This window comes from Eptesicus fuscus, chromosome 19, assembly GCF_027574615.1.
Source record: "Eptesicus fuscus isolate TK198812 chromosome 19, DD_ASM_mEF_20220401, whole genome shotgun sequence".
Taxonomy (NCBI): Eukaryota; Metazoa; Chordata; class Mammalia; order Chiroptera; family Vespertilionidae; genus Eptesicus; species Eptesicus fuscus.
The window spans coordinates 45,384,536-45,445,483 of NC_072491.1; the positions used below are offsets into that span (position 1 = coordinate 45,384,536).

The window sequence follows — 60,948 nt, forward strand, 5'->3', positions numbered from 1 at the left end:
GCTCTGGAAACCCATCAAAAGTTGGCCACTTGGCAGAGACTCCAGAGAAAGGTTAATTAGTGATCATTCTTGGGTTCGTTTAGATACAAGAAAAGCCATCTTTGGGGAATAGGGCTGCAATTTTCAGCTCCTCAGCCATCCTTCATTGTCAAACAGGCAGGGTGTAATCAATTGCTTAGCGTTGAAAAGGTTGAACATTCAAGTGCAATCTATCTCTTTGAACTTTATAACCAATGTTCCTTTTCTCAACCTCTCAAGTAACCCAATTTCTCTGACCAGGAAAATTGAATGTAGAATCAATGCACCCCGATTAATTCTCCCACCCACCACCACGATCACCATGATGCCATCTGCAAGCAGAGACACACTTAAACTATTTAAAGCCCAATCCTTGCTTACTGAGCCCAGGGAGTTTCATAGCCTTCTTTGGGATCCATCTCCACTGAGGGCCCTTCTCCGACATGGAAAGAGCAACCAGAGACAAGGATGCGTTCCAGCAGCCAGGCCCTGATGTATGTGGGCTATGGAATGTACCAGACTAGACTGCAGATTCTGGAGCTGACACCTACTTTCAGCTTAGCTTTGGGTCCCAGCTCTCAATTAAAACCTACCTCAAATGGTTGTACAGATTCAAGAAGGTAATATGTGCACATAAGCTCTTAGCGTAGTTCTAGCACTCAATAAATCAATGTAATAATTATTCATTATTAACATTGCTTATACACAGACAGGAAAGATCACAGAGAAGAAGGATTAATACAACAAACTCAGTTTAAACATATATAACTGGTTAAACATATGTCACCTCAATTTAACACTCCATCCCACTAGCGATGGTACGTACTTGTATTCAGATAATGCCACGTGTGGCTCCTCAGTGACTGGTTCTGTCTCAGAAGGACAGCTCTCTGGGGCCAGCAGCCTTCAACTTCAACGTGGAATGGTTTGTTCCCCTGCCCTTTCCCATTTGCTCATCTTTGGTGTGATGGTCTCAAGGTGGAGGTATCCTTCTGCCTTGCTGTGATATTTGCAAGTTCCTCAGACTCCTGTCCGACCACATTCCTGCAGACAGTTTTGACTTAGATCCAAGGGCCCAGGCTAGAGGACAGGGAGTTGTACTTCTTGGTGACCTCTGACACAACTTGGGTTAGATTTCTCTCTGATACATTGCAGCCCATCTTTGGCAATCATTCACTCCTCAGAGTTCACTCTCCCTTTCCCCTCTAGCACTTCAGACGGTGTATGGGGGCTGAATTGTGTCCCCACCAAAGTCATATGTTGAACCCTAACCTCCAGTACCTCAAAATATAACTGTATTCATAGATAGGCCCTTTAAAGAGGTAATTAAGTTAAAGTGAGGCTATTAACATAGGCTCTGATCTAATCTATTGGTGTCCATATAAGAAGAGAAAATCACACCAGGGATGTGAGCATACAGAGAAAAGGCCACGTGAAGACACAGGAAGGAGATGGGCATCTGGAAGCTGAGAGAGGCCTCAGGAGAAACCAACCCTACAGACACCTTGATCTCCAACTTCTAGCCTCTAGAACTGCGAGAAAACAACTTTCTGTGGTTTAAGGACATCATTACAGCAGCCCCAGCTGAATAATACAGTCTATTTCTCAACATCCAGAAACTTCTACAACATCAACTCATGAGTTAAGATAAACCTTGCTGACTTGTTTCTGTGGTGGCTTTGGGAAATTCTATTTCCAGCTAATTATTTTTATGGTGTCACTAAACAGTGGCCAGGAGGGAACCACGGCGCTTGAGAGCATATTTTTCTCATCTGCCATTCTTCCCGTGGCTCCTAAAGGTGGGGCTAAAACGGTTATTTCACATTCACATCCCAGCTCCTCCCCGTGGCCAGGATTCTTCCATACATTCATTTCTAGTCACTTCCCTGGACTGCTCCTTTCATGAACAAGCACCACATTACTCACAAAAAGGAATTCACAGTTTCCAGTCTCAGTTCCTACACTTAGTGAGATGTTCCACATGGAGGCACTGTGGGGAGCTCCACGATGCAGCTGTAACCTTCAAATCCAAACTATATTAGAAGCTCCCTGGATGTGCCAAAGCCCCCCACATACCGCATACTGCATGGGACAACCTGGGGGAGAGAGAGCTTGCATAGACTACAGTGAGAATATATTGTACAGTGTGCAACCCACACAGCTTTACAAAGTGGCCCTGGTAGAAACCATGCCTCATGCAGTTCATCTCCCTGTCTCTCTCTCCCTTCCAATCTAAAAAATCAATGGGGAAAATATCCTCAGGTGAGGATTAACAACAACAATAAAAATTTAATGGGAAAAAAGGAGAGAGAGAGAGCTATTGAGAATGAGACAATGCACCTGACATTCTGATCCTGATGCTTGGCACAATGGAACACTCAGTAAGTGTGGGTTTCCTTTTCCCCGGGGGATGGCGAAGTGTGTTTCGTAGCTCTGCAAAGCCAATCACACCATCTTAGGGGAAAGGGCCAGATGTGATGTCCCCAAGAGAAGTTCTGTTGAGTGATTGTGGCAATCCATACCCTAACCCAACCCCAACCCCAAACCCCAAATGGGATTCAAAGTGTGAGAAAGCCCAAGGGAAACTGTAGGAGCAGCAGGCCTGCCGTGGATGTGGGTCCTCAAGGAGGGCAATGCTTGCACCCTGTGGCCTGACCAGTGCCCACTCTGATGGGGACAGTGATTGACTCTCCCGGGTGATGATGAAGCTCTGACCAGATTGCTCTCCAAGAAAACCTCCAACTTGGAGTTGTTAAGGACCCTTCAGAAATTCAGCTTTGATGCACAGCATATTCCAAGATGGTGAATGTGGTTAGACCTACCTGCCTCCGGACTTCAGGAGCAACGATGAGGCCTGATGTTCCCTCCCCAGAAATGGAGGAGGGTGTAAAATGGAAACAGAACGGTTGGCTTTTCCTTTTTAGTGAGAAAGGAGGATGACCAGGCACTCCTCTCAGGAGACATGTCCAAGGCCCCAAGGAAGGTGCCAACCCCGTCCTCAGAACTACAAGTCACTCACCATAGACAGTGGGGCAGCTGGAGAGACCGGTTGATGCCCATGTTTCTACACATTCCATCCACAGCCTGTTTGCTTGAAAAGTGGTCTTTATGGAGAAAGGTCAACCCTTACCTTTAGGAATGAAGATGGAAAGCTGGAGTCCAAGGGTCTTTCCAATGACCGTCTCAGTAAGAACCGCTGAACCCAAACTGAACTCCCTGGGAGAAGTGACTTGTGAGATGGAAAGAGAATGGGCTTTGGGGTCTGACAGGAATGGGTCTGAAGCCCGCCTCCACATCTTAGGAGCTGTGACTTTCCTTGCAGGGCTTCTGCCATGATTGACAGAGATGATATATGTGCATGTGTAGAGTACACAATAAGTGCTCAACATGTGGACATGGTTTGCTTTGATTCATATCATTGCAAACCCTGAACACACCTGGCTGTCACAGCTGCTTTTGCCTTGGATGAACAGCCATCTCCACTGGTTGACATCCTATCCATCTTTTCCATCCTAGATTAACTGATACCTCTTCCAGGAAGCAGTCCCTGATTTCCAAGTCAAATAAGCCATCACACATGGAAATGAGACCATGTTCTTCCCCTACCCAAAGCCACTGGGTGGCTCTCCATTGCCTAGAGAACAAAACCCAATCTCTTTAGGGAGAACAACAAGGCCCTTCATGATTTAACCTTTGGCCCCAATTCTTCTCCAAACTCTGCCTTCATTTTACATTCCAACCTTATGCTTCTACTGTGGTTTCCTGAATACAGCACACTTCCTCATATTTCCCTGTTGCTGGGGACTGCACCATCAAAAGCAGGTGCTGAATCAACTTGCACTTGGATTTCTGGGATGTGAGGCATGCAAAACCTGGGCCCAGTTGTAAAAGGGTCTCTTTGAAAAGTCCTTCCGTTGGAACACAATGAGAATTATGGCCGAAGGTCCTCGCATCTGCATTTTGCAAATAGAGTACCCCCTGCATTCATCTGAAGCCACCCTCAGGATGACTATGGAAGGTGTGCTGGTGTCCCCACTCCCCCAACCAACCTGTGCTGCCTGCCTGTCTGCAGCCTGGGGTCAGCGGGGAAGGCATTCCTCCCATGGGTGGATTGAAAATCCAGGGCTCTGCCATTGCTCTGTCCCGTGTTCCAGGTGAGAGTGTGGCCCCTAGACAGAAACAGACTTATTCCAACCCTGTCTTATCACTTACCAGCTATGGGACCTTAGAAATGTCTCTGAACCCCCATTTCTTCAACTGGGGTGGGGGAAGTGGTAATAATACCCCAAAATGTTATGGGAAGGAGGCATCTGGCATATAGCAGAGGGTCAATAAATGTTTACTATTATTAGAATTTCTGGAAGCAGCAGGCAATGGTTCCTCTGAAATATCACTGGACCACCACAAGCATTTGGGCTGGGTTGTATGCACTGAAGAGACTGATCCAACCACCTTGATATAGCTATAGCTCAACACTAGAAGGCCAAGGTCATGTCCTCCATCCTCATCCTTCCCTTCCAGAGGCCTCCCTGTGGAAATTAGTTTACAGAGTCTGGCAAGTCACTTCTCTGGAGGGAAGCATCCCTGTGCTCCAGGGAACACATTCAAGAATCTGACCTCTGCGACTTTGACTCTTCAGGACTTAATGTATGATGTGGGTTATGGTGTGGAAAAATCCAAGAACCTGGAGGCAGAGGACTGGGTTCTGGCCCTGGCCCAGCTGGTTACCAGCTGAGCTATGTGATCTTTGCTAAACCTCTCTGAACCTCAGGTTGCTTTTCTGTCGTACATGGGTGTCTACTTCACAAGTAAGACAATGAGAGAAAAGGTATTTTGTAAACTACAAAGTATGGCTTAGGCCTAAGTTTCTTGGGTTTGCTTCTTTTTCTCTAGGTCTCTTTTACTGTAGGTTAAAAATATCTTATCCACAATTCCAAAATGCAAAACCATCTGAAAGACAGTATTTTGGTAACTCATTTGGCTGCAATACTTGGCCTGAATGAATTGAGTGAGTCTATTTAAAGACTTTATTTATCCCACTTATAGTGAATACTCAGGTTTTACTGCAGAAATAATAATGTGTTTGGTGTGAGAGTACTGATCCAGTTACCTCCGGGGGTGAAAAGTAACGCACAAGATATTCTGAAACCCATCGGGCCCCAAGATTTATATTCTAGGAATAGATCCTAAGTTATAGTCATTCGTGTACTACTTTCATGATGGGGTCAGGAAGCCTGGGTCCTAACCTCTGGCTTGAAACTAACCAGCCCTGTGTCCGAGGCATCAATCTGCCATCTGCAGACCACAGAGGCATGCTCTAAGGAGCTGGCCTGCAGTGTAACGTGAAGATCAAGCAGATACATGTTTTAATCCTAGTTCTGCCCCTTGGACGAGTTATTTAAAATTTTCTGAGCCCTTCTTTCCTCATCTATAAAACCTATCTCAAATATGTTAATGAGAATTAAAAAACAAAATGTATGCAAAATATTGAGCACAGTCCAGGTACAAAGTAAATGATAAGTGAATGGTAGCTGTTTCTATTATCGGCCATGTGGATACCCTGGGCCTCCGAACTGAACTATATGAATGTGTATAATGAACAGCTCTTGCTTCCAGTGATTATGGATTTACTGCCCAGAACAGAATGACTGAGGAAACGTGCAGCTGACAGATAAGCTCATCACAATTCAATTTTCAAATGAATGACTTTTTCTAGCTTTGAAAAGCTATTCACAAGATGCTTCAAAAAAAAAATAAAAAATCAACCAACCAAGCTTTAAATATGGCCAGTCATTTTCTGCCAGCGGAAAAGGAAGTCAGGGAAAATGAAAAGAAATAATTATTATTTTAGTCCTTGACTTTCAGGAGAGAACATTTTACTCCCCTGATATGAGTTTCACCAAATTACCATCTCTGGCATCTGAAGGGAAACTGCCCAGAGGTAAGCAGCAAGAGGCCAGAGGAGGCGTGAGGAACCTTGTAAAACAAGGAGTCACCTGACCAACTACATCAGTGTGACTCAGATGATGTTAAAATGCAGATTCCCCCCAGACCCAAATGAATGAGATTATGTGGGTTTGGGACTGAAAATGTGCATCTTTAACAAGTACCCTTGATGCAATCAACACTTTGAAAATCACTCATCTTGGGCCATGTTATAATCATGCAATAAATGCCATGTATTATTCATGTGTCATCTCCCTAGGATTTCTCCCTGTCTCCAGAAGAAACTCCTGGTCTAGAAGGAGCAAAAGACAAAAAACCATCCTAGGAATTGCAAAGCCAAATAATAGAAGTGAAAGTATAGGGGTGCCCCAGGGTGTGGGAGGAGGGTGGCCAGTCGGCTTGGGATCACAGAGGGACAAGTTGTCAAGAAGGTCTCCCCCAAGGGGAAGCTTCACCTGCACATTTTCCATTGTTGATGCCCACCTCACCCTAGACGTTATTAGCAACGGGCTGCTATTTTTATCTTCGACTGCCTGGTTTATATGTCCTGAGTTTCATGGGACCTTATCAGATGTTCACAACATGCCAGGAGAATACCGCGAGGTTCCAAATCATTGCACTTCATCGCAGTTATTTTAGGGCTAGCCGTGGAACATATAACTTCAAAACCATGTGTTTGATCTAGGCTATCTTTTGGTAGCTTAACTTTCATCAAAGTTGTGTCTGATGGACAGAAACTTCAACACTTAACAGAAAATGGAATGTTTTCACTTTCCCATTATTCCTCCGCTCAAAAACTTTCAGGTTCCATTTCTTTCAACTATTGAACCACCGAATGGAAAACAGGAGAAAGATCCCAAAAAACTACTATCTTCACTGCAACCATTTATGGAGCACCTACCATATTCCCAGCACTTTTTATATTCACCAGGTATTATAAATATATCATCTCAATTCTTAAAATTCCATAGGGATAGTACTGTCTCAATTTTATAAATGGGGATAGCCTGAGAAAGACTGGTCCTCGTGTGTAAGTTCCCACAGCTAAGAACTGATTGACTTAGAACTGTTGGATTCCCAATGGCAAATACTATTAACACGGTTTCAAAAAGCAAAGGACTTCAGCAGTGAATGTAGGTCTTGGTCTTTCTATATGACCTACTGCCAGGTCTATCAGCAGCAGCTATCCCCTTCAGCTCAGAGGCTGAAGGCTTAAAAAGAGCATTGACAATGAATGAGTAGTTTAATTCTATAATGTATATTAAATGAGTTTGCAATTCTCTTATCAAGGCTTCAAAGTTCAAATTTGATACTGATGATAAATAAAAACAAAGAGGGATAATCTGTAATATGGACTTGTGATCAATGCCAAGGACACAACAATGAAGTAGATGTAACCTTTGCTTCAGTGATGAGCTATCACATAAGAGATGTGAAACAATGTGCTAATGGTATCAACAGGGAGTCATGGGATCATGGAGAATTTAATCTGAAGTGATGTTTTGCTATATTTCATTTATATTTTTCCTGAAATTGAATGTTTTTATTTAAAAGGTTACTTACATTAAATCTTCCTGCAGAGTAGGAATATGTCAAAATGACTTTATTGCTCAATATGTTGAATTATATAAGAATAAACTATAATATAATCCTATATAATAAGAGAGGAATATGCTAATTATCTGTTATGCTGTGAGGCATAATAACCAACCGAGTAACAACCGGATCACGGATCTGCAGGAGGGTGGGGCAGTGAACTACAAGGGGGTGGGGAAGAGCTACAGGAGGGGGCAGGGCAGCAAGCTATGAGGGGGGCTGGGGGAACCACAGGAGGGCGGGGCAGCGGGCAGAGAGCTACAGGAGGGCGGCAGCGAGCTACTGGCTCATGGATTCGTGTGCAGGGCTACTAGTACATTATAAAGCCTTAGCACCATTGTGAGCCACGTGAGTCACTCAGAATCACAGAATTCTGGAGTTTGCAGAATCCCCAAAGATTGTCCGTCTCTCTGGCATTAGAAGATCCTCAAGAGAGGGGATTGAATCTCATGATTCTGTTGACCCACCTCCCTCATAATTTGGTTCATTACTGGACACCAAAGACACAACGATAGGAGTGGCTGCAGAAAATATTATTTTTCTGAAATGCATTTATAATTTCTAAATTTTGCAGAGACAAAGGAAAAGGATGAATTTTTTAATTAGTTAAACTATTTATTAGCTGTCTGAGTGGGAAGAATATTGCAGGAAGATATAATTATAAAACCTGAATATAGCTGGCATCCAGCCTAGAGTTTTCAGCCTGTTTATAAAATATGCCAAATATCAGATGGTATGCAAAGGGTAATGTGTTAATAGCGGATAGCCAAAACACTGGCTGCAATTTCTAGGAAAGACTAAATTTACTAAGCTTTTGACAGAGCTGTTCTGTAACATATCATTTCTCTTGAAATCTTCTTAGAAAAAGAAATGACTTGAAATAAATGAGGAAAGTTTAGAACTTCCATTTTCTACACTAGGGAATATAAATATGGAAAGCATGGTACCAAACACCAGAATGTTCATATTGTGAATGCAAAACCCCTAAGTTAAATACCCCCTCTCCATAATGTAATCCTATAAAATTTGAAGTCCATACAGCCTAGGATCTGAAAATTAGAGAGGAAAGACAAAGCAGTTTCCAGAAGTGAGAGCAACAACAATAACAAAAAAAAGTGTGTGGGGGTGGGGGGAATGAGAAATAAAAACCAGATTCCCGAGGTACTGCATTGCAACACAATAACTGTGTCCATAAAAATGATGCTTACCTCCAGAAACAAGAAAAATCTCTAATAACTATCTAATCCTACAATTAAAAGAATTAGAAAGAGAAAAACAAGAAAAGTCCAGAGTAAGTAGAAGGCAGGAGATGACAAAGATCACAGTAGAAATAAATGACATCGAGACCAAAAAAAAAAAACAATACAGAAGATCAATGAAACCAAGAGCTGGTTCCTTGAAAAGATAAACAAGATTGATGAACCTCTAGCCAGACTCATCAAGAAACAGAGGACCTAAATAAATAAAATCAGAAAGAAAAGAGGTGAAGTAACAGCTGACACCACAGAAATACAAAGGATTGTAAGAAAACACTGCAAACAACTATATGCCAACGATTTGGACAAATTCCTAGAAACATACAATCTTCCAAAACTGACTCAGGAAGAATCAGAAACTCTGAATAGACTAAAAACAACTAATTAAATTGAAGCAGTAATAGAGAAAAGTAGCAAAGTAAATGCTGCATTATTATACAGAGGCTTAGATATGGCTGCTGTAAATGCCCATCAGTGTAATTTATGCCAATCTTTTTAAAGTTTTTTTTTTTTTTTACATCCCCTTAAAGATAAATTATCTCCATATGGATTCATTCTTCTCTCATAATCTGTAATGTTGTATCTCAAGTGTGGGTTTCAGTGAGGTGATAAATAGTTCTATATTACTGTCTCAGCGACATTGCTACAACCCTGCAACGAATCTGCATCTATTAATCCTACTTCCTTTATCGACACAATAACCAAGGCCTTCCGAGATTAGGAAGAAAATCAAATTTCAAAGTCAAAACCAGAGTCCAAATTTCTTAAAAGATGTTTCTTGTTCAATTCTTTTGTAGAAACATTGGTCACCATTTAACATACAGTGGCAACAAAATGCACCCAACTTACATGCATCAAGAAGTCAATAAATCATAATACATGGACAACATGAATTTTAAACAGACAGTACTAAAAAGTAGCTCATGTTGCATTTATCCACAGTTATGGTGCTCCCAATAAGGAAATAACTAATATGAGAAATAAGAATTCCAGTTTCAACCTGAAATAAGGTTCTTTGTAACAAGTAACATAAAATAATGGTTACATAAAGTAATTATCACAAAGAGAACCATTTCTCAGAAATCACTTTGTGCAGAACACAAAGATCTTGGAAAAATGTGTATTTCGGTTAAGGACAAAAGGGTGCCATTTTTTGAAAAGTAATTAATTACCTGAATGATGCAAATTTTTATTGTGTCCATAAATTAAAATGTCTTTCAATATGAAGATTTTATGTTACATATTGTGACACCTTAAGTAACTTTGCAGATGTTTAGCTAAACTGAAAGATTCTGTAGGACTGGGTTATTGTCAACAGGAAGAAAATCACACAACAGTAATCAAAAGCCCTTTCTAAACTCACAGGCAGTTTCTGGATATGGGATTTAATTAATAAAGAAAAATTTAAGCACCACAATAATATGCTTTTTTAGAAAACAGAAAGGACTGGCAATATACAAGTTAGGGACAAAAGCACATAAATATTTACCAAAAAAAATTGTTTTTGGTGTGTGTATGGTACTATGTGAAAGATACAAACCACAATTCTGTTTAAGATATCAAGTTCTATTCTAATTTGATCAAAAGAGACTGTCATACTATTTGTACACAATAAGAATGGTATATGTTTATCTTTTCATTGTTTGATTTATGTTTTTCCTTCTAAAATCTATGATTAAAGGATAACACTAAATTATTTTGAAGTGCACCGAAGCGAAATTATGGTAAATTGCCTTGTGGGGGAAAATCAGTTCCTTTGTAAAAAAGAGTTCAAAGTACGTATTTGCAAATAAACTTTTAAAATAAGTTATAGCTGTAAATACAGCCATCTTATAAGTTTCCCTTCTTTTGCATCTATTTACCAACTTTAATAATTTCAGCGGCCCAAATAGTAATTTTAATTTCAGTTTTTCTCCTCCATGATGTGTTTTCTTTAGGCATGTGTAACAGGCAACATGCTAACAAACTTTAAGGGTTCATAAAATTAAAACTTATGATTCCTACACGGTTATACTTAAGTCAGATATACAAGATTGGAATAAATAACTTCAACCTAGAATCTGATTTAAATACCACAAAAGAAGAAAAAAAGACCAAAAAGAAAAAAAAAAAGATTTCAACTCATGTAACTTTTGACTATTAGACTATATGTAGCAAAGAGCGAAATATAAAATATTTTTGCCTGGCCAGTGTAGCGCACTGGTTGAGCATCGACCTGTAAAGCAGGAGGTCATGGTTTGATTCCCAGGCACAGCACATGCCTCGGGTTTCGGCTTGATCCCCAGTAGGGGGGCATTCAGGAGGCAGCAATCAAAGATTATCTCTCAATATTGATGTTTCTATCTCTCTCTCTCCCCTTTCCCTTCCTCTCTGAAATAAATGTAAAAATATACATATACATTTATATGTGTATATATATATAATATTTTTCACCTCAAAAAAAGTTATCTAGAAGTAAAATTCATTAAACAAGATATAACATCAGGATTATGAATAGGAAGTACTCAGACTCATTTAATTCAGATGAAAAGACATTGTGGAGGGAACAAATCTTTCCTGTACAATATAATTTGTATCTCATTAACCTTACAAACATCCTTTCCACTTCACCATTTTTACCACAAACCTTCTGGACAGTTCCCATTTTCTATTTCTCTGAAAAATTTTGTTTAGCCTCTTAATTTTCAAGTGTCATGTCAAACCCCTTAGTTCACTCTAATTCCATGATCACCATTGAAAAGAACCCACAATAATAATTCTCTTCCTCTCATGAGTCAAAAACCACCATGTAATGATGCAAAATTGAGAAATTAAAAGTAAAACAATCCATTCAAAATAATATACTTAAGATATATGGTTTTATGTAGTACGAAGACCACATAATTGCTCATTCTGATTGACCTCTGGCACTTGAGACAAGAAATTAGAATGGATAACAGAAACTTAAAACACTTAAAGTCTGCATCTGTTTTGAATAAATGTGGGACTAAATAAAAGTGACTGAAATTATATGATTATGAATGTTTACTGTGAAACAGTACAAAATTGATGTTGCCAGAAAGCGAGTAAAAAATCTTCAACTGACAATAAACATCTTATGTAATTTGGAAAAATCTTAAGGTTGAATTGTAACTATAGGGAACACAATAACAGAAAATGTTTTCATGCAAATACACGTTACATAACAAATAAACCCCAAGTCAGGACAATACATCAATGACTGATAAATGATATTTGGATATATAAAGAAAGAGAGGGAAAAGATAAAATGTTGACTGCTGTTGATGAAAAAGCATTTCAACAATTTACACGAAATGATACTAAACAGTTTTTTTTTTAAAAAGATGTCCTAAGAAAACCAAGCCACAATAAGTTAGTGTTTTCCATAATACATGCTGAATTATTTGATCCCATATCTATACACTGTTACTGTCTTAATTCCTAAATGTTGTGACAGCATATTTAATCATTGAGGTACATTAGTTTACATCTTTTTATAGGTACTCTACGAGGGTTAATTTTTCTTTTCCAGTTTTTCATCTTCTTCACCTACTCCCAAGAAAATCAAAGGAAACATTCCTAGAATGCAGCCAATAGTCACCCCAACAGCTTTGCCCTAAGGAAACAAAACAAAACATTTTTGAAAGTTATTTTATCGCTGTAAGAGGAAGCCTGGCTTAAGTATCTATGATAAACAATTACTATGTACTATAAAATTCAACTGTGACTGCATGTCTGTTGATCATAATAACTTAAATATAAAAATAGGCTACAAAAATATTCTAGAACAAATGATATTTAAAGTTCAAAGCAACCAGGAAATTTTTCTTTTATGAAATTGACATAAAAATAACATCAAAGAAATATTCAAGTAGAATATTCATTAAATATTGTACATATATTTTAATGTCAGAAGATAAGAAAAATCCTCACCTAGATTCTTATTTTGACCTTATATAATGTTTGTATTTATTTATATATATTTACAGAGACTATATTAGATTCCTGACTTCCCCATATACATGAAATGACCATTGCTAACAGACTCCACTTCCCACCCAAAATGTTAGAATGCCTGTTACTGTCATCCATGAAAACCAAGGTTTTCCCTGCCCTCACTTTAGTCAGTGAATTCCAACACAATTTTCTCAATGGGGCATAAAGTCAATAGGGAAGAGAAGGAGGAAAGAGGATTAACCCAATATATATATATATATATTTCAAGGCCTGGATCAGGGAGCCAGAAAAGGAAGGCTATCCCATTTCAACCGAGGACATTTTTTCTCTCCCATTAATTTTTAGAGAGAATGGGAGAAAGTGTGAGAGACACACAAAGAGAAATTTTGATGCAAGAGAGAAACCCATTGGTTGCCTCCCGCACGGGGATCGAGCCTGCAACCAAGGTACTTGCCCTTGACCCGAATCAAACCTGTGACCCTTCAGTCCACAGGTCAATGCTATAACCACAGAGCCAAACCAGCTAGAGCCAACCAGCTAGGGCCATATTTTTCCATCATAAGAATAGTCACTTATATATATTACTAGAGGCCCGGTGCATGGATTTGTGCACCGGTGGGGTCCCTCGGCCTGGCCTGTGGGGATCAGACCAAAACCAGATCTCTGACATCCCCCGAGGGGTCCCAGATTGCAAGAGGGCACAGGCCAGGCTGAGGGACCCCACTGGTACACAATTGGGCCGCAGAGGGACCGTGGGAGGGCTCCAGGACGTGTCCAGCCTGTCTCGCTCAGTCCCAATTGGCCAGACCCCAGCAGCAAGCTAACCTACCGGTCAGAGCATCTGCCTCCTGGTGGTCAGTGCATGTCATAGTGACTGGTCAAATGGTCAAACAAATGGTCGGACATTTAGCATATTAGGCTTTTATTATATAGGATTATCGTGTCTTATAATATTAGGCCCTATAGTTAATTATACTGGAGCTAACTGAGGACTTGAGTATATCTGTAATGTTATGCAAGAAAATATTTTCAGAGTTTCAAACAACCAAATTACAAATGAGGCTTTAAAATACAATGTATGTCAGTTAGAAACTACAGGTGTACTGGCATATATTCTATTATAGGTAAATTTCAGAGTTAGCATATGTTATAACTAGATAGCTGATCACTAACTTCAACTACTACAGGCTGTTTATAACCAAATGTTATGTTACAGAATAGAAGATTTAACCCTAAGACGTAGCAAGCAGAGTCAACAACTAAGGAACAGAATCCATATGCTTATAAAGGGTTTTATCAATAAACATGCATACAAGTATATATATGACAGTTTAATATTTGACATGCTTTTTTTTATAGAAGGGGGGAAATGGGCCTGCTCATACATACTGTAGAAAGAAAACAGAATTATCAATTATGTCAGAAGAGAAGGCCCCAGGAAATAATCTTATCTTGATCCCAACTGTTAGGTTAAAATGTTAAGCCAGATTCCTAGAATGTTAGAATATTCTTACTCCTCAACCACTCTGGCTGATTGATATTAGCTAACCAATCCACTTCAATCGATCTACAAATTACAGGATGCGGACACACATACACACATAATTTTTTATGCAGCGACAGGTCTAAGGTAGAGCCTGCGAATTTGCGTATCTAATCAGTTCCCAGTAATGTCGATCCAGCTGGTCCTGCCATCCCACTTAGAGAACCACTGCCCTGTGCAACCCCCTTCTCACCTGGCTTTCACCATCGCCGACCTTTTCAGTGTGGCCTGCCATCTGTCTCCCTTCTAGCACTCCCACCCTCTTTTACTCTGCTTAGCTTTCTTTTTCTCTTTAATTTCCCATAACACTGTGAACTTCTAATATTCTAAATATTTTACTTATCAGGTTTTTAAATTGTTTCTCTCTCCTCACGCTGCTAGAACATAAGATCCACCAGAAAAAAAATTTAATCTTGTTTTGTTAACCAATATATTCCAAGCTCCTAGGTCTGTGCCCTGCATATAATAGGTAAACAATAAATATTTGTTGAATTAATGGGTGAATGATTACACCCACCATCTCTAATTTAAACCTCTCCAACTCTTGACCTTTAACCCAAATGCGTACTCGGTATCACCACTTGAGTGTTCTACTAACATCTCAAATTCAACGTGTCCAAAATAGAACTCATTCTCTTCCCTTACAAAAGTTATTCTTCCTCCTCCTCTTAACTGGTGACATTGTGATCCATCCAGTTTCCTTCCTATTTAAAATAGCACTCCATCACCTACGTATGAGGTTCAAGCTCCTTGGCACAGTTTATACATCGACAGAAAAATGCCTTTCCTGTCTGATCCATTCTTACGTCTCCAATGTTGTTTTCCATTATTGCTTCGATGTACAACTACTACATAGCATATCCCAGCAATTACTAAGCTCTTGTATTTTTTTTAACACACCCTGTTTTTATCATGCTTTTCTACTTGCTAGTCAATATACTTGGAATTCTCCTGTTCACTTAGTAAATGTCTCACCAATAATTTTTAAAAATCAGCTTAGATCTAATAATCACCAAGAAATCTCCCCATGAAAAGAAACTTTTCCCCACAAAGTATTAATTCTTGTACTTGTGTTATTGCTATATCTAGTTTATAATTCCATTACTGCATATGTCACACTAAATTAGAATTTGTTTAAATGTCTGGTTCTCTACCTAAACAATCCTCAAGGGAACTATCTTCATTTTATGTCTAGCACATAACTGATACCTTAAGATTAACTGAATCATATGAAGAATTTTTTTAAATGAAGTACACCTACAAAATATGAAGTCAATAAAAGAATTATTCTTCCTGTGAAAACTGCCACGCCTTGGACAATTTGTGTTAAAAACTCCACTCAAATCAATTTTAGTCTCAAATTTCTCCAGGGACTGAACTTGCTCTGGCTCCCCAAATTCATCTTCATAAGCCATGTAACGCACTTACCAAATGTGTACTAACTCGCGTTTGCCACATGTCAACCTGCTTTGGTGTGAGATCAGGGATTGACAGGCCTAACCTGGCAGCCAAAGCTTCGACATAGCCTGCAAGTCTTTAAAAAAACACACGAGGACAGAATATAAGTTGTTAAAGTCCTCAGATGGTAAAAAACAAATTAACACTAAGAGAAACAAGATAGTTTTTTACCTATAATTAATTGGCACTCTAGAAATGGTGTAAACATTTTTGTGTATAAATGTTTATTATGTATAAATGTATACAGTTTAAAACTATTTTCATATTACTATATTTAATACATAGGTAAATTAATTGACTTAGCGAACTTATTCTCTACCATTACTTTTAAAAGACTATTTCAAGGTATAGAAAATTTTTTACAACAATTTCAATTTATGCACTTATTCTACATTCCAAGTAAAGCACTTTAACATATGATATAAATTAATAACTGTCATCAAAAAGCAAAAATTTCCAAATTTATCAGATAGATATAATAAGAAAAACAGCCTAGAATTTTCATAACAATGTCAAGTATTTATCAATTCTAATTTACCTTCACTTATTGGATACTATCTTACTTTATGAACTGTAAGGAAAAAAATGCCAATTAAACTATGCATACCACTGATTATGAGATGGATCCTAATGTCAGATATGTTAAATCTAAAAAAACTGTGCATCTAAGAATGGATAAAATGTGGTGTTTGTTATTTAATGATATTTTTTAAAAGGCAAAGAAGAAATAGTTCTTAAATATAAAGTCTCCCAACAAAATCTTTATCCCTAAAAAAAAATAATTGTTTTATGATGCAATCTAAAACGAAACAGCCTTACAATCTATTAGATCATTTAGTTCTATTAACTATAGAAAGCTATCACAGCAGCTATAATACCATTACTAACCTTAGTATTGGAAACTGGGAAATGTAATGTTTGAAGGATGATATCATTATGGATTTATGCCAGAAATTCTAGGAATGTAAAATTTTTGCCTTGGCCCCAAAGCAAAGAAACTCTGTTGTTAACCGTAGCTTTGGCCCCAACTCCAGTGCAAAAGTCTAACATGTAGGGTCAGACCCATTATAAAGCTGCCTTTGCCTAGGCTATAGGGCTAAGTAGACTTCTATTAGCCCCAAATCCAAATTCCAAAACTTACCACTCCAATGAACCAAGGAAGGAAGAGACAAAACCAAAGCCTGAGTAGAAGAGTATGTTTATCGCTATAATTAATGCCATCTTAGTCTAATTTATACTCCCCAAGCTTCCCCAAGCTCAGGAAGCAGCCCAGCCCATTTGCCACTTGGAAGTGAGAGTGTAAAAGTAGAAAGAGAGAAAACTGGTCTTTTCTAAGTAGACATCCTCAGTTTGTTTCATCATTCCTGCCACAGGGAGTAAAGAAAGCAAACACGTGGATGCTTTGGCCATTATTCCTTTGGAAAGTTCCTCTCTCTAGAAAAAACATGCCCAGTCAGTAGCCTCACCTTTGAGCCACATCTCTTATTTGGGGGCTTAGTGGGAGGAGGCTGGGGTGGAATAATGATAGGGGTTCTTTTAATCCTGTCTCAGCCTTAGCAATGTCTATAAAACACATATAAATAACTAACTCTGCTTACATTATGATAGCTTTAGGAAAATTTTTGTATATGTCAGAATTTCTTGAGAAGATTATTAAACACAAATGTCAAGGCCCCATCCCAAGAAACACTCATTAAGTATGACTGGGGTGTGACCCAGGCATCAATAGTGGATGCGCACCCAAGATTTAGTACTACTGATTTAGAAATTTTAAAATTTAGCTCTAAAACACAAACACAAATAAATGTCTTTTTTTTTTTTTTAATTTTAGCCTTCTCAATTACAGGATAATGGAGAAGAGAAAGAGAGCAACTAAGTAAAGACATGCACAAATGAATAAATATATGGACCTACCCAAGACCAGCTAAATCTGACACAAGATTTCCCAAAGCAGCAGCTAAAAAAGTGGAAAATTGACATGTAAATTGTCACATGGAAGTCATAAAAAGCATTATAATACATCACTAATTAATAAAGCACTGGTCTGGAAGCGTTACCACATTTCTCAAACTGAAACAACTATATCCAAAGTAACTCGTTGCATAGCTCTGAATTTCAAGATTTCATAATCGAGCACAATTCTCCTGAGATTATAGTATTCTACCTTCATCAAGGAGCAAGGTTTTTTTCTATTGTGGCAGCCAGTTTCCATTTTGGATTCAATATTAAAACACGTTGCAATATTTTGTAATTGTTATAACTTTCAGATAATATTTGATAAAGGGAGTTTGAATATTTGGGGAAAAGTAAAGCCATATGTACAACTCTGAAATTCCAGAAAATCAAGGAGAAGAAATGTCTCTTACATTAATTCATCTACTTATGTGCTCCATACAACACACAGAACACAGAACTATCCCAGATTTCATCATCATGAAGAATAGAGTGTTAATTGTGGGAAAAGCAGAAGATAGAACCAAATTAAATTTTCCATCTTGTATTTCCTTCTTTGATTTTTCTACCCAACTTGAAAATAAGTAATTTAATAGAGAAAAGGGGTAGAAAGGTTCCAGGGTGACCAGTAATTAAAAGAGAAACTTTTTATTAACATAGTCAATGTAGTAGATTATTGTTACCCGTTAACTAACATACTGTACCTAAAATTTCTCAGAAAAAAATAGTATTATGTACACAAAATTAAGAATTAAAGGAATAGGATTTAGGAGATAAACTAGTAGACATTTCAATGAGTAAATGCATTCAAATAAATTATCCCCTTCTATACTTAACCTACTGAAATGTTTTTTAAATATACAGATAATAGAATATTATTATTATTAAATACCTGCCATAGTTGAAATTCCCAAAATAATTCCAATAGACATCTCAATATGGGTTCCCTGAAAAATGATTACAAAAAAATTAATCTTAAAATATTAAAGCTCTAGTTACTATAAAAGAATAGCGAAGCATTAATAAAAACAGATAAAATAGTCAAACATGTTATTGCAGCAAAATTATAAAAATACACAGAAATATGCATATATAATGCAGTAATTCACTGAATTACTAAGGATATGCAATATGCAGAAATAATATCAATATTTCTTCATTAAACTAGGTTTTCAGAAAAATAAAAAATACCAACACAGATACAATACAATTCATTATTAAGAATCTAAGATTTATATTTTCTTATCACAGAGAAAGGTGCTTTAAAAGCTCTTTGAGCACAAAGTCAACAAACTCACCTAAATTTTAAATTCTGAATGCTACATCTATACTATTGTTATTTATCCTATAAAATATTAAAAAGCCAGACTAAACCAGTTTCTAAGAACCCAAAATATCATAAACTTCAAAAATTACCCTTATAACACTTAGTTCTTTAGCCATTAAGTACTGGGACTATCTGATTCATTTATAAGTAACAACAACATTTGATACAATAGAGCTAAAGCAAAAATGAGGCTCTATTGTATTTCCACCGCATTTATTTATTGAGAGAGTTTAAGACTTTCTACACATCTCTCTCACTCCTCTGAAGAAAAGAGGATTTCACATTTTTATTTCCCCTTTAAAGAGAAGGAACTGAAGAAGATGAAGCTGTGCTAATGGGTATTAAATTAGGAATCCACACGCTGTGATGCTAGCTCAGTTCCAGTCCTTGGGCAATGCTGCCATAAATGCACATCCTTTTCAAAAGCCTCTTGAATACTAATGCTTGAACATTAAAAAAATCTCCACGACGTTTGTGGAGAAAAAAGAGATGTCCCATCTGGTATGTAGAGATATTGCACTAATCAATTATTTCTAAAACTGAAGAGAAGCTGAGTTAAGTTGTCCTCAATTTTCTTTCCCCGAGCCTTTTGGTCCCACCTCTTTAATATAAATTCTTATAGACCAGTGGTCGGCAAACTCATTAGTCAACAGAGCCAAATATCAACAGTACGACGATTGAAATTTCTTTTGAGAGCCACATTTTTTAAACTTAAACTTCTTCTAACGCCACTTCTTCAAAATAGACTCGCCCAGGCCGTGGTATATTGTGGAAGAGCCACACTCAAGGGGACCAAAGAGCCGCATGTGGCTTGCGAGACGCAGTTTGCCGACCACGGTTATAGACTATGGCCCAAACAGCTAAAAAGTCTCCCAGGCACTTAAAATTACAAGGTTGTAAAGGTATCCAAAGAAAGAGATTTCCGAAGAAGGAAAAAAAAAAAAAGGACAGGCACAAAGAAAAAGGATGTGTATTTTTATATAAGGATGCAAACAGCAACAACACTGGGGCTTTAATATACAAGAGAAGCCCCTGACAGTTTCGGAGTATGGAAAATAAATACAGCATCGTTAACAGCAATGACCCAAGAAGAATCTGTTTGCAAGACATGTATTTAACAAGTATTTAAGTGTTTAATCATTTGATTAAATTAAGGAACCTGAAGGTCCTTCTAACAGCATAAAAAGCCTCATATAAAGTCAGTCAGTTTGAAGGCAATAGACCATCTATGCCTTCACTTTTTTTCCATAGTTACATCAAATTTCATGTTAACAGGTGAGTTTGGAAATCATAAACAAATTTAATACTAGTTGTCTTAAAGGTTATACTTGGTTCACCACCTGAATATAATTAATCTACTCTAGAATTCTAATAAATGTTATACTAGTTAAATTGCCAGAAAAATAATCCCCAAACCCACTAGGTTATAAAAGCAATCCCAATAACATAAAAATAGAATACAGGGCTATAAAACCAAAACCTTAGTATGATTAGCAGTCAACAATAAAGGTCAAATCTATTACAAGCAGTTATATATGAAGTTATATAATTTTTATTAATACAACTAGGGCAGCAGCAGCCCAGAGAGTACACCTAGAGGAATCAAATGTCTATGGCATGATAGAAAAGCAGAATCAAAGATCTGCTCAACTTAATATCTTACAACAGACACAGCTGTCCCACAGTGTTAGGAGGCAATCAGTGTTTTTTTAAAAAAGGTAAAAAAAATTCTTATGGAGGTAGGGTGGGAGCCAGGTGGAGGGGGACAGTGAGGAAAAAGGGGGGATATCTGTAGTTACTCTCAACAATGAAAATACATTAAAAAAGTTCTTATGATAATAATGACCACCGTTTCCCTTTGCACAGATTCTATAGTTACATTACTTATGTATTTTAATCTCAGCAGTGTATTACAAAGCCTCTTTGGAAAACTTCACTGTCCCTGAAGTAGTTTGCAATTATCACAGGAAACTAATTTTTGCCGTACCTATTACTCTCAATCAGGTATTGAAGCCAGTGATTTAAATATTTATTTTAGTATTATACAAGTGATAACCTGGTGATTAAGTCCCTGAAAGTGGATTTCAATGTAAACTAGAAAAACAAACAATACTAAATTACTGAGCCATCTGGGGCCTGCAAAAATAGGTCACTCTCACTTATACTACTAATGAGATGCAGGCCTGAGTCACACTAAAGAGTGAACATTAGTACAGTAATTTGACTCTAGAATGTGGGTGTTTTGTTTTGTTGGTAGCTCTATTTAAACACAGATATATGTTACTTTAGATATTTATATCAAAGAAATAATAAGACCTATGGTGAAGGTCTTATTCAGGATCTAAAAAGCTACCCAGTTTTCCTATTCTGATCATCTCAAAAATCTCCTTAGCCCCTTTATGCAAAATATATCATCTCAACACTTCCCTGTAGTGAGGTTAGTCTTTCAGCATTTGAATATCTAAAGTCTGCCTACTGAGGTGAAAAAATTTATTATTAAGATGGCAGTAGGGGGCCTAGTAGCTGTTAATAAAAAGAATCTAAAAGATTGAGTCATGTAAAATTGAAAGAAATATTTGCCACAGAGACTTTAATTCAGACAATCTATTCAAGAAACACATTAACTATCTATGTATATAAAAGCCTAATATGCAGCCGAAACCGGTTTGGCTCAGTGGATAGAGCATCGGCCTGCGGACTGAAAGGTCCCGGGTTCGATTCCAGTCAAGGGCATGTACCTTGGTTGCGGGCACATCCCCAGTGGGGGGTGTGCAAGAGGCAGCTGATCGATGTTTCTCTCTCATCAATGTTTCTAACTCTCTATCCCTCTCTCTTCCTCTCTGTGAAAAATCAATAAAATATATTTAAAAATAATAATAAAAAAAAAATAAAAGCCTAATATGCAAATTGTCCCCTCAGGAGTTCAACCGGGAGACCGGGAGTTCAATCGCTTGCTATGACGTGCGCTGACCACCAGGGGGCGTTGCAGAGCGAAGGGAGGTCCTGGTCGGCAGCCAGAAGGCCCCAATGGGCCCTGATTGTGGGCCAGGCCTAGGGACCCTACCCATGCACGAATTTCGTGCACCGGGCCTCTAGTAGCTTATAAATTCATCAAAACAAGGTTTTCATTACAATTATATTTGACTTACATTAACTATTTAAATAATCTAACCAACTCGGATTTTAGTAATTTCAGAAAAGACAGTGTAGTTCTAAATGGCTGAGTGTCTCACATTCATAGATATATAAATTGGCCAATTTGATTCTTATGTACATATTAGGAAAATGTTGAAATCAGTAAAAAACTAGCATTTTGAAATTATATTTTAGAATCTTTTGCCAGAATACTCTGGCAAAATACTCGAAGGAATTATCCAATGGGTGTTATCACCTTCAAGTTGTGTGCATGTTAGAGTATCTTCTGTGACTATTTACGAAGCAGGATACCTTCTGCTGTGTGAACCAGGGCAATGGCTAGACTTTTTGGATATCTCATTTCCATGAATCTGGACATAAAATGAGACTATATAGCAAAAGAAAAAAAATTCTTGAATGAACCAGTTTTAGATATTCTCTAAGCAAATTTTGTAATCTACACAATGTAAATTATCCTTTTATCCTGATTTTGAAAACAAATATTCTATTTATGTCTACATGTAGTAGGACATGTGACCTACAAAACACACAAACAAAAACAAAAACAAACTTTGTGTCTCTCATATGTATTCTCCTCATATTCAATTATCCAAAAATCGTTACCTTTTTTTTAAAGTCTCCTACACAAAGCTAAAATTTATAGATTTTTATTAAAGTTAGAGTCAGTGAAGAGAAGTGGATAGAGCATTTGGGTAGTTTCAAAATAGTTGCATTTTAATCATGGAGTTATTTCTGACTTTAGAATCTGAACCCAATACTGGTGTCCATTAACAAAAGGTGTCACCTAACAGTAAAAAAGTAAATCGGCCATTCCTGAGACTAACTTTTAAAGAGCACCCTTACCTTAAAATGACCACGGCGAAGGAAAATCCTTTTTTACCCATTACAATGGAACAAAGGCAGAAGGGGTATATAGTCACAGACCCCTTGAACCAAAGGGTCTTGGGGGCTCGATTCTGATCAAAGGCAGGTACCTGAGTTTCAGGTTTCCTACCCCAGTTGGGGTGCCTGCTGGAGGCAACCAATTGATGTGGCTCTCTCACATTGATGTTTCTCTGTCTCCTCTCCTCCCCCTTCCACTCTCTCTAAAAAAAAAAAAAAATCAATGGAAAAAAATATCCTCCAGTGAGGATTAACCAAAAAAATAAATTAAATAAATAAATAAATAAACCACAACACTTTTCATGGGCAAATTGAACAAGGAACTAACCAAATAACATACATGTGATGTGAACTGCTGATACAATTAAAGAACATAAGAAAATTTTACATACATTTTTCTTTAATATGAATGTTGAAACCAGAACAGAATAATATAGACTCAATAAATATGTGTTTATTATTGTCAATGCTTTACCAAAAGTCATAATGATTAACATACAGATGCTTTAAAATTGAGCTAGAGTCTAATTAACATAAAACATAGTAATAAAAAAGTAGCTTCATTCATTATGTTAATTAAAACTTTACAGCTATAATATGCATATTATTAGAAAAATTTAGACCACATAAATCTCTTTATTAGGTCAAAATAGAAGGGGTAAGAGAAAGAACTTAAAAAAAAAAAAGAGAAAGAACTTACTGCAACAATCATAATTGCATTATCCAAAAAGCCAAACCCCACGAAAGGTATCGCATTGTGGATGAACACTGAAAAACATCAAAAACAGAAAAATATATTTTAAGATTTCTATAATTTTAAAATGACAAAAATAGACCATATGATTAAAGTCTCCTCAATAAGCTTTGGAATTTGCTTGCCAGTCCCCATAGCCAAAAGATTCTACTCCTACTGTAAGTTTAGCTACTTAGTAGAAGCTATACTGAGCAAAAATAAATAAATAAATAAATAAATAAATAGTCCATAACATGTAAAAACAATTGTGTTAGGCTTTTGTATTTTCTTACTGGCAATGCATACAAATTACTAGTATATACAGTTAACAGCAGAACAAATAAGTAAATACATATTATGAATACCATGTTTTTCCTGTTTAATTGATATTGACATCAATCTGTTTCTCTCTGATACCTAAAGACTGATATCATAAAACTGATCTCCACATTAGAAATAATAAAAAATTCTCTGAATCAAATTTTAGGGAAGCTGTTTGGTCACTTTTACTCACTAAATAATTATTTTAAACAAATGTTAGGAAAATGTGATTATTTCATCTATATTAGACATTTACATTCAGAAATCTTTTTCCCCTGCACAATACTGCAGTATCCCTGAATGCTTTCTCAAACTATAAAAAAGCACACACGCACACACACACACAAAACACCATTCTATTTAAATCAAAATGTAACTTGGCCTCCTCCTACCAAAGGCACACCTTACCTCATCTGTCGAGTACACGATCTGAATAACCTGAGATGATAGAGGTGTAACTAGGAAGAACTAATACCTATATGTTTTTTATACATTTAGCCTCATTTTTCTATTTCTAGATGGTAACATATTTAAGCAATAATAGATACGGTTAACAATATTAGAAATGTCTTAAACTGAGTTTATAAATTTTTTGCTTTGGCATAATAAATAGGATAACTCACTCTGTCTAGAAAGATTTAATGTATTGACTCTTGTACTACCAATAAATGATATAGTGATTTCAAGTCCCAGATACAGTGCACACTATTTAACAGTTATAGAGCCGTTACCGTATCTCAGCTGCTCCGGGGTGGGTGGCGCAGCTTCCAACTTTTCTGAAGGGGAAGAAAAGGGGGTGGGGCAAGAATTAGTTACGATGGCATGATCTCTTTTTGTATTACAATGAAGCAAACACCAGCAGATTTATAAAGCTAGGAAAATATCAGAGTTTATTCATAAATTATCTTTTGGTCAATGGACTTAAATTAGCTATACATTAAATGTTATTTAGTATGGATTAAATACAAGGTTGGAAAACTTTAGTTACAAGCCTGTCATGGAGTCTACAACCCTGAGTAAATCATTTGCTTTTCGTTTTTTAAGTCCTTGCATCTATGTAACAAGCCTGTGTACATTCATTGCAGTTTTCAACATTTCAAAAATAGCCCTGACCCATGTGGCTCAGTTGGGTGAGCGTTGCCCTGTGCCCCAAAAGGTTCATTTCTGGTCAGGGCACATGCCCGGGTTGCGGGCTCAATCCAGATAGGGTCCCCAGTAGGGGTGCGTGTGAGAGGCAGCAGATTGATGTTTCTCTCTCACATCAATGTTTCCCTCTCTCTCTCCCTCTCCCTTTCTCTAAAAATCAATAAAAACATTTTTTAAAATTTCAAAAATATAGCTACCCTTCTTAAAGATGGTAATCCTAGGTAACTTACGAAATTTACACGCAAATGAGCATTGATACTGGAAAAAAGAATGTTCAGCCCTAGCGGGTTTGGCTCAATGGATAGAGCATACCAGGCGTCCTCAAACCACGGCCCGCGGGCCACATGCGGGTGTTTTTGCCGTTTTGTTTTTTTACTTCAAAATAAGATATGTGCAGTGTGCATAGGAATTTGTTCATAGTTTTTTTTAAACTATAGTCTGGCCCTCCAACGGTCTGAGGGACAGTGAACTGGCCCCCTGTTTAAAAAGTTTGAGGACCCCTGGCTGTGGACTGAAGGGCCCCAGGTTCGAATCCAGTCAAGGGCACATGCCTGGGTTTCGGACTCGATCCCCAGTAGGGGGCGTGCAAGAGGCAGCCGATCAAAGATTCTCTCATCATTGATGTTTCTGTCTCTCTCTACCCTCTCCCTTCCTCCCTGAAATCAAAAAAATAAAAATATTAAAGAAAAAGAATGTTCAAATAGGCCTAAATATCTTTTAAAAATAGTAAAATAATATTTTTAAAGCAATATATTACAACAATGATTGTGTTCTGTTCTTTAATTAATCCCCCTTGATGATATACTAAATATTTTGAGTTTTGAAACCTATACTACCAGGTAATAAAAAATATCCTACAAAATAAAAAAAAGCAGGGTGTTATTTAACAAGTAACAATATACTATTTATAATATATGTCATAATAAACACACAAGGTTTTCCCAAGTATATGTCAAAGTAAATATCTTCAAGTGACATCATTAAATCTAAAAATTAACAATAATTACAAAAAAGCAAGCTATCTAATCTCATAATAATAACCATCTCACGCCCAGCTGGTGTGGCTCAGTGGTTGAGTGTCGACCTATGAACCAGGAGGTCATGATTTAATTCCCAGTCAGACTCGATCCCCAGTGGGGGACATGCAGGAGGCAGTCAATCAATGATTCTCTCTCATCATTGATGTTTCTATTTCTCTCTCCCTCTCCCTTCCTCTCTGAAATCAGTAAAAATATATATTAAAAAAATAATAACCACCTCACCATTTATATAAGCACAAGAATAGGCTGTGGTAAAATGGCAGAGAATTCTACCTTCTTCATCCTCATCAATCCCACAGAATTAATCAATAACCTATAGAGAAGAACCCACACCATGGATTACTCCAAATTTTCCAAAGAAACACATTATAACCAGATTTAAAAATAGTAAAATAATACAACCAGATTTTCCAATGAAACACATTACAAACTGGACATACATTTTCTAAAATATTTATTTATAATCTATGACAATGTGAGAACTAAATAAATCTTTATATATTAGTTATATAAAAATGTATGGTTCATAGTTGTGAATGATATTTTATTTAAAAAGCATATAATACCATCTGGCTTTATAATAAGAAATACACTAAAACCTAGAGTTTAATCAATTATTGTATTATTCAGAAAGTTCTAAGAATTCAACTTTAAGGTTTTTTCCCTCCTTTATAAGGGTTAAGTAATAAAGATATACTAATCTTTGTAGAGTTTTTACGTTTGATTAAAATATTTTCTCTATACTTTGACTTGCCCTATTATCGCAAAATTTACCTTTAAGGTATACAACTAGTTTTCCAAATTTTTAAAAAGGAATTTAGAATACCACTGTAGTCCACAGAGTTTTCTGGTGAAGTAAATAGAAGTATTTGCTAGCTGCATTACTCTACCCATCACTCCAGGTCTGACACTGCGCGAAGTCCTTGTCAGTGGACTAGAACTTCTTGAAACATCTAAAAATTCATCAAGCAGGACCTTCCCAGTAGCTAAGAGTATGTAGTGTCCTTGCCTTTACTTCTTCAAATTCCCTACATATTGACCAAAATATTTAAAATATTTTACAACTCCTAAGGTTTAGGACCAGGTGAATGTATAATGTGCAGCAGTAGGGAAAAAAAAAAAAAGCAAATAATGTATATAGTAGCCTAGTCTTTCTGACTACACAGAAGGATTAAAAAATTAAAGGTAATGGAAAAATAATCTTTTTAAAGAAATGTAAAGTGAAGGAGATAGAGCAGAAAGGAAAACCACTGGCACAGAGGTGAATGTAAAATCAAATCACAGATTCTGCCTCCTGCTTCACAAAGAGCCAAAGGAATAATAAGAGGAAATATGAAAGGAACATTTCCTAGGAAGTGGAAATTTTATGCAAAATATATACTTTATGGAAAGTAGCCATCAAAAATTTTTAAATTATAAATTGATCATTTTGAGGACTTTGACACTATAAGTTATCTTCTTTACTATATTAACTGAATCAAAACAAAATATATATCAGAAGTAAAAAAACATTAGATGTAACAACGGAACTCAATCTTGAAAATAAACCCAAGGTGTCATCAAAATATTCAGGTTTTTAAATGCAATGGCTGTTAATATAACTTCCCTGAAAATAGTCACAATAAACCCTAGAAGCTTTATTTCCCTACATATGTTCCTTCTGACATAGGTAAACTATCTACACTTACACTGGAAATGTATTCAAATCTAAAGTCAGCAGCAGACTTTGCAGTCAGAAAAACCAATTCTTTCCATTACAGTGTGTATTATCCTATCTAATAAAGAGGGAATATGCAAATTGACCGTCACTCTGCCACAAAGATGGCGGCACCCATAGCCACAAAATGGCGGCGCCCAGTCCTCTCAGGCCTGCCGGAGTCCCCGACTCCCGGGGGCGGGGGGGGGGGCGGCCACTGAGAGTGGGCAGCGTGAGCAGCCTGGTGGAATGCTTGCTTTGTTGCCGCGGTGACGAGGCAAGTGTTCCACCCTGGCTGCAGAGGGCCTCTGGGCAGCGGGCATGGAGTGGCCGGGGGTGGGGAGGAACGCTTGTGTTATTGCCCCGGCGACGAGGCAAGCGTTCTGCACCCGGCCACGGAGGGCCTCTGACCAGGCTGGGCGCGGAACACTTGCGTCATTGCAGGCTGGGCTGAGGGACCCCCCGCAAGTGCACGAATTTCTACATCATAATTTCTAGTATACATCATAATTTCTCTATTCTTTTCCTGAATATTTTTAAATAATATGACATTAAGATTGTACTTCACCACACACCATATTTTCCAACTATTTTTACCTAAAAAATTCTAGTCCTATTTCTAACACTGGCTGAATAAGCTTCTATCAGACCAATCCTTCTGCCTAGAACTGTGGTCTGCAAACTGCAGCTCGTGAGCCACATGCGGCTCTTTGGCCCCTTCAGTGTGGCTCTACCACAAAATACCACAGCCTGGGCGAGTCTATTTTGAAGAAATGGCGTTAGAAGAAGTTTAAGTTTAAAAAATTTGGCTCTCAAAAGAAATTTCAATTGTACTGTTGATATTTGGCTCTGTTGACTAATGAGTTTGCCGACCACTGGAGAACAATTCTAAAGTACAGACTAAAATACAATATAAACAAATAATCAACCAAAAGCATTGAAAAATGACCAAAAATAGGTTGATTCTGAAAAGGAATCAACACTCAGACTTCTGGAGGCATGGTATTAAGTGAGTTGCCTGTTTGTTGCAGCTTTTGGCCTAAGGGCATGCCTCAATTCACAGCATGTAGGACAACTAAATGCTAATACGTTCACACTTCCTGGTCTGAACAAGCAGTGAACAGGGTACAAAGAAACCAAAGCACCAGAAAGTAAGAGGGGAATCCTGGAAAAAACAGTCAGAATGGAGGAGTCCTAACTTGTATATACATTCTGTTCAAGTATATGGCTGACCTATGAGCCACACACATGTGGCAGGGAAAACCCCCAAAAATCCTAGCTAAGGGTAAAATAACTAAAGATTTAAGCTGCAGCCCAAGAGCTTGTAGTATAAGCCTAACCATTGATGGCCTGCTACAACAAATGTTAAAAATCTATATTTTAAATAATAAAACAGAATCCAGAGTCTCTGTAACACAATAATCACAATAATGACTAGGGTACAATTCAAAATTACTTCACAAAGAAACAGGAAAACATGACTCAGTCTCAGGAAAAACAATAGATGGAGACCAATCGAAAGTAACTCAAGTATTAGAAGTAGCAGATAAAATTATATTCAAAATTATACTGAAGGCGTAAATGAAAATATGCTCAAATAGAAATTATCTGAAATTTTAAAATTAACTGAAAAGGCTTAAAATAAAAAGGGAGGTGACAGAAGAAAAAGTTAGTAAACATCAATATAAGGTCACAAATCAAGGGAAAAATTCAAAATCATTTATAATAGACGTAGTAAATACCAAAGCAACTTCACCCTGAATGACATAAAAGGAACAGTTTAATGCACGAATCAGTCCTTTAATTACAAGAAAACAAATACTCTTTAAGTGCCCAATTATCTACTTTCTGACCTTTTGATCACCTAATCACATCTGCTCCAGGCCCCACCCTACCATTTTCCCAATAAAGTGCCACACAAATCACTATTTGGCCTAATAAGAGATTTATAAAAAAGACAGAGATGAAACTACCATGTTTAAGAAACAATTTGGGGGCTATATTTCTGAACATTATAAATAACTGCTTAGACTTTTAATAGAACCAAAAGTTCCAATGGATAACATAAAATTTATAATACATAACATTGAAAAATACAAACTTGAAGTACAAATCATGCTGTATGCAAAACAATTTAAGCAAATCATATTAAATGCCAAAAAAAGACATGCACCAAAGAGGTTTATGAAGCTACACAGCAGTATTTTAAAATAAGTTAATATGGCTAAGAAATATAAAAACTGACATTCAATATTGAAAACTAAAAATACTCTTTAGAAATAGCAAGGAACTTAACTTTTTAAATTTCAATCAACAGGTTTTGTCTTTTTAAATTAAGACTATAATTATAAAAGGATTTTTAAATTATTTTTAAAAATATATATGCTTTAGCTAAGGCCCCTTCCCCAGTACCCCAAAAGAGAATTTGAGTGTGATTTTGTAATTTTACTTAATATTTAAAAGTTTCATGCACATTATGGAGTGAAGAAATTTCTATGTAGATCACATAATACTGTCATCTCATTAACCGTCTGGGGTACGTATCATGCGACCTGGGTCTTCACTGCAACCTAGACTGCAATCCAGTTTACCTAAGGGCAACGAACCAGTTCCTAGGCTGAGGCAGACCCCTGGTGTGACAGTTGAGAGAACAGGAGTTGCCCAGTAGTAATGATTTGGTGATAATGCCCAATGAATTATCATCTTTACTAACCTCATTAATACACTCACCTGTTAATTGTTTACCTCTGGCTTAAGAAATAGTAAATACTAGGGGTATAATAATTTATTTCTCTTATAGCTGTCATTCAATAAAGTTTTTAAAGATAATCAAACATAGCCCTAGCTGGTTTGGCTCAGTGGATCAAGTGTCAGCCTGTGGACTAAAGGGTCCCAGGTTCGATTCCGGCCAAGGGCACATGCTGGGGTTGCAGGCTCCATCCCCGAAAGTAGGGGACGTGCAGGAGGCAGCCAATCAATGATTCTCTCTCATCATTGATGTTTCCATCTCTCCATCCCTCTCCCTTCCTCTCTGAAATCAATAAGAATATATTAAAAAATATATAATAAAAAGATAATCAAACATACTATTGATTAGTGGTTGCTTTTACATGTCTAACTTGTGTACTTGGGGTAATTATTTACACTACTTATTATACAGAGGCTATATTCCTTCCCTTCCTTCAAGCCAAAGGAAGACAAAAAGAATGATTACTATGTACAATGATATTTCTTTTTAAAAAGACTAAGATATTAAAACAATACAACTTTTAAAAAACAGATCTTGTAACTTATTAGGTATAGAGATAGCACTATGATAAGTTTATAAAATCATTTAATTATGGATTTTGTATTATATTATAGATGTAAAACTTAAAGTGAGTTAGGGCAAATTAATAATTCATCTTGGAATATCGTAAGTGGTAGATATATCTGTGGGTATAGTTACACAGAGCCCCAGAAGATATGCATTTAAAAATAAAATTGCTTTGTCCTAGCCCAGTGGTCGGCAAACTCATTAGTCAACAGAGCGGCAAACCGAGGCTCTCGAGTCTTCAGTGGATAGAGCATTGGCCTGCGGACCAAAGGATCCTGGGTTCGATTCCAGTCAAGGGCATGTACCTTGGTTGCAGGCTCCTTCCCGGCCCAGGCCCTGGTCTGGGCTCATGCAGGAGGCAACCAATCGATGTGTTTCATCACATTGATGTTTCCCTCTATCTTTCCCTCTCTCTTCCACTCTCCCTAGAAATTAATGGAAAATGTCCTCAGGCAAGGATTAACAAAAATAAATAAATAAATAAATAAATAAATAAAAAATAAATAAATAAAATTGCTTTATACTAGGAATGAGCAGAGGTTTTTCAGTCAATACATTACCTCTTCCCCTTTGAATCATCCCCCAAATAAAAATATTTTATAGAATATGAGCAGTAAAAGGATTCTTAAAACCCACCCACCAGTGGTTCTCAACTTGGGGTGGTTGGTCATCACCCTACAAGATGCTCAGAAATGCAGGGATATTTGGGATGTGATAATGACTGGGAAATTCTACTGGCATTAGGAATTCTAAACATCCTATAATGCACAAGAAAGTCCTTTATAATGAAGAATTATCCAGCCCAAATGCCAGCAGGATGCCCACTGAGAAATACTGACTTAATTCTCCGCTTTGAAGAGGCAGCCACTTAAGTCCAGAGATGTTAAGTGACTTACTCCAAGACACATAGCCAAGTCCAAATCCTGTATTCTCATTCTCTTCTTCTATTTTCCTTTCAGAAGTAAACTCTCAATAAAAATATAGAAAAAACAACAATCAATTGTATATGAATATGTGAAACACTGTCAGTATGTAAAACAGTTTATTGTATTAAATCATTGATTTAACCTGCATGTCTTTCCCATACTAACAACTGTAAGCCTACTTTTGCCCACCCCCTATAAAGCCTAAGAAAACTAAGTTGTATGTACCCTTTATCCTTTTAAAATTTCAATTGGCCCACAAAATATTTCTGATTCCTTTTTAAAAATATATATATTTTATTGATTTTTTACAGAGAGAAAGGGAGAGGGATAAAGAGCTAGAAACATCGATGAGAGAGAAACATTGATCAGCTGCCTCCTGCACACCCCTCACTGGGGATGTTCCCGCAACCAAGGTACAAGCCCTTGACCGGAATTGAACCTGGGACCTTTCAGTCCACAGGCCAACGCTCTATTCAATGAGCCAAACCAGTTAGGGCTGATTCCTTTTTATATACTGTGTTATACTTCTTAGGCAATCCTATATAATAAAGAGGTAATATGCAAATTGACTGTCACTCCAACACACAAGATGGCCACCCCCATGTGGTCAAAGATGGCAGCCACAAGATGGCCAGCAGGGGAGGGCAGTTGTGGGCAATCAGGCCAGAAGGGGAGGGCAGTTAGGGGCGACCAGGCTGGCAAGGGAGGGCAGTTAGGGGTGACCGGGCCAGCAGGGGAGGGCAGTTAGGGGCAATCAGGCTGGCAGGGGAGCAATTAGGCGTCAATCAGGCTGGCAGGGGAGCAGTTAGGGGGTGATCAGGCTGGCAGGCAGAAGCCATTAGGGGCAATCAGGCAGGCAGGCAGGCTAGCGGTTGGGAGCCAGCAGTCCTGGATTGTGAGGGAGATCGGGATCGGGCCTAAACGGACAGTCGGACATCCCTTGAGGGGTCCCAGATTGGAGAGGGTGCAGGCTGGACTAAGGGACACCCCTCCCCCCTGCACAAATTTCGTGCACTGGGCCTCTAGTGTATCTATATTAAATAGTAGTAAAAAATAAAATAGGAACAGAGATATATTTATTTTTATACCCGCCTCCCTCCCGCATCTGTCTCTGTCTCTCTCTCTCTCTCTCTCTCTCTCTTCATATATATATATATATATATATATATATATATATATCTTTCCCTCTCTCTCTCTCTCTCTTTCTCACACACACACACACACACACACACACACACTCAATACAATTCTCCTAGTACCACCACCACTACAGAATGCAAATTAGATATCAAGCTGTATGGAGACTGAATCTTAAAAAAAAAGTTCATGAATGGCCTTAAAGTGAAATTATATAAGGCTTTCAAATTATACAAGAATATATTTTTTAAATATATTTTCTTGAAGTTTAGTTACTTAAATACAGTTTCTCTTTACAATATTCTGAAGGTTTCCCTGTGCGGTCCTTTTCCCTACTCATTCATCTTTCTTGCTCATTATGCGTCCCTTGCCGGGGTTACTGCAACAATTTTTAAAATACACTATTTAAATATAATTAAATATAAGTAATTTTGTCTTTTGTTAAGGTCATAAGTTTAATCCTTCAGTTAATTAAACATGCAATTATTATTCTATCATATCCACAAAATCTAGGATTAGATAATAAAAAATATTTTGTAGGTAGTCCAAAATGATGCAAAAAAAAAAAATTGTCATTATAACTAAAGCATGCTATTTCAAGCCAGCAAGAAGTCAAGAAGTTCTGTTAAATAGATGCTTTGCTATCTGCAATAAACATCTAGTGAACAATCAATACTGTTAAGATTGTACTATACCAAAACTATCAGGGGTCTCTGCGGATGATACCTTCTTCGCCGTCTTCATAATGGCTACCTCGGGTTTGGGAAATCTGCATGCTAAAAATATTTAAAAATCAAAACGTATTCAAGTGATAAAGTAAATAAAATATGTGTAAATAAAAAGGGTATATGAAATTTTGAAGTGAAGCATGCTTGAATATAGGTAGTTCTCCCTTTGCACAGTCGTGTGGGACCATTAAAATGACAGTGCAAGCTGAAACTGCAAAATCTTAATAAGCAATGGAGAAAATTACAATTGTTCTGTGATCTTTAAAAAAATTTTTTCCCCAAACATTGAAATCTCTCTCACAAAGAAAAAAAAAAAGTTTGGAATTATGTATGGTGGCGGATGTTAACTAGATTTATTGTAGTGATCATTTTGCAATATATACAAATATCTTGTATATCTGAAACTAATACAGTGTATGTCAACTATATCACAATAAAAAAATTTAAAAACTCGTCTACTGACAATTATAAAGGAAAATTTGGAAATAATAAAACTAGTTTATTTAGTATGCCATGATTTAAAATATTAGAAACACTGAATTAACGTGTTTTGTCATCTCTTTGTAGAGAAGATGATCCAAGGCAGCTTGAGCAGTGCTAGCACTCCTCAATCTCTCACGATGCGGAGCCCGAATCCTCTCTCTGCCTGGGGAGTTGCCACACTCTTTTGTGAGCTTGGGTTAGCTTATACATTTTATCCCTTGTATTCTCAATGTCATAAAATATCTCCGAGAGCTCCGTTAGTGTGAAGTTTGAACCAGAGTCACTTCCTCTGGAACATCTGCATCCTTTTCATCACAACCTCCTCACTTACGTCCATAATGAGTGCGCCTTCTCCAGGCTCCTCCGGCTGCATGTCTGGAGTGTCTCAAATGGCAGCAGTTCAACAGCAGTGTCAACACCCCCTCATCCTGGAGGACCGCCTCAGCAGAAGAATGTCGCCGCACCCGCAGCCCTGCCCCTTGCCAGGGCAGTCCACACCCAAGAGCTCAATTTCACAGAGGGAGAGAGACTTCTCACCCAACTCGGGACAACACTGAGGGGTCATCCTATCTCCAGAAGCCTCCACAGGGTCTGCTAAGGCTTCCATTTATTGGGACACTGTATTCCCCAATAAATGTCTTATGCTAATCTCTGTCTCAGAGACTGCTTCCCAAGGACCTTAACCCATGACAGGGATGATAAGGCTTCAAGTCAGCAACATATTCTCAAGTGATTTGGGGGAGGCGGGGAGAGGGGAGGGAGTGGAGGGGGAGCTTACTGTACTATACTTAAACCTTTTCTATAAATTTGAGATTGTTTCAAAACGTAAGAAATAATGTGAAGCGGGAAAAGCACAATTACACTAAAAAGTTCTCATTGTATACCTATAAAATCAGTATTAACAATTCACATTTTTTTCTACTGTCTTTAAGGAGGCCCTCTGAGAAGAAGGGGGGGAAAAAAGCTAGGATAATGTTTTTTAAACCATTAAGATCTTTCTCCCACACAAACATAAAATCCTGCCAGCTCACCAAATGTGCCACGTCTCACATTATCACCCTCACATCTGTCTGCCTGTTCCCTTTCACAATTCAAGCGTGCCTGCGTTTTTCTATGTGACCTCGCCTCTTTCCCACCTTAAAACAGAAAGCAAAACCACCTGCTAGAACCTTGCTACTCAGGGTAGCATCCCTGGACCTGCAACACGGAAATCCCTGGAAACTTGTTAGAAATGCAGACTCTCAGGCCCTGTCTCAAACGCACTGTAACAGAAGCTGTATTCCCATAAGATTCCCAGATGATGTTCTATGTTCTTTAAATTCTGTGAAGCAAGGTTCTAGTTTCTACTGTGGGATGCAGAGAGCTACAAAAATCACTGTCACTGCCCTTACAGTGAAACTAAGTTCAAATTCATGACTTATTTCGAACCAAACCCGTAAGAGAGCTGAAGTCACAGTGCAAACAACTTGGCCTAAATTAAGAGAGAGGCAGGCACTTGCAAGGACAGAGGGGACAGGGGACGTGAGCACTTGCTTACTTGGGATCGATGCAACCAGACACCTTAAGAAGGGTGCCGCTAGCATAGTAAGGGCGCAGGTGAAGGCAGAGGGCGGGCTGGGGGACAGTGGGAAGGCACTGGCATACAGATGAACTGGGGGAGTCCGCACTTCCTTGCAGATTCTCTCACCAGAAATCCCACTAGACACAAAAAGTGATGAGAGAGAGAATCTTGAGAAAGTGTCCACTTTGGTGCAGACCTTCAGGAGTGGAAAAGCAGTCATGCGGAAGGGACATGAAATTCTACCTGGATCCCTTTTTCAATCTCTCCTATGAGTCAAAGGCTTTAGTCCGTGAGAAGGGCAAAAATACTGTCGGGGAAGGTGACCAATCATCCAGTTTGCCAGGGACTAGCTCAGTTTTAGCACTGAAAATCCCATAGCCCAGGAAAAAAATGTATCCCTAGCTCTTGGGTATTTTAACTTGAAAAACGGAGTTCAAATCATCTTCTTGATTTCAGAAGCTTCTTACCAAAGAAAGTGAAAAGATCTTACCTGCTAAATGGCCTGCATATTTTTACAAAATGCTGCTAAAAAGGGGTGTGATTTGCTAACCTGTGATATTTTATTTTTCTCTGATGAACTAGAATTTTACACAGGACTGTCTGTAAAAAAAAATAAATGAGTATACTAGTAATAAGTGGTTAAAATAAGTTTAGACCTCTGACCAATGAGTAAAGGAATAATCTCAGTAATACTCAAGCTACTATAGTAGTACTATCCAAAGCTCCCTTTAATCTTTAAGAGCCAAATCCTTCTTTATTGATACTCCTCCTCTGCTGACTACAATCTGGCTTCTTCCCAAATAGTTCTTATAAGACTACTTCTGCCAGCCCAGCCGGCGTGGCTCAGTGGTTGAGCGTGGACCTCTGAACCAGCAGGTCAGGGTTCGATTCCCGGTCAGGGCACATGCCGGGGTTTGAAGGTTCAATCCCCAATGTGGGGCACGCAGGAGGCAGCTGGTCAATGACTCTTATCGTTATATTTCTATCTCTCTCTCCCTTCCCATCCTTCTCTGAAATCAATAAAAATATATTTTAAAGAAAACACTTCTGACAAAAACACCAGTCTCTTTTGTGTTAAATCCTAAGCACCCTCTTCCGACACCCCTGCCCCCAAGCCTTTCCCTTACTTGACTTAGTCAAAGCATCGGATCAACCCACTGTCTTTCTCACTTAGCTTCTGGAACACACATTCTTGTATTTTTCCTGCCTTTGTGGACACTCCTCCTCAGTCTCCTTCTAGTTCTGATTCTTCCTCCTCTTCCCTTCCAATACACATTGGTGTTTTTGAGTTCTCTCCTGGATCTTCTTTTCCATCTAGACACAATTGTTGACACCCACACTCACATCTTCAGCCTAAACTTCCCTATAAGTTCAGATTTGTAATATAAATACAACACACACACACACACACACACACACACACACACACACACACACCTAATTACTTGATATCTCCATTCACATTCACACAGGTATCTTAAACTTGACATGTCCAAACTTAAGACTTTAATTTCCATCCCCTCGAAACCTATTTGCCCCCAGACTTCTCCCTCACAATTATTAGGACAATCTTTTACTCAATCACTAGTCAGAACCCTAAGTCTTCACTTTCTATTTTCTTTCCCTTAATTACCTGCCCCTTTCTACCCATCAGCAAGTTCCATCAGTTGACTCTCAAATAAATATTTTATTTTTATTTATTTTTATTGATTTCAGAGAGGAAGGGAGAAGCAGAGAGTGATAGAAACATCAATGATGAGAGGGAATCATTGATCAGCTGCTTCCTGCACATCCCACACTGGGGATCGAGCCTGCAACCTGGGCAAGTGCCCTGACCAGGAATCAAACCATGACCTTCTGGTTCATAGGTCGACGCTCAACCACTGAGCCATGCTGGCCAGGCTCAAATAAATATCTTGAATCCACCTCCTTTTCTTCATCTCCGTGGCCACTTAGTCTAAACTACCATCACCCCTAGCCTAGACTACTGTAACAGCTTCCTAAGTGGTCTCCGAGCTTATGCATTTGCAACCTGCAGTTAGTCCATTAGCAGCCACAGTGCTCTTTACACCCCATTATTTCACTCCAGGGCTTAACCTTCAAACGGCTTTCCTAAGGTTTACCTACAGAGGCCCTGACTAATCTGGCTTCTGCCTACCTGCCTATCTCATTCCACGCTCCACTTTGTTCATTAAATTCCACCCATAAATGCTTTCTGTCAATTCCTGTGCTATGCCAAGTCCCTTCTTATCTCAGTGTCTTGGTATTTGCTTTTCCTCCTCAGAATGCTCTCCTCCCGCTGTCTGAATGGCCGGCTTCTCAAACCTTTCTTTTCAGTTTAAATATTACCTACACAAAGGCCTTCGCAGATCGCCTTATCTAAATAAGTGTCATTCTGTTTATTCTAACAGCACAGATTATATATAATGATTTAATTTATTTACTATATTACTCATATCTTTCCTCTCTCAAAAAATGTAAGTCTCACGAGAGTATTATGCCAAGCTAATTAATTCTATTATTCTAGAGGCCCAATGCAAAAACATTTGTTCAAGAGTAGGCCTTCCTTCCCCCGGCTTCCGGCACCGGCTTCCCTCGGGCCCCGGCTTTGTCAGGAAGGATGTCTGGAATGACGTCCAGAAGATGTCCAGTCTTATTAGCATATTACCCTTTTATTATTATAGATGGTAGGGAGAGTAACAAATATTTGTTAAATAAAACTTTCAAAGCTTGTAAAGCTTTCCAATGAATAGTATGTTAGATATTTTTTATAAAACTCATTCAAAAATCTAAAGAAAAATTAGAGTAAAGGTTAGAAACATATGACAGTTATGCTGTCACAAATACTAGTTTTCTGACTTTTCCAAATTCCTCAAACAACTTATAAACTTCTTTTGCACACTGATTTTACTTTGATTTTGCTTATGCAAATGCCATATTTGCTTTTGTATTGAATGTTAAAAGATAGACTATGTAACTTCAGAAGTAGTTTTATGAAATACTAGGCTTTTTTTCAAAGTACGAATGTTTTAAACCATACAGTGTACTAAGTAATCTACCCTAAAACTCAGAAAGAAAACAGAAAATCTAAACTAACCCAAATAAGAAAACCATCTATATTAATAAAAGGGTAATATGCTAATTAGACTGGGAGACCTTCCAGACGTCCTTCCAGACAAAGCCATGGTGGCAGGGCTGAGGCAGAGGTGGTTAGGGGTGATCAGGCCAGGAGGGGAGGGCAGTTGGGAGTGATCAGGCTGGCAGGGGGCGGGGGCAGTTGGGGGCAAGCAGGCTGGCAGGGGGCAGCAGTTGGAGGCGATCAGGCCAGCGGGTGGGGGGAGTTAGGGGTAAGCAGGCTGGCAGTGGGGGCAGTTGGGGGCGATCAGGCTGGCAAGTGGGACAGTTGGGGGCGAGAAGGCCAGCGGGGGAGGGGGGGGAAGAGTGGGGGCGAGCAGGTGGCAGGCAGAGTGGTTAGGGGCAATCAGGCAGGCAGGCAGGTGAGTGGTTAGGAGCGGATCGGGCCTAAACCGGCAGTCGGACATCCCCTGAGGGGTCCCAGATAGGAGAGGGTGCAGGCAGGCAGGCAGGTGAGTGGTTAGGAGCGGATCGGGCCTAAACCGGCAGTTGGACATCCCCTGAGGGGTCCCAGATAGGAGATGGTGCAGGCCGGGCTGAGGGACACCACCCCCCCCCCCAACGTGCACAAATTTTGTGCACCGGGCCACTAGTTCTAATATAAATTTCCCTGAAACTTTAAGATCCCAAAATAGTAATATCTCAGTTAATCAGGTGCTTAAAACAATGATCCTCTGAACAGCCAAAATCCAGATATTAGCAAAAGTACTCACAATATCTTCAATGTGAGATCTGAGCATCAAAGATCAATAATGTGATAGAAGCAATTGGCTAGCTGGAAAGACAAAGAAGGATAGTGGTCTATGACCTTGAAACATATATCAGGATTAAACCCTATTGAGAAGCATAGGGGGATCAAAAACAAAATGAGAATGAAAGAAAAAGAAAAGAAAGAAAAAACACATGGAAGAGTAACAAAGAGCAGACATTAAAAATAATAAAAAAGATGCCAAGAAGCAAACCTCCTTACACAGCAGAAAAGAGTTTACCACAACCACAAGGGATGAATGAGAATAGCCTGTAGAATAGTCTGCAGGCACTGAGGGATGGGGGAGGGTTACTATAAGTCCAGCACATTTCACTACCACTATATGACAGAGTCTGAAGAGCCTGCCAACTGGAATGGCATGTGGTGTGATGACTAGTAGTATATCTACAAATGGAAGTAGCCCCCCAAAATATTACTGTATTAAAATACAGTATTTAAGAACTCTGGCATCTAGCAGAAGCTAAATTGTGTCATACTTTCATTAAGGCAGAGAAAAATGAAGTACTATGTTCAAATATGCTTCCAACAAAAGCTATCAAAGTAAATGCTTAAGAGCTTAAGAGGAATGACATCTCGTGACCTGCAAAGTCCTTTGTCTAGAAGATCTCTCATTTACCAGAAGATCTGAGGTAACTAAGTTATTACATTTTAACATCGAACTTCTTGTTTCTAATGTGGTTGTTTTCATTAACTTAAAGCAGACATAAACCTATGAGTCAAACCTATGAGGTTTATAGGGAAGAGTCCTATAAACCTACATACTAATTAATTCAGCTGACTCGAGAAAAATGCTAGTAAATTTTTCACTCAGGGATTGGTCTTTATTTGTTCCAGTTAGCTTTTCACTGACGTGCCAAAGAAAACCAGTCAAAAGTGTGGTTATGCAAACTCATCACTATTTTTAGAAAAACTGAAACTATTAATGGTTCAATATCAGATCATCCCCAACATTTAAAAACACCCACTATCTTTAGTTGCAACTGACCTTCTGGATGCCCCTGTAAAGTAGCAGACTTTATATTATTTCAGTTTTCCTATCCACAAATTTGTTTATAAAAGCTTGCTTGTCATGATTGCTTAAGTTAGCAATAAGTGACTGCTGAGATGAACAACACCAAATTAATTACTAGTGACTCAAACACTCCAGCAGTGTCCAACTTACCTGAAGCCATATTTTCTAAGTATCTAATATTTAGAATTTAGTCAAGAACTTAGAAAATTAAGAGACATCGCAATCAAGGAAAACAGTTATCACAAAGCTCATTTATTTGATAGAGAGATTAGGAGTTTGATAGGGAGGTCAGGAGTTATCCTCTGACCTTATCCAGAGACAAATAAATGTAAAATAAAGCAATGAGCAAGAAGCAAAGAGAATACACTGATGACAGCAAGTATCCATGTATGATAGGAGAGGAGAGGCAAGGTAGAGGATTGAAGCAGCAGCAGCTTACAGCATTTCATATAAAGCGATGGCTCTTGACCAGGACAATTTTGCTACCCTCCTCCTCTTCCCCCCACCCCACACCTTCTCCATGGAACATTCGGCAATGTTTGGAAACATTTCTGGTTGCCAGAATTGGGGTGAGGTGGGTACAAGGGTGCTCTGTCATCTAGTGGGTAGAGGACAGGGACACTGCTAAAAATCCGCTGTGGATGACAGCCCCCACAACAAGGAAGTATCCAGCCCAAAATGTCAACAGTGCCGATGCTGAGAAATCCTGATATGGAGGAGGGAGTCCCACGTAGCCTAATATATAAAAGAAATCACTGCACTAGCCCTCAGCATAAGAACTAATGTTCAAATTTCTTAAAATAAACAAAACCCAATATGTTAATGGTATGTATTAATAGAGAAAGATGTAATACAAGATTTCCAACAGAAATTTATTCTTTTTTTAAATGCACTGATAGAAAGTAATCAATTACGACTATTAAGCATGGCCATCTACATGGAATAGCTCTTCCTAATTCCCCTTCCCTTGAATCCAGACTGGTCTTAGTGACTTGCTCAACCAGCAGCAGTGACATTCTGGGACTTCCAAAGCTAGGTCGTAACAAGTCGGGTGGAAGGTTGAATAATGTCCATACCCAATCCTCCAACTTTTGAGTATGTTACCTTGTATGGCAAAGGAGATTTTGCAGATGTGATTAAATTAGGATGTTGAGAGAATGAGGTTATCCAGGGCCTAAATGTGATCTCGGGGGTCACTATAATGGGGAGGCAAGAAAAGCTCAATGAAGGAGATGACATAACAATAAAAAACAGAGATCAGAGTGATGTGGACAGGAACCAAGGAATGGCAAACGCTGGAAGAGACAAGGAAGAGCTTCTCCTATGGAGCCTCCAGGAAGGAAGCTTGCTGATGCTTTTATTAGCCCCCTAAGTCTCATTTTGGACTTCAAAACTCCAGACTGCTAAGAAAATAAACTTGTATTATTTTAAACCACTAAATTTGTGGTAATCTGTTATAGCAGCAATATGAAACCAATACAAAGTCTTAAAGTTTCTAACTAGCTTTCTTGGGACATTTTCTCTGGGACCGTGGTCTATCACTTAGCTATTACAGCATGCTGAGATTGATACGCTGCTGAGGTCACATGTTCCTACTCTGGCCAACCGTTGAGGTGGAGCCCAGCCTTCCAGTCATCTCCACCAAAGTGCCAGACGTGAGCGGAACCATCCTGGACTCTGTAATCAGCCCATCTTCCAGCTGAAGTCTACGGAGTGACCTCTATAGATACCACATGAACCAGGTGAATTATCCAGCTGAGCCCTGATTATACTCCTGATCCACAAAAATCAAAAGATATAATAGAATGGTTGTTGTTTTAAATCACATGTAACTCCGGACATCAAGTTATATGTACCAGTCAGTGATGATTAAAGACTGTTGAATAGCATATATCCATTTTATAATGGAAAAAAAAATCTTATTTGTGTTATCTGTTCTTTACTGGCAGTAATCCCTAGTAATAGAGGCCACTCCAACATGCCCAATAACTCTAAAGTATTCAGAATTAAGCTTGTTGGGATATACTGATATATTAGGTTCTTTCCATATTAGTAAAATAATTGATTGTGGCAAAGCTTCATTTTAACTTATCTAGTCCCAAGATATAGAAGCTCTCAAGCTTCTTAGATATCTCTCACTCCTCCTGACTCAATTCACATCCTCACCCTGGCTCTTCTCTTCTTGCTGTGTCTAGTTGGGGCTACTTCCCTTGTTCCTCTTATACTATTTCAGGGAAGGCACTAAAATATCTTTATTCACGCATCTGAATTTAGAGTATGAAATGCTTTCCTTACCCTCATTCTCATTCTCTTTCAGCAAAAGCTGAAATTATCTCCAATTCATCCCAGAAGTTAATAGCGTAACAGAGTGGCTATTTTCTCCCATAATCCTGAACAATAGGCTGAGAAAAATGGAGATACTTTCTTTAAGAGTCCAAGATCCCTACTGGGTCATAGCGCCATGAAAAATCTTGTTTTCAAGTATTCTAGATATCCACTTTAATATCAGCTTTTTATCTTGCAGCCTTTCATTTGACAAAGGCCCTTCTACTATATGGCAAGTTCTCAAAACGAAGCTCCTCATCTACTTAAGTAATCACAAAAGGTGAGAAACTACAAGATTATACGTAGTTTAGAATTATATATATGGTGTGCCTATGTGGATGTAGATAAATGGTAAAAAAAAAAAAAGAAAAAAGAAAAAGAAAACAACTAAATGTACACAATTATCACCTAATACGGCGAAAAAGAAAAAATGCAAGCTAATTAAGATCTAACATTGAAAGCCCGCTTGGCTCAGTGGTTGAGTGTCAACCTAAGAACCAGGAGGTCAGAGTTTGATTCCCCGTCAGGACACATGCCCAGGTTTCAGGCTCCATCCCTAGTGTGGGGCGTGCAGGAGGCAGCCAATCAATGACTCTCTCTCACCACTGATGTTTCTATCTCTCCCTCACTCTTCCTCCCTGAAATCAATAAAAATATATATATTTTTTTAAAAAGATCTAACATAGATAGAAAAACTGCTCTGTTCACTGCAATATATCTCTTGTTATATGTCAAAAGGATCTCATTTTTAAAATACTTAAGTACATGTTTAACAAAAATATTCCCCAAGAAGCTCCCTTTTTTTTTTTTCTTCAAATCAAATCTTTTGCTGCGCCTTCCCCAAAGCCAACTCTTATCTCTATGTAATTCTCCAGCAAACATTAATTACAACACCTTAAGTAAGTGTGGAAGGCAGCCTCTCAGATGCCTCCAATGACTTCCGCCTCCCGGTTTTACACCCTGTACAGTACCCTCCTACGAAAAGAGATGGACTATCTCTTCTAAGACTGGGTAATAAGAGACTGTGGCTTCCAACTTAGACTGTGTCGTCGCTTGTCCTGGAGGGAGCCAACTGCCACTCCTTGAGAACACTTAGGTGGCCCTGGGGGGTGGCCCTCATGGCAGGAAATTGCGACTTCCAGCCTACCGCTGAGTGAATGAGCCTTTTTGGGAATGGATCTTCCAACCCCAGTCAAGATGTCAAACGATGCAGCCACAGCTGAAAGCTTGATTACAACTTTATGAGACTCGAGTCAGAAACATCTCACTAAGCTGCTCCAGGATTCCTGAAGCTGTGAGACAATACCTGTTTGTTTTAAGCCATTATATTTAGGGGTGTTTGTAATACAGCAACGTACAACTAATACAATGAGCAATGCCACTGCCCATCCTTCAAAAACCAAATTGCTGTACATTCGGCCCATAGTATCTGCAGGCTCTGCATCTGGGGATTCAACAAATCAAAGATAAAAAATATTCGGGGCGGGGGTGGGGGAAGGGGAGGGAGTTACGGTTGCTGTCATGTACAAAGTAGTTAGGCCTAGGATGGTTGCGTCTGTACTGAACATGTACAGACTTTTTTTTTCTTGTCATTATTCCCTAAACAATACAGTATACTGTAACAACTATTAACATAGCATTTACATTGCATGAGAAGTAATCTAGAGAGGATTTGAAGTACACAGGGATGGTGGGCATAGGTCATATGCAAATAGTGTGCCATTTTATAGAGGGGGCTTGAGCATCCACAGACTTTGGTACCCATGAGGGTCCTGGAACCAGTTTTAAAAATAATTATAAATAGAAATTGTAATTGCATAAAGTGGGAGACAAATTTGTTTGAAAATCTTGGCTAAAATTAAAGGCAACTGTAATGATGTCAGCTTGCCAGCCCTACTTGTAAAAACAATGAAATAACAATGTACTATCTGAGGATATGAACAGTTTCTGGAGAAAAGACCAGGTTGAGCAGGTAAATTGAGAAGACAATACCAACTTTTTTTAAATTGGGGAGGAAATCAGTTTGTAATTTAAAAATCTCAGTATCCTAAGTAGCTATGATAAGACATCCCACAAAGTAGGGGTTATCTATTATAAGTCAATTCTATGAATCTAATGCTTTATCTTGTCACAGACTATATCAATTGCCTACTGATAAACTCATAAGGAAGATAAGGGCAAAAGTACCAAATTTCAGCAGTAGATTCCACTGACATATCAAAGCATGGATGATTTTTTTCTTGTAATGTTTCCACACCAAATCCAAAACATGTCATAATATCATACAAGAAAACTTCCCAGGAACACATAAGATTCCCTACAATAAGAAAAAGCCCTTTTAACAAAAATTTATTTCATTAGAAAATCCACTAAGTACACACACACATATAATACGTGAATCGGGTATTGAAAAAGCAACAATAAAAGAAAAACAGGAATTTTTTGTTTGTCTGGGAAAAGAAATGTTGATTTCAGCAATGTAATGAGCTGCATTCATTTGCAACATAATAATGAATAAGGTAATTTATTAGTAACGATTTGATTCCAGTTATCTCCATAGCAACTATATGTATTGAGATTGAAAACAATAAAGAACATTAAAACTGTCTTAAAAATGAAACCAGTAGCATCACTTAAGTGTCATTTGAGTCAAAGAGCAATAATTTAGTCATCAACATTGGCAAAAATAGTTTACTTAAACTTTAAAGTTCTTTAGCTTATAAATAGGAGATAAGCATTCTTTCTCATATAACATACATACTTATTAAGTATAATTGATCTAACTAATCTCCATTGACTGAAGTTTACATAAAACTATGTTAAACTTCAAAATACTATCTTTGTTGTAAAATGCAGCATATCTATTGCAATGTGCAATAGGAGTGAAGTAAAATTTACCCAGGACATGCTTTTTCAAGAATTGTCTTAAAATTATATTAATAGGGCCCTTCGATCTTGTAACAATGATAATATAGAATTTCCAAGAAATTACTTAGACAGGTCAAATGTGTGTTCAAACAGTCTTGCTCATGGAGAAGTTCAGCACGTGAGTGGCTATTGTATCAAGGAGCTCATTTTCAGAACTGAATGTTTTAAAACCACATACTGAGTACACACATAGCTTACAAAATATGCTAGCATTTGATTATGATTTAATATAATGTGATTACACATTAAAAAAATGAATTGATTGCAATGTGACATTTTTCCTATAAAAGCACTGTGGGTGGACACTGTCTTGAATCACCCAATAGTATAAATTGGTCCACAATTCCCTGAATTTAGTGGGGAGGGAGGGGAGTGGCTAAAAGATACAATTAAGCCAAAAGGTCACGGTTAGATTCCCAGTCAGGGCATATGCCGGGTTGCAGGCTCGATCCTCAGCCTGGGGTATGCAGGAGGCCGCTATCAATGATTCTCTTATCACTGATGTTTCTCTCTCTCCTCTCCCTTCCTCTCTGAAATCAATAAAAATGTATATTTTTAAAAAGACACAACTAATAAAAAGTTTTTGAAGAAGTAGTATAGGTAAGTCATATAGAGGTAAATAAATCTTTCCTCCATTCCTGTGCATAGGCCAAAGAAACACCTTCAAGTAAGTTCCTGTGGCAAATCAAATACCATCTTCCAAAGCAATATGCTGTAAACTTAAGGAATCTACAGAATGGCTATGTACCCACCAACTTTGTGTGTGTGTGTGTGTGTGGGGGGGGTAAACTTTCAATGTTCAAACACATCAGAATGTAATATAAAATAGTAGCAATGTATTTTGTCTATACTACCATATTTAAATGGCAAATATTTTAAGACGGAATGATTTTATCTTTTGCTCCTTTCATCCCTTTGATTTTATGAATTGTTAGCTTTTGCAGCTGGACTCAAATTCTGACCTACCAGCATGCTGCACTGATTGCAAAAATATCCTATTTTAACGTGTTGGCTTAAAAATAGCTTTGCTTTCACCATTGCAGATTACTTTTGAGCAGAAGTCTGCTTTTTCTTGTAGAGCCACAGATTCTCAGAAAAAAAATACCTTCTTGTTTACTTCATTCTTTCAACCTCTGGGGAAACAACAAAACTGGAGTTTAACTCGCGAAGCACCGAACTTAATATGGGCTTGCAAGTATGTATCTGCAGTTGCTGGTTTGATCCATTCTTTCCATTTCCCGGGGAAATGTTCCCTTCCGCTGCTCAAGTGAAACTAGATGTGTGTGCAAACAAGCAGCCGAGGGCATCTCTGCCTTAGGAAGCAACATCCCTTCTTTTGGGCCCCCAGACATCTTCGTTCCACGACCATTCAAGAAAGTTTCTTCCTCTCGGGTTCGCAGCACTTTCGGGGGAAGCAGGCATGCCACCTGCGCGGCTGCTTGTTCAGACGAAAGCATCGAGTGACAAGGGGGCTGGGGACGGGGAGGCACACCGCAAATCAAAACAAAATCAAAACAGGATCGGCTGGCCATTCGGGCTGAAGCTCGGGCTTCTGAGACTGGGGAGGAACCAGCCAGCCCAGCGTGGGCCCTGGCTGCCTGGCTAGATCGGCTCCGGTCCCACCTGCCCCGGGGACACTCAAGAGGCGGAAAGTTCCCCCCACCTCGGACGTCCCAGGCGCCGGGCCAGGCCGGCGAGGGGGGCCGGCGGGTGGGGCGGCGGCGGCGATGGCTGGGGTCCCAGGCCGAGGTGCGGGCTCTCGGGGTAGGCGGGGCAGGGGAGGGCGCCAGGCCCCCGGGTGACCCCCCTCTCCATCCCCTTTACCTTGGGCGATGGCAATGGACTCGAAGCGGTGCAGCTCCTTGAGCAGGCAGCTCCTCTCGGTGGAGTGCAGGCTGTAGATGAAGTCGCGCGCGCCCTGCGCCGTGTTCAGCGCCTCCATGGGCTCCTTGGGGTGGGTGCCCAGCGCCCGGGGGCCGCCGGGGGAGCCTCCGGGGAACGCGATCGCCAGCAGCCCCCGCCCGCAGCCACACCAGGACGGCAGGCGGGGCGCGGCGGCGGCGGCCGGGCCCGGCCTCAGGCTGCGCGCGGTCCGGCTCCGCAGCAGCGGCAGCAGCCGGGACATGGCGGGCTGGGGCGCGGGGACCCCCGCGGCAGTCCGGGAGGGCGATCTCGGGCGAGGCAGAGGCTAGAAAGAGCTGGGCTCCGCCGACCCCGCCCCGATGTCCTCCAGATGGGCAGCCGAGGCGCCGGGCACCATGCACTCCCCGGGCCCGCACGGCTCCCGCGTCCTCTTCCGTCCCCGACCCCTTCCAAAAGGCCCGCGGCGGCTCCGGTCCCTCTGATGAGACAAAGTTTGTGCGAGGCGATCGGGCTGGGAGGGGGGGCGGGCGGGCGCCTCCCGCGCGGAGCAGGAGCGGCGCGGGCAGGCGGGCTCGGCGGGGTTGGTGTCTGTCGATCTGCCTTTCCAGGGGGATGAGTCAGCCACGCGCCGCCCTCCTCCAGCGCCGCCCTCCTCTCCCGCCGGCTTTCCCAGCGCTCGCTCCCACCCCGATCGCTTTCCGCGCCCTCGAAGCGGCCGCGCTGTCAGGCCGCAGCCGCCGCCGGTACCTCTAGCGGTGGTTTAAGGGGTAACAGGGCGGGGCCAAGGCAGGGGGCGGGGCCGGGAGGGGCGGGGCCGCGCAGGCGTAGTCCTCTGACTCGCGGGCCGCGCTCGGGTGTGCGGAGCGTGCACCAGCGTGCGCACCCCCTCCGGTGCGTGGAAATGGAGGCAGAGAGGGCGCGCCCCCGTTGTGCTGGTGTCCGTCACCATTAAGTCTGGGGATGGAAATAGCGAAGAGGAGCTTTGAACCCCTCGCCCGGCCGGGTAGTGCAGCTGTCACCCGGCCCGCCCTAGCGCCCTGCCTAAATCGGAGGCTCCTTCCGAACAGTGCCCCAGCCTGCGCCCCCCTCTCCGGACGTGGGCCAGGAGGGTACCAGCCAGGCCGCCCCGACAGCCGCGCTACCGCTCCGAGCCTCGCGGGGTCACAGCACCCTACTGAGGGTTTGGGAGATTGAAGCGCCCAAGCTGCGCTCTTTGCCAAGCCAGCGCCCACCGTGGCCTCGGACAGACACTTCGGTCTCCAAGGCACCCGCTCTGGGAGCTCCAAAGAGAGGGCGCGGCCAGCTCTACCCCTTCCCAAGGAGGGTTTGAGACTGACATCTTGACACTGAGAACAACACCCTTCCTCGTTCTGATGCCAGCAGCTTGCAGATGGTTGATGCTGGAGCGCTGGAGGCGGGTGTCACACACCTTTCCCCGGTGTTTTCTCAAGGTTTGTGTGATTTCTCTATACCGAAACAAAGAATTCCGCGATTCTCCACTATTTCCAAATGTCCAGGTTCTAGGCATCTTTCAATAGACTCAGCTCAGACTCGCCTACTCCAGGATTTCCTTTCTCTCTTCATCTGAACCTGTCTTAATGTCACCTAGGCTTCCCTTGTTAAGGGAATAGATCCACTTAGAGACTAAATCTGCTCAAGTATAATCAAGATCTAAATCCTATCCTTATTATATCCGCTGCTGCTGCTGCTGCTGCAGCCAGACCAAGCCCTGGGTTGTAATAGATGTGCTGTAAACATGTAAGTGCAATATATTCACTAAGTCTCCCTGCCTAGTGGTTCTCAAAGTATGGTCCCTGGACAGCAGAGCTTGTTAGACCTGCAAATTCATGTGCGCCACCAGACCTCCTGAATCAGAAACTGGGAGTTGGGCTCAGTCGTGGGTGTTTTAACAGGCCCTCTACTTAATACTGATGCACGCATAAGTTTGAGACCCACTGCTCTAACTTAAAGAAACATGGAAAGCAACTTTTCTTTTAATTCTCAAGGACTCTGGTATAGTAATGACAATTAATGTACTCTGGCCTGGCCCGTGTGGCTCAATGGTTGAACGTTGACCTCTGAGCCAAGAGGTCATGATTCCCTTCCCAGTCATTGCACATGCCCAGGTTTTGGGCCCCATCCCTGATGGGGGGCATGCAGGAGGCAGCCAATCAATGATCAGTGATTCTCTCTCAACATTGATGTTTCTATCTCTCCCTCTCCCTCTCTGATATCAATGGAAATGTTTTTTGGTGGTTTTTTTGAAAAGAATGTACTCTGTGGAAACGAAGTTTTTTGAGTGCACAGACTGTCTTTCTTGTCTTTGAAACCCTATATTCCCCGGTGTGTGTTGGAATCCTCTGCAGAGTTATTTCAGTCTCGAATTCTTGGTATTACCACCACCTTCCTCTATTTCTCTTACCCCCAAGAAATTCTGACTCACTGGGCTTGGGGTGGGGTCCTGGGAAGTGAGATTTGGAAAAACTACTCACTAAGAACCCATTCCCAACAGATTGCTGAAAACCATGGCCTAGCCGGGTGTTAGTGGTAGACTATTATAGTAGTGGTCCCAATGAATCATGCCTTATGGTATCCACTCCCTTGTGTAGACCTGTCCCACATTGACTGTGGGCTTGGCTTGCTATTAGTGAATTAGTGGGACATCACCAACCTGATCTGATAAGTGCTTGCTCGTTGGGACTTGCTGTAATGTGTCTGCTGTAATGTGTTTGCTGTATGATTTATGGATATTTCATTCTGCTATAGAAAATAGGAGAAACTGAAATGTACACACGATTTGCTTATGGGACATGTTACACATAATATAAATGGATATGTGTTTAAAAAGGATGGAAAAAATGAAAGTGCTATTTTTAGATAGAAAGAGGTAGACCAAGTGACCTTTGAATACTAATAAGGCATGAATTGTACTACTTCTAGTCTGACAACAATGTCATCCCTAAATTGGCCACCTACTAGTGACACCCATTATAGCTTCATTATGGCCTCATGCAGTCTCTGTACAAGATAAACCCCTAGCTACTCAGCCAGCTAATGACCAGACACAGTTATGACCAGACATACGTGTCCTCACATCTCTCTGACAGAAGAGATGCATGTTGGTTTCTGGCTCCTTTAATCTGCTAAACCCCCCTCATTCACTCTTCATTCTGGTCCTTAGAACTACGCCATCTGCAGAGAAGACTGGCACAGCAGGGAGGGTGAGGACATATGAACATTGCAGAAAACAAAATGTAGGTACTATGGTCCTTCCACTCTGCTTGTACCCTATCTAGGCACGTTTATCTACCACATCTCTTTCCTGTTGCTTCACACTCTGTTCTAAACTGGTTGATAAACTAGGTAACTGTTGCTGCTCCTTGAGTGAATGTGCTATGCCAGACTTGGTGGCTTAGATAGCCAGTTTATTTTGCTATTGATTTTGTGGCTCAGAAATTGGGAAAGGCTTGCTTGGCCAGTTTATTGTTTGAGTCTCTTATCAGATGTCAACTGCAGCTGCTGTCATTTGAAGGCTTATTTGGGCTGGACATCCAAGATGGCACACTCTGTGGCTGACGGTTGATGCTGGCTGTTGGCTGTCTGGAAGCTCAGCTGAGACTATGAACCAGAGCCTTCCCAATCCCTCCAGCATGGCAGACTTCTCACATGGCATCTGGCTTCCCTCAGAGTGAGTGTCTGAAAGGACCAGACTCATGGCCTTTTCAGAATTATCCTAAGAAGTCGTGCTGCATCACTTGCACTTTATTCTACTAGCTACCAGCAAGCCACAAAAGCCATCTCAGATTCAAAAGAAGGGAATGTAGAGCCCTCACCTCTCCCCAACGAAATGGGGACATGTTTTAAAGCTGCTCAATTTCATACTCCGTGGGCTCATATTTATCTGTCCATAAACATACCTACAGGCAACAAGACTGTGACTGCCCACAACCAACATAAAAAGTGTGCATACACATAAAATACCCAGACACATGCATGCATGAACACACACCTATGTGACTTTTTCAGGGTAATATTTTGTAACTTTTCCCCCTTCCAGGCTTCCCATCATATTTGAGATTGGGGAGGGAGATTGACCAAGCTAAATATAAATAATAGGGCTATGAAATGCCTTTTGTTCAAACTTTAAACTCAGATTTTTAGTGAGGCCTCCAAATCGTACATCTACTTTTAAAAAATGACTCTATCGCCCTAACTGGTTTGACTCAGTGGATAGAGCGTCGGCCTGTGGACTGAAGGGTCCCAGGGTCAATTCCAGTCAAGGGCATGCACCTTGGTTTCGGGCACATCCCCAGTGGGGAGTATGTAGGAGGCAGCTGAATCAATGTTTCTCTCTCATTGATGTTTCTAACTCTCTATTCCTCTCCCTCTCCATTCCTCTCTGTAAAAAATCAATAAAATATATATTTTGGGAAAAAAAAGACTCTATCTTTGAGCCCAGCAGAAAGGTCAGTAGAAGGATTTTGAATGTTCCTGTTTGTTTTGGAAGAAAAATAAGGAGTCCATTCTGACATTCTGAACACCTTTTCAGAGAGACTTATTAAATCAGCTAGAATGGAACAACCTAGAAGAAGGTAAATTTGAGCAACAGCCCCCAAAAAAGTACAGGAATTGGACATGCCAGGTACTTCTGAAGGTAGAAATATAATTGAGCTAAAAAAAAAAAAAAAAAAGAAGACCTAGGTGAAAAATTTTAAGGGAGCTATGATAAAGCCAAATTTCCTTGTACATCTGATGCAGCTGGGAGATTGCCACTTCCTTGTCCCAGCAGAAGTCTAGAAGTTTACTAGTGGAGACACTAGATTTGGAGGCAGGAGAAACACCTGAGGCAAGGGAGGTACACCAAAAACAAGGAGATTGAGGTAGTGCCACATTCTGACTCATGGATCCCTTGCCACGCTTCTGCTGTGCCTCAAAAACACTGGTAGCCATACTATTGGGGGATTTCTCTCTGAGCAATTACTAAAAGAGCTCAGCTAGACCACCCTACAATGAAGCCATCAGTTAACTAGCTCTGTCCCTCACAATTTCCAAGCAGCTTTTTGTTTTCTCACCCTTAAATACAAAGTATGAGCCAGGAGCCCAAAATCACTAGTAAGTTGAAGAAAGCCTTCAAGATGGAAAGACAGAACCAAAATAGCTAGCATTTCTTTAATAGGGGGATCTCTGAGGATATAGGGAGCAAAATAAATGTTTGAAAATGCATAACATTAATATATTTGCAAAATAAGAAGAGATACTGTATCTATGGAATAATAGGAATCTACAAAAGAAAGAACATCCAGAAAACAAAAACAAAAAATTACTTGAAAATTAAAAATATGACAAAGTAAAAAATGTTCCAAAAGAATCAGAAGATAACATTCAGAAAAAATTTCTTTGAAAGTAGATGGTAGATAATATAACAAATATAAAATAGAAGATAAATGACAAAATTAAAGATTCAGGTCAGGAAGTACAAGAGAGTTAAAGAAGCTATAATAGTTTTGAAAATATAAGGGAGAAAATTGTCAAAGAAATGTCCAAAGGAAAGTTCCCAAAGAGAAGGTCATTTGTTCCAGCAGCAAAGTCAATGGCTCTCAAGGGACATTCAATAAAAAGAATCCCATTTCACAGTGGCTTCGGACATCTCAACAGCAACACTGGAAACCAGAAGACAATGGAGAAACAGCTTTAAAATTCTGAGGAAAACTATTCCATCTAGAATTCTATATCTAGCAATCTGGTGTGAGGGTAAAGTATAACCTTCTCAAATATTGAAGTCTCAAAATATTTAAATTTCATATGTCATATCAGGAAGTAACTGTAAGATGTATTTCATTAAATTGAAGGATTAAACCAGGAAATGGGAAGTCACAGGACAACTAGAGAGTGTCCAGTCCAAATGGGAGCAAGGTGATGGAAGGTTTGGGGAGGTTCTCCCAACTAGAGAACAACTCAATTGAAAGCCAAAGGGACCATTCATAAACCCATTGATGTTGTTCATACAGGTGAGTTTCTCTGAATAGAGAACATTAGAGAGTAGATTCAACACAATAAGAACACACACACAAAAATGAAGAAACAATAGGCATAATCCTATTATGTCCTCAGAAGAAGCTTCTAAAAGAGTTGAAAATAATTACCTTTCTGAACTAACAATTGGAAATAGGGAGACATGGTTGGGAACTGCTTTTTTAATTTTATATACTTTGGAGAACTATTTGACTTTTATAACAAAACTAGAGGCCCGGTGCACGAAATCATGCACGGGTAGGGTCCCTAGCCCTGGCCAACAGTCAGGGCCAATCTTTGGGGCAACCAGTGGGGCAATCGGGGAGCCCCTGCCGGCACCCGCCTTGGCCAGCCTGGCACTGCCCGCTCGCTGGCCCCACCCCCTGCCACCGCTGCGGGTCGCCTCCCTCTGCAGGGCAACTTAGGGGGGCCCCCTCTGGCACCTGCCTTGGCTGGCCTGGGGTTTGTGGCTGGGGGCAGCTCCTGCATTGAGCGTCTGCCCCCTGATGGTCAGTGTGCATCATAGCAGCTGGTCGTTCCACCAGTTGTTCCACTATTCAGTTGATTTGCATATTAGACTTTTATTATATAGGATACAACGTTGATAGAAATAATTTTTAAGTGCTCTTTGGATTTGCAATGAGAAAATCATTTATAATCTTTTGATATGCAATTTCAGTTAAGTGCTGGGAGGAGAGGTCAGATTATAGTGGGTTGAGAAGAGAAGTTAAGATGAGTGGGAGATGAAATTTAAAAGACAGCCAACTGTTGTTATTCAAATGTTTAGTTAAAGTCACTTGGTTTAGATATATCAGAGTAATGTCAGTGGGTGTTTCTCGGCATCTGGAAGGGTTCAGGAATCTGGAGAAGGTGCTACGGCGTAAATTAATAAAGAGACTAGAAAGATAATATAAATTTGTAATCCATGGGGGAGCCAGAGGAGCTTAGCTGTAGGAACCAAGTTCTCCTGAATCTTCGGACCCTTCGCTCTTTATTAACACAAATTGCCCTAAGGCAAAGCATATATACATACCAAAGGCTAAGGTTTAGTATACAGAGGCATTGTCGGTTTTGGGGGAACTGCCTTCGGCTGTTCAGTTGTTTGGCCAGCAGCAGGAAATGCCTTCTGCCATTCCAACAGGCAATAATATGTATCTTCAGCCCTGCTGAAGCCTCAAGGTCCACCAACCTTTTGATGAACTTCTTGCATTTATGACATGCTGGAATTAGCCTCCAGCATCAGAGGTGTTGCTTCATATGAATTGTGTTTTAATATGCTCTGCATACTGCTGCTTTGGTTCCACATGTATTACCCATGTTCGTGCACAGTTGTAGGATTTAGAACATAATTTTGTGCTTTTAATTAATAAAATGGTTTCTGGCTGTTATTTCTTAACCTGTCCCCAAAATATCATCTTGCTTTTGACACCCATTCCTCTTGCTGTATTTCCTTTGTATACCTTCCTAACTGAAAATCAAAGTTTGAACCATCTCTGACCTCCTCTTTTACTTCCATCTTGTCCTTGCCAAATGCTATACATTCTGTCCATTAAATGTTTATAATTTTTATTTCCTCCTTCCATCCCGCTGAGCCTGACAGAGTTAAAGCCATCAGGATTTGTTGGCTGTCACTATGGAGTAACTGTTACCTCTCCATGCCTCTAAACTCTTATCTCCAATAGCTCTCCTTAGTAGTTAATGAACTTCATGGTATTATTAGAAACTGCTTTTCCAGCCACATCTCTTATTACTTCCCCCTTCTTGAGAGAAACCTGACTCCCTAAGTGCTCCTCAAGATTTCCACTCTTCACACCTGTGTTCACATCGTCACCTTTGCTTGGTACACCTTCATCCTCATGTTCTCTGCATGACCAGTCTTTCCCATTATTCAGGGCCCAGTTCAAATGTCTTCTCCTATCCATGAAGATCTGAGCTCTTTTTCTAAACCTTCTCCTTGTGTTCTAGCACATAGGGTGCCCCAATTATAAGCAATTTGAAGGAAGCTTCCCTGCCTCATTCATCTTTGTTTTCCCTTAGCAGCTAGCATAGTATCCTGCACATACACATACTTAATACATTTGTTGAATTTTTAAATTAAGAAGCCAGTCAATGTTTTTCCTTTTTATTGAGGTTTAATTGACATACAAAAAAAATTGCACATAATTAATCATTTGTAAGTTCGGACATATGTATACATTTGTGATACCAACACCAAAATCAATGTAAAAAATATATCCATCACTTCTCAAAGTTTCCTTGTGTCCCTTTGGTTTTTGTTTTGGTGATAACATTTACCGGTAACATGAGATCTACCTTCTTAACAAATTTTAAGCACACAATACTTTATTGTTAATTACAGGTGCTATATTGTTCAACAGATCTCTGGAACTTACTCATCTTATATAACTACTAGAGGCCTGGTGCACAAAATTCGTGCACGGATAGGGTCTCTAGGCCTGGCCAGCAATCAGGGCCAATTGGGGCCTTCCAGCTGCCAGCTGGGGCCTTCCTTCATTCTGTGCCGCCCCCTGGTGGTCAGCGCACGTCATAGTGAGCAGTCGAACTCCGAGCAGTCGAACTCCTGGTCAGTCAAATTCCCAAGGGGACAATTTGCATATTAGCCTTTTATTATATAGGATAACTTTATACCATTGAACAACTCTCCTAATTCTTTCCCCCAGCCCCCTGGTAACCACAATTCTGCTCATCAATATTTGATTTTATGATATACTGCTATTTGAAAGACAAAAAAGAACAGTAACCTTAATGAACTGTCATCATAATACTATCTAATTTTGTCCCAGGTACTAGCAAGATAAAAAAACATATGATTGTTAAGGAAAAGATCCAGGGACTGAAAAATCCTATTAAAATTGAGAAGCCACCCTAGCTGGTTAAGCTCAGTGGATAGAGTGTTGGCCTGTGGACTGAAGGGTCCCGGGTTCAAGTCCAGTCAAGGGCACATGCCCGGGTTGCAGGCTCAACCCCCAGTAGGGGGTGTGCAGGAGCCAGCCAATCAATAATTCTCTCCCAGCATTGATGTTTCTATCTCTCTCTCCCTCACCTTTCCTCTCTGAAATCAATAAAAATATTTTTTTTAAATTGAGAAAACGTAACCCAATATTGTATCCATCATGTAAATAAAGGTTAAGAACAGAGGTATAAGAGTCAGAGTAACCTGGGCTGAAGTCTTGACACTACCCTTTATCAGCTCCATATTTTTAGACCAATTAACCTCCTGAGCCTTCTTTTCTCAATTTCCTTCTTGGAAAAATTCAGACAATAATAATACCTAAACGATGGTACCATTTTTATTACCAGTGTTGAGACCTGTGTTAAGCAATTGCCAAAAGCACTTACTAGCTTTGGAATCAGACAGAGTTGGGGAGTTATTATTTAGAAATGATGAGAGAACACTTCCAACTTCATTTTACTGGCCAGCATTAAACTCATATCAAAGCAAGATAAGGACACTTCAAGAAAGAAAATTACAGGCCAATATCCTTGATGAACATAGATGCAAAAACCCTCAGCAAATACTAGCAAACCAAATTCAGCAACCCATTAAAAGCATCATACACCATGATCAAGTGAGATTTATCCTTGGGAATCAAAAGTGGTTCAACATAGGCAAATCAATAAACATGATACACCATATTAACATTATCATAAACCATATGATAGTCTCATTAGAAACAAAGAATTTGACAAAATTTAACATCCTTTAATGATTAAAAAATATCCTCAATAAATTGAGTGTAGAACTATACCTCAACATAAAAAAAAAGGCCATATATGACAAATCCACAGCTAACATCATACCCAACAGTGGAAAGCTGAAAGTTTTTCCTTTAAGATCAGGAATAAGACAAGATTGCCCACTCTAACCACTTCTATTCAACATAGTACTGGAAGTGTTAGAGTAATTAGGCAAGAGAAAGAAATAAAAGGCATCCAAATCAGAAAGAACGAAGGTAAGTTGTCTGTTTGCAGATTATATGATTTTATGTTTAGAAAATCCTAAAGACTCCACCAAAAAAACTATTAGAATAAATAAATTCTGTAAAATTGCAAGATACAAAATCAGTATACAAAAAGCAGTTACTTTTCTATACACAATGAACTGTCTGAAAAAACTTAAGAAAGTAATCCCATTTATAATAGCATAAAAAACAATAAAATACTTAGGATAAATTTTACCAAGGAGATGGAAGATATATGTAGTGAAAACTATAAAACAGTGATGAAAGAAACTGAACAAGACACAAAATAAGTAAAAAGATACACCATGTTCATAGATTGGAAGAATTTATATAATTAAAATGTCCATACTCCCCAATGACATCTCTAGATTTAATGCAACCCCTATCAAAATCCCAATGGCATTTTCCACCGAAATAGAAAAAAAATCTCAAAATTCATATGGAACCACAAAAGACTCTGAATAGCCAAAGCAATCTTGAGCAAGAGCAAAACTGGAGTCATCACATGTTCTGATTTTAAACTATATTACAAAGCTATAGTAATCAAAACTGTATGGTGCTAGCATAAAACATTTGAACAGAATAAAGAGCCCAGAAGAAAAGCCCATGCATGTACAGTCAATGAATGTTTGACAAGGATGCCAAGACTACACAATGGGGAAAGGATAGTATTTTCAATAAATGGTGTTGGGAAAACTGGATAACCACCACATTCAAAAGAATGAAATTGGGCCCTTACCTTACACCACACACAAAAATCAACTCAAAATGGATTAAAGACTTAAATGTAAGACCTGAATTCATAAAATTCTTAGAAGAAAACTAAGGGGTAAGCTTTTTTACGTTGGTCTTGGTAATGATTTTTTGAATACGACACCAAAAGCACAGGCAACAAAAGCAAAAGTTAAGCAGTTGGACTATATCAAACTAAAGAGCTTCTGCATGGCAAAAGAAACCATCAACAGAATGAAAAAGCAACCTTCGGAATGAGAGAAAGTATATGCAAACTATATATCTGATAAGGGTTAATAACCAAAATACATAAGGTAAGTTTCACCAGAACTCTTACAACTCAATAGTGGAAAAACAAATAACTGGATTAAAAATGGTCAGAAGACCTGAAGAGACATTTTCCCAAAGAAGACACTCAGATGACCAACAGGTATATGAAAAGGCACTCAGTGCCACTAATCATCAAGGAAATGCAAATCAAAGTCATAAGATACCTGTTAGGATGGCAAGTACCAAAAAGACAAGAGCTAAGAAATGTTGACAAGGGTGTGGAGAAAAGGGAACCCTTGTACACTGCTGGTGGGGATGTGAATTGGTATAGCCATTATGGAAAATGGTATGGAGATTCCTCAAAAAATTAAAAAATAAAACTACCATATTTTTGGTATCTCAAAGAACTATCTGCACTCCAATATTCCCTGCAGCATTATTCACAATAGCAAGATATGAAAATAACCTAAGTATTCATCAACTGATGAATGGGAAAAGGAAATGTGGTATATTATTAAAACAAAATAAAATGGAATTTAATCTATCTTATTTCATAAATGTGAGCAAAACAATTTATCCCTCCATCACTCCCAGGTTGCTATAAAGTTAAATGCTTAGGTCTGCTTATCAATTTCATAGTAATAGCTAATCATTTAGTATTCACCACACGGAAGACACTGTGCTAAGTACTTTGCATACTTCATCTCCTTTAATCCTCTTAGGCTTCCAAAGTAGCTTTTGTTATCTCCAGTTTATAGATAAGAATAATAAGGATGCTGATTATAGCTCACCATTTGTGAGTGCTTACCATGGTGGAGGTACTGTGCTATATCTTTAATATAGATTAGCTCTCTTTATTTTCATTAATAACCTTATCAGGTTATTATGTGTCTTTTTATGTCTGTTTTCCTGTTATTTTTGCAAATAGTTGTTTGGAATGCAATGCTGCTTTAGGCCCAGTCCAAAGGTTATTTCGCCGACTTTTAGCATTCTAAAGGTTTGAGGAATAAGGCATGCAAGGCAGTTCCTCTGGGATAGCAACTCTGACTCCATTTTAAAGTGGCTCTGTTTGTATTATTTTTTAGACTTTCTTTTAAAACCTAGAAAGCAATATCTACCTCTCAGGGTACTTGAGATGATAAATAAGGAAAAGTCCCCCCCCCCTTTTTTTTTACACCTCTTTCTCACTCCTTTTTCAGTGTTTTCTATTTTCTGGACAGCATTATTATCACTCACCTAGCCACTCAAGCCAGAAACCTGGAGGGCCTTCTTACAATTTCTCCAGATCTACTTCCTCCTGCTCCAAAGCCAAAACAATCCTCACTCAGGTTCACTTTCCATTTCACTGACATTATTTTGATCCAAACAATCATCTCCCACCTAGAATAGAACAGTATCCTAACTGGTCTCCAAATACTGGATCTATTCTCCACCGCCACAATTATTGATAAAGTACTTTTTTTTTAATTTAATGTATCTTTATTGTTCAGATTATTACAATTGTTCCTCTTTTTTCCCCCCATAGCTCCCCTTCACCCGGTTCCCACCCCACCCTCTGCCCTTACCTCCCCCCCACTGTCCTCATCCATAGGTGTACGATTTTTGTCCAGTCTCTTCCCGCACCCCCCACACCCCTTTCCCCCTGAGAATTGTCAGTCCACTCCCTTTCTATGCCCCTGATTCTATTATATTCACCAGTTTATTCTGTTCATCAGATTTTTAATTCACTTGATTTTTAGA

General features: G+C 39.4%; 1 protein-coding gene and 1 long non-coding RNA gene across 2 annotated transcripts; one reads left to right on the top strand and one right to left on the bottom strand.

The window, feature by feature from the left end:
* Window positions 1–10,180: 10,180 nt before the first annotated feature.
* Window positions 10,181–48,737, bottom strand: TMEM65 (transmembrane protein 65). Its single transcript, XM_008143285.3, has 7 exons — window positions 48,173–48,737; window positions 24,878–24,922; window positions 23,793–23,860; window positions 18,620–18,674; window positions 17,689–17,731; window positions 15,745–15,850; window positions 10,181–12,432 (listed from the first exon to the last, which is right to left on the bottom strand). Exons 1-7 carry the CDS (start codon window positions 48,471–48,473, stop codon window positions 12,331–12,333), a joined length of 720 nt encoding a protein of 239 aa, XP_008141507.1. The 5' UTR covers window positions 48,474–48,737; the 3' UTR covers window positions 10,181–12,330.
* Window positions 48,738–49,025: 288 nt separating this feature from the next.
* Window positions 49,026–52,741, top strand: LOC129147259 (uncharacterized). Its single transcript, XR_008554637.1, has 3 exons — window positions 49,026–49,662; window positions 51,393–51,465; window positions 51,715–52,741. It is a non-coding gene; the product is annotated as an uncharacterized LOC129147259 (long non-coding RNA).
* Window positions 52,742–60,948: the final 8,207 nt, after the last annotated feature.

What these genes read in the sequence shown, in the direction of transcription:
- TMEM65 (XM_008143285.3), bottom strand. Translation starts at nt 48,473, where the DNA reads ATGTCCCGGCTGCTGCCGCTGCTGCGGAGCCGGACCGCGCGCAGCCTG. An exon ending in GTCCATTGCCATCGCCCAAG is followed by an intron (nt 24,923 to 48,172) that starts GTAAAGGGGATG and finishes CTTCCCCTTCAG; the next exon opens with AAAAGTTGGAAGCTGCGCCA. An exon ending in CGCGAGTTAGTACACATTTG is followed by an intron (nt 12,433 to 15,744) that starts GTAAGTGCGTTA and finishes TTGTTTCCTTAG; the next exon opens with GGCAAAGCTGTTGGGGTGAC.